This window comes from Trachemys scripta, chromosome 9, assembly GCF_013100865.1.
Source record: "Trachemys scripta elegans isolate TJP31775 chromosome 9, CAS_Tse_1.0, whole genome shotgun sequence".
NCBI classification, from domain to species: Eukaryota; Metazoa; Chordata; order Testudines; family Emydidae; genus Trachemys; species Trachemys scripta.
This window is the reverse complement of record NC_048306.1, coordinates 47432632-47503459: the sequence shown is the minus strand read 5'-3', so window position 1 is coordinate 47503459 and position 70828 is coordinate 47432632. Positions and strand designations below refer to the sequence as shown.

The 70828-nt window shown below is 49.1% G+C and overlaps 3 protein-coding genes across 3 annotated transcripts in view; 1 reads left to right on the top strand and 2 right to left on the bottom strand.

Moving 5' to 3' along the window:
* Positions 1–10645, bottom strand: part of CROCC2 (ciliary rootlet coiled-coil, rootletin family member 2) — a 177731-nt gene extending 167086 nt beyond the window's left edge. The window contains exon 1 of the mRNA XM_034781674.1: positions 10113–10645. Coding sequence (XP_034637565.1) covers positions 10113–10154 — 42 coding nt within the window. The 5' untranslated portion in view covers positions 10155–10645. The remainder of the gene's footprint in view (positions 1–10112) is intronic.
* Positions 10646–18864: 8219 nt separating this feature from the next.
* On the top strand, positions 18865–36982 carry MAB21L4 (mab-21 like 4). The gene is given in 7 exon segments (XM_034781623.1): positions 18865–19165; positions 19168–19368; positions 25864–26086; positions 31763–31916; positions 34548–34695; positions 35787–35989; positions 36768–36982. Coding segments are annotated over 7 exon segments (1323 nt in total). The 3' UTR covers positions 36861–36982.
* A 353-nt stretch (positions 36983–37335) lies between these two features.
* On the bottom strand, positions 37336–62703 carry AGXT (alanine--glyoxylate and serine--pyruvate aminotransferase). Its single transcript, XM_034781622.1, has 11 exons — positions 62273–62703; positions 60862–61054; positions 59018–59082; positions 56737–56837; positions 51542–51612; positions 44228–44312; positions 43117–43212; positions 42388–42457; positions 41546–41641; positions 40993–41121; positions 37336–38645 (listed from the first exon to the last, which is right to left on the bottom strand). Exons 1-11 carry the CDS (start codon positions 62534–62536, stop codon positions 38538–38540), a joined length of 1278 nt encoding a protein of 425 aa, XP_034637513.1. The 5' UTR covers positions 62537–62703; the 3' UTR covers positions 37336–38537.
* Positions 62704–70828: the final 8125 nt, after the last annotated feature.

Genomic DNA, 70828 nt, shown 5'->3' with positions numbered 1-70828 from the left:
GGAAACTGCAAGACACACAAAAACTTGAGTCATTTATAACTTTCAGGCCACCTCTTAGCTCCAGAACGGATGCAAACACTTTGGCACCGGCTGGGTAATGGGTTCCAGCTGGAGCCTGGAGGCTGCAGTACAGTGTATGGCGGGACCCAAGGAGACAGGGACTCCCATTGGTGCCAGGGATTTCAACACAGCTGGGGCAACCGGAGAAGGAGCAGCCCTGGGTGCAGTATCCGAATGGTGCTGTCTCTGCCTGACACTGCCTTTTTCCTTCTGCTAGGGTGACTCACAGGAGGAGAGAGAAGGACAAAAACTAGCAGATTGAGAATCATAGACTCATAGAATCATAGAATATTAGGGTTGGAAGAGACCTCAGGAGGTCATCTAGTCCAATCCCCTGCTCAAAGCAGGACCAACACCAACTAAATCATCCCAGCCAGGGCTTTGTCAAGCCAGACCTTGAAAACCTCTAAGGATGGAGATTCCACCACCTCCCTAGGTAACCCATTCCAGTGCTTCACCACCCTCCTAGTGAAATAGTGTTTCCTAATATCCAACCTAGGAAACACTATTTCACTAGGAGGGTGGTGAAGCACTGGAATGGGTTACCTAGGGAGGTGGTGGAATCTCCTAGTGAAATAGTGTTTCCTAATATCCAACCTAGACCTCCCCCACTGCAACTTGAGACCATTGCTTCTTGTTCTGTCATCTGCCACCACTGAGAACAGTCGAGCTCCACCCTCTATGGAACCCCCTGTTCAGGTAGTTGACGGCTGCTATCAAATTGCCCCTCACTCTTCTCTTCTGCAGACTAAATAACCCCAGTTCCCTCAGCCTCTCCTTGTAAGTCATGTGCCCCAGACCCCTAATCATTTTTGTTGTCCTCCACTAGACTCTCTCCAATTTGTCCACATCCCTTCCGTAGTGGGGGGACCAAAACAGGACGCAATACTCCAGGTGTGGCCTCACCTGTGCCGAATAGAGGGGAATAATCACTTCCCTCGATCTGCTGGCAACACTCCTACTAATGCAACCCAATATGCCATTAGCTTTCTTGTCAGCAGTGTGCCCTTGTTGCCTCATATCCAGCTTCTCATCCACTGTAATCCCCAGGTCCTTTTCTGCAGCACTGCAGTCGGTCCCCAGCCTGTAGCGGTGCATGGGATTCTTCCTTCCTAAGTGTAGGACTCTGCACTTGTCCTTGTTGAACCTCATCAGATTTCTTTTGGCCCAATCCTCTAATTTGTCTAGGTCACTCTGTATCCTATCCCTACCCTCCAGCATATCTACCTCTGCCCCCAGCTTAGTGTCATCTGCGAACTTGCTGAGGGTGCAGTTCTTCCCATCAGCCAGATAATTAATAAAGATGTTGAACAAAACTGGAACTAGGACCGACCGCTGGGGCACTCCGCTTGATACTGGCTGCCAACTAGACATTGAGCCATTGATCACTACCTGTTGAGCCCAACAATCTAGCCAGCTTTCTATCAGCCTTATAGTCCATTAATTCAATCCAGGGATCGGCAACCTTTGGCACGCGGCTTGCCAGGGTAAGTACCCTGGCAGCCAGGCCATTTGTTTACCTGCCGCGTCTGCAGGCTCAGCCGATCGCGGCTCCCACTGATCACCTTCCTCTCCTCCAAGTGCTTCAAAATGGATTCCTTGAGTCCATCTTCTCTGCACAGCCAGGAAACAAGGCCCTGATGGTGGACATGTCCTGTGTTGAGTTGATGCTGCACTTCTTTCGGTCAACAGGGCCAAGGGCAAGTGAGGTAATTTTTAAACCATCATTGCCATTGCACTTAAAGCAGGCTGGAATACAGGGACCCTCACTTACATGAAGGAGGTTTGCTGTGGTAGGGAAAGATGTCGGTATCCTAAACCAGCAGTGCAGGATAGCAAATGCTCAGCCCCATCCTGCCAGGAGCTGAGCACCTTCTGGGAGCACCTTCTGATCTCACAGCCAGCTGAGGTTGCTTAGCACTTAGCAGCTTACAGGACTGGACTCTGCATCACAAAGCCCCAGTTGTACCTACTTCCTCTCCTAGGAGGTTGTAAAGGGTTAAGTATGACCACAAATTGCCTCAGCCTGCAGGGATGATGCCTCCTCCTCTCAGTTATCCATGACGTTATCCATGACTTCTTTACCTCTAGCTTGGCTACTGCAATGGGCTTAGCCCTGCTTTACCCACCAAAGCCCCCCAGAAAGTCGGTTTCGGGCACAATGCAGCCCTTCTCCTTTTGAATGAGGCAGGCAGCTTGACTGATTCCACTCTTTTGGCCTGGCTGCCAGGGAGACTCCCAATTGAAAGTCTAAGGGCTGGCGAACTGTTTCAAGGCCCTAAATGGCTTTGGCCCCTAAAGACTGACTCTCCATCTCCTATGTGCTGTCCAACCTATGCTCATCCAGGATGCAGGATCTAAGTATCCAGGGGTCAAGGTGATGGGTTTCAGAGGCAGGGACTTCTCAGTAGTGAGCCCAAGAATTGGCTCCCCACAGGAATTTGTCTTAACTTGAATTTTGGCCACTTTTTTCATCTCTTTACCCTGGCTTTCAAATTCAAACCTTAGCTGACTGGCCAAGTCACTCCCTTTTCTAAAGGCCAGATTCACTCCAGGGGGTGAACTGAGATCCCAGAATTTATAGCCCCAGAGTCCAAAGAGACCTAAATTCCCCCCACTGTTAAAAAGACCCAGCTACCTAGAACACAAGGATCATCAGGAGTTTCAGGAACAGAGGGATGTTTTATTTAAAAAGACAATATAAAGATCAGGATTTGAGGGGAATGTTGCCCGTGGTTTAGTCTCTTGCAGGACTCCTGCATGTCGCTTTGGTGATCCTAGTGACTTTCAGTGCTCTAAAGAGGTGTGACCAGCAGCAGCGTGAGTGGGGCATTGCTGTGCTATTGACAATGGGTGACAGATCATACCACTGATAACCATGTGAAAACTACAGAGGGACAGAGCTGACACTGAGTGGGGGACAGAGCAATCCATTGGAGCGAGATGAAACTGCCTAAGGACAGTGACACCTTGGGTATGTCTACACTACGAGAGTAGTTCGATTTTACTTAAAACGAATATGTGGAATTGATATTACAAAGTCAAACGTGTGTATCCACACTAAAGACAGTAATTCGACTTTGAGTCCACACTAACGGGGCAAGCGTCGACATTGGAAGCAGTGCACTGTGGGCAGCTATCCCACAGTTCCCGCAGTCCCCGCTGCCCATTGGAATTCTGGGTCGAGCCCCCAATGCCTGCTGGGGAAAAAAATGTGTCAAGGGTAGTTTTGGGTAACTGTCGTCATCCAACCGTCACTCCCGCCCTCCCTCCCTGAAAGCGCCGGCGGGCAATCAGTTCGCGCACTTTTCTGGTGAGTGACAGCGCGGACGCCACAGCACTGCGAGCATGGAGCCCGCTGTGACCATCGCTGCAGTTATGGCCGTTGTCAACACCTCGCACCTTATCAGCCACCTTTTCCAGAGGCAGATGCTGAGAAATCGGGCGAGGAGGTTACGGCAGCGCGGTGAGGACATGAAGTCTGAGAGTGGCACAGACCTCTCACAAAGCACGGGACCCCGCGCCGTGAACATCATGGTGGCAATGGGTCATGTTGATGCTGTGAAATGGCGATTCTGGGCCCGGGAAACAAGCACGGACTGGTGGGACCGCATAGTGCTGCAGGTCTGGGATGAATCACAGTGGCTGTGAAACTTTCGGATGCGGAAGGGAACTTTCCTGGAACTTTGTGAGTTGCTGTCCCCTGCCCTGAAGCGCAAGGACACCCGGATGCAAGCAGCCCTGACTGTCCAGAAGCGAGTGGCCATAGCCCTCTGGAAGCTTGCAACGCCAGACAGCTACCGGTCAGTCGCGAACCACTTTGGCGTCGGCAAATCTACCGTGGGGGTTGCTGTGATGCAAGTAGCCAATGCAATCATTGAGCTACTGCTGTCAAAGGTAGTGACCCTTGGAAATGTGCAGGTCATCATAGATGGCTTCGCTGCGATGGGATTCCCAAACTGCGGTGGGGCTATAGATGGAACTCACATCCCTATCCTGGGACCGGACCACCAGGCCAGCCAGTACATTAACCGAAAGGGCTACTTTTCAATGGTGCTGCAAGCACTGGTGGACCATAGGGGACGTTTTACAAACATCAACGTTGGATGGCCGGGCAAGGTTCATGACGCTCGTGTTTTCAGGAACTCTGGTCTGTTTAGACGGCTGCAGGAAGGTATTTACTTCCCGGACCAGAAAATAACGGTTGGGGATGTGGAGATGCCTATAGTGATCCTCGGGGACCCAGCCTACCCGCTAATGCCCTGGTTCATGAAGCCCTATACAGGCACCCTGGACACTGAAAAAGAACTCTTCAACTACCGTCTGACCAAGTGCAGAATGGTGGTGGAGTGTGCTTTTGGACGTCTCAAGGGAAGATGGAGAAGCTTACTGACTCGCTCTGATCTCAGCGAAACCAGTATCCCCATTGTTATTGCAGCTTGCCGTGTGCTCCACAATCTCTGTGAGAGCAAGGGGGAGACCTTTTATGGTGGGGTGGGAGGTTGAGGCGAATAGCCTGGCTGCTGATTACGCCCAGCCAGATAGCCATGCGATTAGAAGAGCCCAGCAAGACGCGCTGTGCATCCGGGAGGCTTTGAAAGCTAGGTTCCTCAGTGAGCAGGGTAACCTGTGACTATTAAGTTTGTTTAAAGAGAAGCTGAACCTGCCCCCGTTTCTTTACCCACTTAATGTTGACTATCCTCTCCAGCTACATACCCCGTTCATCCCGTCCCCCCCTTCCAACACACGTTTAAAAATAAAATAAATGGAACTTTGTTAATGAACACTGTTTTCTTTATTATGGATTTCGCGGTAAAGTGTTGAAACTGGGACGCAGACTGTGGTGGGGAGCAGGCGTAGTGATGGAAAGAACGCTTCTAAACTCGAGGAATGACAGGCTCCTGCTCCTAGAGTGGTCCGCAGTGGTGGACTGGTTGTTTCAATGGAGCCTGCCACCCCTCCTTTTCGGGACTCGGTGTGTGGGGGCTATGTGACTTTGTGGCAGGGGAGGACGGTTACAGATCCCCTGCTGCCTGGCTCTGTGATCCAGGATAAGGACCGCTGCATAAGATCTGTAACCGCCCTCTCCCGCCACAAAGTCACATGTCCCCCCGCACACACAACATGAAAACCACCTCCCAGACTGACCAGGGTGCCTAGTGACTGTAATGTGTGTGTGACCTTCTGCTGAACCTGTCCCCATGTCTGTACCCTAGTAAAGGTGACTGTCCTCTCCAATTACCAACCCCCTTCCCCCGCTTCAAACACACTCTCCCCTAAAAGAACATGATGGAAACAGTAATTAACAGAAACTTATCTTTTATTAGCAACTACACAGTTAGGGGATGAAACTGGGACGGGGGCTTGGGTGAGGCGGGAAGGAAAGGACTTATCAAATTTTGGGGAATGAGAGCCTTCTGGTCCTTGAGCAGTCTGCAGGGGTGGAGTGACAGTTTTCACGGCCCCTGCCGCCCCTCCTTCTTGGGACTTTGGGTGAGGGGGGTATGGGACTTTGTGGCGGGTGAGGGCGGTTAGAGATAGACTGCAGCGGGGCTCTGTCCTCCTGCCTCCGGTCCTGCAGAACATCCACAAGGCGCCGGAGCGTGTCCGTTTGCTCCCTCATTAGTCCAAGCAGCGTTTGAGTCGCCTGCTGGTCTTCCTGCCACCACCTCTCCTCCCGTTCGCTGTGTGCTCGCTGGTATTGCGACATGTTCTCCCTCCACTGGGTCTGCTGGGCCGCCTCAGCTCGGGAGCAGCCCATAAGTTCTGAGAACATGTCGTCCCGTGTCCTTTTCTTTCTCCGCCTAATCTGCGCCAGCCTCTGGGAGGGGGATGCCAGGGTAGGTCGGGAGACAGTTGCAGCTGTGGGATGGGAAAAAGGGAGTGAATTCCTCACAAAGATAATTTTTTGTGAACAATTAACATAGTCTTTCTCTGTGAACAAGACCATGCACAGCACCTATCACATGCACACTCAGGACAAGGTCGAATTTTCGGCCTTCGCATTCAATGCCTGGGGTCTTGCAGTGGAGATCAGACAAGCGGGGCAGGACAGCGGAATTCGGGTAGCAGGCTGACATGGTAAGCCGTAGACTTTTGGCTGCTTAAAACTTAAATTATAGCAGTGCCCTCCTTTCACGTTCAAAGCAATGCTCCTATCGTTGGCCAGTTCCTGCTGCCAGCAATCCGGCAAGCATGAACTCTGACCCTGTCCCACCCCCTCGTGGCTGTCCCCGGAAAAAAAACCTGTATGCTGCCTCTCTCCCGCCTCCACCGCGTGGCTGTAAACCGCCGGTGACAGTTCTGTAAAGGTAATAGTAACATTCCCCTAATTCTAAGCAGGTCACCATGAGCGACATCACTCTGCTGAGGATTTCTGAGACCGAGAAAGAACGCATGCTGCGTGAAAGCCAGCAAAAACCAGGGCCGTATGCCGCCATGCTCTGCAAGGCAATGATCCCAGAGTACTTGATGATAGCCTGGCGTGAAAAAGTTTCCTACCACGGAGGACACAATAAGGCCGCTCTCCCCAGGAACCTCATGCAAAGGCTTTCCAATTACCTCCAGGAGAGCTTTGTGGAGATGTCCCTTGAGGATTTCAGCTCTGTCCCCGGACATATAGACCTTCTTTTCCAGTAGCTGCACTGGCAAGGACTAAAAAGTAGAGCGCCTAGGGCAAACTAATCATGAAAAACCCATTGTTAATATTCCTGTTCTGTTCAAAATAAATGTTTACATGTTTAAAACACTTACCGACTGATCCTTCCCCTGATTCAGGGTCTGGGTTAACACCTGGGGACGGTTGGTAGGGGATCTCTGTGAGGGGGATGAAGAGATCCTGGCTGTCGGGGAAATCAGCGTTGTAAGCGCTGTCGACTGCCTTGTCCTCCTCATCACCTTCCTCATCTTCCCCGTCCGCTAACATCTCCAAGGAAGCGGCCGTCGACAATATCCCATCCTCAGAGTCCACGGTCAGTGGTGGGGTAGTGGTGGTGGCCGCACCTAGAATGGAATGCAGTGCCTCGTAGAAACGGCATGTCTGGGGCTGGGATCCGGAGCGTCCGTTTGACTCTTTGGTCTTCTGGTACGCTTGTCTCAGCTCCTTAATTTTCACGCGGCACTGCGTTGCATCCCGGCTGTATCCTCTCTCTGTCATGGCTTTTGAGATCTTCTCATAGATTTTTGCATTCCGTCTTTTCGATCGCAGCTCCGAAAGCACGGACTCATCGCCCCACACAGCGATCAGATCCAAGGAAATGAGATTCAAACTGCCCAGACAGGAAAAGGAATTCAAATTTTCCCGGGGCTTTTCCTGTGTGGCTGGTCAAAGCATCCGAGCTCGGACTGCTGTCCAGAGCATCAACAGACTGGTGCACTATGGGATAGCTCCCGGAGCTATTAGCGTCGATTTCCATCCACACCTACCCTAATTCGACATGGCCATGTCGAATTTAGCGCTACTCCCCTCGTTAGGGAGGAGTACAGAAATCGAATTTAAGAGATCTCCATGTCAAACTAAATAGCTTCGTTGTGTGGACGGGTGCAGGGTTAATTCGATTTAACGCTGCTAAATTCGACATAACCTCCTAGTGTAGACCAGGCCCTTGTGCCGAAGGAGTGTTACATGCTTAGGGGGCAGCACAACCATAGTCCTGCAAATCTATCTGCTAATATGAACCCCTTGCTAGCATGGGTTCCTACTGACTTCAGTAGGACTCTAGGCAGGCACAGCAGCCTGAGTCAGCACACATATTAGCAGCCAGGGCCACAGCCAGCAACACAAGAACAAGATTCTTCTGCATCTCTTGGTGCAGGTAGTGGGGCTTTTATTTCAAAGCCTCTGAGATTGGTTCTAGGCTTTCAAAGACATTGCAGCTTGTTCATTAAAATGCAGGGCTCAGGCTGGCAGTGCCGATGGTCATAAGAGCCTCACACAATTGTTTCATTTTTAACCATATTTATTCAGTTTTAAATCAGTTACTGGGAATAACCTGGCCCTTGACTGATCCGCAAAATTTTGTGATGCATCCCAGCGATCAGCTCTCCCTGGCAGGGGTAGATTAGCAGCATCCAGCCAAAGGTATGAGCCCCAAGACAAGTGGAGAAAATAGCCCAACATTCCCTTCAGTTCTATGGCAGAATTTTAGCCCCTCCAGCACATCACTGCCCTGCTCACCCTTAGAGCCTAAACCTCAGCAGGTGCTCCCAACTCCACTTGAATCCTGTTGCCTCCTGAGCATCTTTTCCTTTCCTCCTCCTGAGATCTTGCTGCCCTCTAGTGGCCTTTGGATGTGATGACAGCTCTAAAAAACACCCACCTCCCCAATTCTGCAGCTTTCAGTTATTTCTAAGTAAATCTCGGTGTCCATTTTACTGATATTTTATTTCTTAGGCTTTGTCTGCACTGGAACCTGAACAACAAAAACACCCCTCGGAACATCAAAAGTTTTGCCGATTAAAAATGCTGGTGTGAACAGCACTTTGTCAACAGGAGCCCTCTCCTGCCAACAAAGCTACTGCCGCTCATTGGGGGTAGAAGTTTTTTTGTCAGCTACACTGTGCGCCTTTCAGTGGCACGGCTTTAGTGGCACAGCTGTGTCACTAAAAGGTGCGTAGTGTAGACATAGCCTCACTCTGCATGCTATAATCTAAACATGTATACAGAAAGCATTCAAAGGGCTTGCAAGGACATGTAAGTGAAATCTCAGTGCAGCACCAGAGACATGCATGAATTATCAGATAAGCATCTGCATTTATTTAGCTTACACCACAGACAGAAGATCAGTTCAGCATAACATTTCACAACCCCAAATGGGTGTCTTCCTTATGTAGGTGAGCAATGCCACTGTCCATTTTGGCATCCGGGCTGCTAGGCACCACCATCCCAGCATCTGCTCTCAAGCCAAACACACTTGATGTAACACCAGGCCCTGTATTTGCAGCCAAAACCATTTAACATGACCCACAACCCACCTGAGCAAGTCAACGTAGATTGGTACTAGTAACAGCAGCATCTATGCAACAGACAGCACTAAACATGACAAGGGGTCCAACATGTAGGTCTACTGGCCACAGGCAATGGGTCACAGGGGGAGACAGTCCTGAGCTCTTAGCTGTCTGAGGAGCTGCTGTGGCTCAGACTCTTCTCCCTACCTGTGCCCATGCAGGCGAATTTTGCCAAGTGACTGCTGGGAGTACCCATCTGCCAATCTACAGCAAGTGGGAGGAGGGATATTTCAGATCAGACTGAGCAAGACTCACCAAAACACACAAGAAATTCTCCTTTGTAAGGGGAACAGGCTTTTAAAATGGTCTCAAAATGAACACAAAATGAGGTTCTCCCTCTAGGTAAGTGAGAGTTGGTGAGTCTCCATCTCCTCAGCTGGGAAAGTCAAACCTTCTTTTGGCTCCCTTTCCTGTTTAGGGCCCCAGGGCTCCACACAAGGCATCATGTGGCACCTTAAACCAAAGTTAGGTGGAACTTCAAGGGATGCCCAAACTATGCAGCAGAGCCACAGCATTATATTGTTCCACCTTTCTCGCCCACAGCCCTCTCACTATCAATACTCCCCAATCCAGTCTAGCACAGGATTCTTGGGGTTATTGACATTAAATTCATTTTATTTTCTGCTGTCCTAAATTGGTAAAGGTTTGCTGTGTTACTCCTAGAGTGTCCTCACAGCCTGTCTCTTTTGGCAAAGGAGTGCTATGCTCTCAATAACAGCTCAGCTGAGAGCAACAGCTCGGGGGGTTGGGCGGGGGGGGGGGGGAGGGAGATTGATTTAACTTTTCACCCCATTTCCTGATCTTTGCAGTACTTTGGGATATGAGGTTGATTTAACTCTCCTCCCCAGCCCAGTCTTTGCAGTTGGGGAGAGAAGAGGGGGAGGAAATAGAATAGATTTAACTCTTTCCCCCCCTGCCTAGCTCTGATCTTTGTGGGGGGGAGGGGCGGGGGATTGTCTTGCTTTAACCCTTTCCTCCTCCCCACACTGGTCTCTGCAATGGGGGAGAGGGGGGTTAGAGTAGAGGTCGGGGAGCCACACACTGACCTGGATCGCAGCCTCCAGCTTCTTGTCAGCCCACTCACTCATCGCTCAAAGTCGGAGTCTAACCCAAACGCATGCCGGGCTTTCTAACCTCTGTACAGCAACTCCTAATGCAACACAGAGGGCATGGCTCGGAGTGGCCGATGGGAGCGGGGGGTCTCAGGCCTGTGGAAATGGGGAGAAGGATGGTCCCGAGGAGATGGTGGATCTCAGACCTGGGGGAGGTGGTAGAGAGGTCTCAGGCCCAGAGGACGGGGGTCCTGGGTGGATGGAGGGTGTCCCAATCCCGGAGGATGGGGCTCCAGGCTGGGGGGAAGGGAGGCTCAAGCCTGGCGCCCCCGCTGGTCGCTACTCGGGATCCGCGGCTGTATCTCCCTGGAGCGGAGCGGAGCGGAGGCGGCCGGCCCCGGTCGTGGTTGCTGTGGAAACCGGGACGCTGAGGGCCCGGAGTTGCCATGGAAATAGAACGCGAGCCCGGGGTTGCCGTAGGGACCAAAGGACGCGGCGCGGCGAGGCCCGGGCTGTATCCTGGAGAAGCGGGGGCGGGGGAGAGGAAGTAGATTCTACAGGGATCGGCAACCTTTGGCACGTGGCTCGCCAGGGTAAGCACCCTGGCAGGCCGGCCCGTTTGTTTACCTGCCGCGTCTGATTCGGCAAATCGCGGCTCCCAGTGGCCGCGGACCGGTTCGCCATCCCAGGCCAATGGGGGCGGCGGGAAGCAGCGCGGCGGAGGGATGTGCTGGCCACCGCTTCCCGCCGCCCCTATTGGCCTGGGACAGTGAACCGCGGCCAATGGGAGCCATGATCGGCCGAACCTGCGGACAAGACAGGTAAACAAACCGGCCCGGCCCACCAGGGTGCTTACCCTGGCGAGCCACGTGCCAAAGGTTGCCGATCCCTGCTCTACACAGCAATTAAACAGCCCCTTAGCCCAAGTCCCTCCAGGCCAAACTGGCCCGAGCCCAGCCATGGGTGTCTAATTACCATGTAGAAATACCATAAATATAGGCCAGCTATGCTCCATTATCACATTCGCTCTTCACATATTTGTCAGAAATCCAAGAGGATCCCTATAAACCTGAGTAGGTGGGATCCTAACTTCTGTTCCTCTGCGAGTGCGAGAGTAACTGGCTTGGATCAGACATAGGCCCTGGTTGGTAGCCTTGCCTCTCAGCAACACACAAGTGCCAACTGCTATAGGCCCCTCCTCTTCAGGCGGCTCTTTGACCAGTCAGCACATTTCCAGCTCATCTGCCCACTCAGCCTTTATTGTACCTGCTGTATTTGTATCTCTTCATGATTATCTCACATTTATTATGCACCCAGACTGACTGATATCTGGGATGTCTTTGCTGTGGAGGATTTCACTGCTCGTAGCCCACAGATATTCAAGGGCTGGCTCTGTTGTTATGGACCCTCCTTCCACATGAGCAATGTCCACTGGAGTTTCCAAAGAGGAGAATAAATTTCTTTCCCATACACAAGTCTCACCCTTTCCTCTCCATTTTGTCTTAAATAATCCGCAAATAGATGTAAACTTCTTATACAAAATATACATAGTAATGTCTGTTACTATAATTTGTCTTTAAAGATACTACACCCTGTATCCACATGCACATTAATTAGACTAGACAAAGCTAAAATGGAGCTAACACAAAGCTGTGTCTTCTCACAAGAAAAAAGTAGTTATCTTCAGCAGCTCTGCAGGAGCCATAACTACATTCCTACACCCACACTGATCAGACGTCCATAGGAACACACCTTTTCCTTTAGATCAGACTACACCCCACTGCAATGAAACCCAATGGAGCTGTTTATCTGCCAAGGACAAACCAGCCTTGTCTATGTGGTTTTAGGGGCTAGAGTCAGGTCCCAACAATACTACAATTTCTGATTAAGGTAGAGTTAGTATTTACAAGATGAGATAGGACTTGTAATGAAAATAAAGGAAATTCTTTATTGAGGCAGATAGTTTTCTCTGAATCTCCAGCACCCTGTCTAAAGAGGATCTCCCTGGATCTGGCCTGAAATGAGCACTCATAACGGAAGTGATCATTATGCAGGACATTATTTGCTCTTAGAAAAAGAATTTTAAGAAGTTGTCATTTAAACAACACACTCAAAAGTCAGGCCATTCACTGTTACATTTCCAACCCCATCCTTAAGGCTGCCACATCCTTCCTCTCCTGCCACTTACAAACCTCACCATTCATAACACAGAACTCCAATCTGTGTTGAAGCAGAGGAGTCAGCCATGCTACAAGTACTCCAGGAAGGCTTAGTGGCCTCACTTTGGATTCAAATAGATTTAAGACAAATTGTCAGAGCAGTACTGTGGACAGTATTTGGCCAGACCAGTACTCCAAGCTGAATTCTGTGTAACCCAATGGGCAGTGTATGTTACACATTCCCCACTGTGCTGGATTCACAAAGGATGTGATTCTGTGACAGTCCCCAGCTACAGGGTACACCTGCACTGCAACTGGGGGACATGGCTGCAGCTTTTGGAGATAGAACAGCAGTGAAGCTGTGGCAGCATGGGGTAGCCCCACCCCCCTAAGATTCTGGGTACATACTTGAGTGATTTCCACTGGTGTAATGTAACCTGAGCTAGCTTTGATCTGCCTACACATACTCCAATCACATTTCCTGACTGCACTATAGCCTGAGCTACAGGGGCTTGCTCTTTAGCTCAAGCTGTAGGGATTCTTTCTTTCAGTTTTGGGCATCCCAAGTTCAGTCCCTAAGATGATGGCCTTCCCAGTACACTTTCATCTGTAACAGGGTTGCACTAGAGTCTGTGAAGAAAAAGTAGGCACCTGCTGATATTTCTTTGTTCCCCTCTTTCACTTTTCTTGTTCTCCTCCTTTATCTGGTTCTGCTGCTCTCTTGGGGCCTGATCCAGTTCCCACTGAAGTCCATGAAAATTTTGTCATTGAATTCAATGGAAGCAAGAGGCCCTTGATAACCTCAGTTATACTATGGCTGGGAGTCGGAACCTGATCCCAGCCTTAAAAGCATGTCCAGAATCAGTGACACTGCTAAATCAAGCATGTTCTTTTGAACTCTAAAAACCTTCCCAACCCTTTCCCCAGATGGAATATTTGCTTATTGGTGGTGCATGGGGTTGTGGGGGGAGGGGTCTCTGCCATTCCTTGGTGAGTTAATGGATTGCTAACTAATGGAAGACCTGACTCAGCTGGATTGTTTGCTCTGGAGGGGCAGGGGAGCAGGATGTGAGGAAAGCTGGGGTGTTATTCCAGAGTAGTTAGTGGACAAAGGTGCTTCTATTTCCTGGAATAGTAATTCGAAGCAGTAGCTGGAGTCTGCTTCTGGGATGGAAGGAATGCCATGGAGCTGCATGCCTGGCTCTGCTTATCTATGCCCCAAGGTGAGAGTGGGGGACCATGACACAGAACAGAGGAAGCCTTTATTGACCTGCACTCTGCGTTTAATGTCCCCTATTTACTCTGCTAAAAGAGAATGTGGGGGGGTGGAGGGGAGGGGAGAAGGAGCAAGAACCCTGGAGCCACATAGAATACAGAATTCAGACATACAGTACATAGCAAAGAGTGGCTGGGGCCCCATTCAGATCCCACTAAAGGCAATGGGATTTTTGCCAATGGTTTCAGCGGTAATGGGACTGGGCCCTGTGGACATAATTTGCTGTTGCTCTGCTCCTTGTACTGTCTTTGCCACCAGAGATGAGTGAGCACAAAATGCTCAGATCTGGCACCATTCCACATCCACATTGCATTGATGGAAATGATTGCACAAAGGAATCAGACCTTCATTCTCATTTGGTGTCTTTGAATTGGTAACCCTTGGGAGGAGGTCTCTTCCAGGGCTTGTCCACACACAGAGGGACACCTGTTTAACTAAAGGTGTGTGACTTTATATAATTGAAAGAAGAGAAGAATGAGGGGGGATTTGATAGCTGCTTTCAACTACCTGAAAGGGGGTTCCAAAGAGGATGGGTCTAAACTGTTCAGTGGTACCAGATGACAGAACAAGGAGTAATGGTCTCAAGTTGTAGTGGGGGATGTTTAGGTTGGATATTAGGAAAAGCTTTTTCATTAGGAGGGTGGTGAACCACTGGAAAACCTAGGGAGAAGGTGGAATCTCCTTCCTTAGAGGTTTTTAAGGTCAGGCTTGACAAAGCCTAGGCTGGGATGGTTTAGTTGGTATTGGTCCTGTTTTGAGCAGGGGATTGGACTAGATGACCTCCGGAAGTCCCTTCCAACCCTGATATTCTATGATTCTATGAATGGGTGTAAAGGCTGGGTGGATGCTCTTTTTGAGTTTAAATTAGGCTTATTTCAGTTTAGCTGATGTTGATGTAGAGCAGGGATTGGCAACCTTTGGCATGCGGCTCGCCAGGGTAAGCACCCTGGCGAGCCGGGCCGGTTTGTTTACCTGCTGCATCTGCAGGTTTGACCGATCGCGGCTCCCACCGGCTGCGGTTCGCCATGCCAGGCCAATGGGGGCGGTGGGAAGCGACGCGGGCCGAGGGATGTGCTGGCCGCCGCTTCCTGCCACCCCCATAGGCCTGGCGCGGTGAACCGCAGCCAGTGGGAGCCACGATCAGCCAAAGCTGCGGATGCGGCAGGTAAACAAATGGGCCTGGTGAGCTGCGTGCCAAAGGTTGTCAATCCCTGCAGTAGAAGTTTCTGTGTAGACGAGGCCTGAATCTTCCTCTCATCAGCTTGTGTGACTTCAAAAAGCAGTGTGGAGTAATAATAGACAGGACTTGTGTAGCCCACACACCTCCTGGGTGTGGTGTTCTGTCCCATCTAGAGGCACCAAGACCACTTAGAGAGAGAGATAAAATGAGTCTGCCCTACAGCCTTAGCTAACAGCCAGCTGGCTTTTAGCTCATGCAGTAGAGCAGTGGTCTCCAAAGTGGGGTGCGCACATCCCAGGGGGTGTGCAAAAGGATCCTTGGGAGTGCACGGCAGGAGGAGCGCTTTTTAAAAAATTTTTTGCTTTGGCAGTTCAGGTAGGAGTCCGAGGTTTTTTTTGTTTTGCTTCGGCGTGGCAGGGGGTGCGTGCTCAAAATTTTTTTACTGATAGGGGTGCGTGATCAAAAAAGTTTGGAGATCACTGCAGTAGATGCTCATGCACTAAGCTCCAGAGATCCCATGTTCGATCCTGCTGGGGTCTGTCAGCGTTACACTTGCAGTACTATTATGTTGCTCATTGTGCTGGTTGGGATGATGAAAGGTTGCAAATCTGCTTGCACTCTAATCCCTTATCTACACTTGGTCCAAACTTCTGCAAAGTTTGCCCTTTGCAAGGAAACCTTCCATAACTGATTTGCTCCCAAAGGCAAATGTTTTGGAAAGAGTGAATTCACTCCACTGCCATTTTTATATTACACAATAGGGGGAGGGATACTTTGTAAAGAACTGCAAAGTGGCTAGTATTCCTTCCCTTCTAGCCAGTCCCATGGTTCTTTTCCCATGAGGGAGAGAGGCATGATTTGGGCCCATAGCTTTTAGCAGGAACATAGATTTTCATCTGGAAATATACTTAAAGGAATGGATTTGCAGAAGAGCTCAGACCCAAGAGTTCCCATTTAGACAGTGGTCAACAGGAGAAAATAAAGAGAACCGTGGGGCACTGAGAACTACAGTCAATCAGGCCACTACATTAGGTGGCTAAAGGGGAGCAGAGTTCTTTTGAAAATCTGGCTTTAAAAGTATATCCTGGTATCTAAAGACATTTTCTGTCATGGGTCAGTGTTTTCATGATAATTAAACCATAAGGCTGGGACTTTCAAAGGAGTCTGTGGGATTTAGGCCAGACCCAATTGAACCTTTCAGTGGGTGTGGGTGCCTAACTCCTTCAGGGTCCTTTGGAAAGACTGCAAGTTGTTTGGGGCAGGGAACAGCTGTTTGTTCTGTTTGTGCAGCACCTAATGCAATGTTCTCCTGGACATGACGGGGGCTGCCAGGCACTGCTGGAATAATATTAATACCTACTTCTGTGCTGCTGACTGTATTAAGTCATTTTGTTTTCATATGAAAGTTGGACATACATTTTTTATAGCCTGGTTCTCATTTACACTAAGGCCTCTCTCTGGCAGTGACCTGGAAACTTAGAATGAGTGCAGCATTACACCCTGCTAACATGCATTTGCACCCCCTTCCCCATCTTTCCTTTTTCTTGTAATTTTTATCTTCTTTTCACTGCCGGAGAGGTGACAGAAAGGGGCCTTAGTGTAAATGAGAACCAGGCAATGTGCATTGCCTTTTCTTATATGATTGGTACCTTTTTAGGACACATAGAACATGTTGGAAAACACCGCACAGCATTTTTCTAGATGGAGTGCTAGTGGGTTAATAAGTGCCTCTGCACTTGCTTCCAGCCTCTGCATTGACCAAGATGCAAGCACTAAAAATTGGCAGATACAATATGATAGGAACAATACCTAGCTCTGACATGGTGCTTTTCATCAGTGGATCTCAAAGTACCTTACATTTACTTGTCAGTACAAGGCCCGATCTCAGCAGGAATTGTATCAGGCGATAGTTCAGTGCATTTTTGGTCTGGCATATGGGCATGGATGATCTGTGCAACAGAGATTAATTTCACTGAAAGAATGTATCAGAGTGAGGTGACAGATGACATGAAGAGAAGAAACTCTCCCTGTTCTGAAGGGACCATCTGACTTTTTTCAATTTTGAGGATTTCAAATGGCATCCAATGCTAATTTTTGACATGCTTGGTGTTTTAATCATCTCATTGTTATGCAATGGGTTGGCCAGAGTCCTCAATGAACATTCACCTCAAAGGCATTTCTTGCCTTTATGGGATACCAGCTGTGGGGTTGGTTGGCAGACAGCCAGCCTGAAGTGGTTTTAAAGCAGCAAGCATCAATGGCAACTTGCCAGTGGCAAATGGAAGAGTGAAGTCTGGCATATCACACTGGGGGACGTCTGTTTCAAGGCTGCTCACTAATACAGGCCCAAGGTCTTGGATTCTGACTGTATTTCCTCCTCCCTTGATAACACCAAGAGCACTCCAAGAGAGCAGACCCCAGCACAGTGCTCACTGGGGACTTGATCCAGCGTTCAGTGAAGTCAACAGGATTCTCTCCATTGTTTTCAATGGGCATTGGATCAGGCTCTGAACTTTACTCTGTGCCCAAAGCAGCTCTGGGCAGGAGCAGAAGCTTCTCTTTTTCATTTGCTCACAGATTTAGACTAGCAAATAGAAAATAACGCTGACAGTACTAGTGGGCAGTGTGGATAACTGCAGGGCAGTTCATACCCCCTGCATACAGTCTGCGGCAGGAGGAAACAGAGCATGGACATTTCCCAGAGTGAAAAGTACAGGTTCCTACCCATGTGGCCCACAGTGGAGTGATGACACAGCCTCCAAACCCCTGTCAGGGGGTGGACTGGGCCCTTTATGAGGGAATTGGTCCAGCCCACCAGTTTCTCATGATGGGGGGAACTGCAGAGTGAAGCTGCAGGAAGAGAGAATCTCCTGCCATGGTCCCTGAGGAAGGGAGTCATGGCTGGGTAAAAAGAAACCCCTGGCTGGAAGTTTAGTTTTCCTTTTAGGGAGAAGGCAAAGAAGACAGGCCAGGCCTTGTGTCTTCTCCAGCTGCTCAGAAGAGGCACGAAGAGCCAGCTCTCAGGGAACAGGGACTGGGATGAAAGACCTTTTTGTATTTATTTTTTACCTTTATGTTAATCAGCCAGACCCCAAGAAGGGTTGTTGCTCTTGCAATCACGAAAGTCCTTTGTGTGTGGAGTTTATTGAGGAGCCTGAAGAGGGGAAACTGAGGCAGTGCACTGCAGAGCCACTCCAGGTCACAAGGGGCATTCAGGAGGCAGCTGACCCTGTTATACTCTCTAAATCATAGGGAGCTATCTGCAGGCTTTTCATTCTGGATTAAGGCATAGGCTCAGTAGGCCCATGCCTGGGGCCCCAGCTCCTGTAATTACAGAATGAGATTGGAATTCTGCTTGCATTAAAAAACAACTATGCTTCGAGCCCTCATGGATGCAAAGAAAACTTGAAAATATGTTCTGAGCATAACTGATGACTGCAGACAGGAGGTCCCAGAGGCGTAAACTGGCCAATTCATCTTAACTCTGACACCTGCTGCCATCCCAGGAAGGGGCAGAGCCATAACAAGGGGGAGGGGTAATGGGGGGGAATCTCATATGGATTGTGGGTAGGACCTCAGATTGCCATCATCTGACACCAAGGCTTCCTAAAGGTGCATGACAAAATGGATGGGCACAGAGTCCAAGTGATCAGTGGGCCATGAGGAGACACGTGATTTAGTCAAATGGACAGAAAACATCTCTCTGACCCAGAGAGAACACACAAAGAGAGACAAAACAAAAACCTTCCCCCATAGATTTGCAAGTATCTTCTCCCCTTATTGGTTCTTTTGGTCAGGTGCCAACCAGGTTATTTGAGCTTCTTAACCCCTTATAGGTAAAGGAGGGATTTTATGCTACCCTTAGTTGTATGTTCATGACAGCCACCTTGGCAATGAATAGTTCAGAAGGATTTGGCCCTCTTTCAACTATGTAGGAGGAAAACACTGGGTTTATTAATGTCTTAGAAGGTCTCTCCACTGGCTGCTTCTCCCACAAGGCACTTGCTCCCAGCCCTCTCTGCCTTTCCCCTCCCACCTGCATGCATACCCGGCTTTACTGGGGAGGGTGTGGCTTGCACCACCAAAGGAGCTCTGCAGACAGGAGGGGGTCTTTGCCCTGGCTTTGTAGCCATGGCTGAGAAGGTTTCTCATTGGCGCAACTATCTGCGAGTGATACTGTCCTGTGAAGGTCAGAGGATGGAGCATTTCCAGAGGGCAGAGAACATCCTGCTGACTGTGCTAGAGAAAGTCACTGCCATGGACCCCAGATTTATAGCTGATTATTCAAGAAACCTGGAAGCTTTTAAATTTGCCCTCTGCACCTCAGAGGATGCAGTAACTGTGGGGATTCCCCTGTAGATTGTGGCTGATGCCCTCCTGCTGCAGGAGTGCTCCAGTAAACAGGGCCAGTCAGAGACAGTTACCAATGGGCACATCAGATGTCAGGCTGCTACCACCTAGTAGTGCCCAAAGAAGGAACTGGCTGGGAGAATTGGACCAGAGAGGATGTGTTCAGTGTGGTGGACAGCGCTGAGTGCAGGGGGCACATAGTGCCAGGCAAGGTCCTCAGGCTCCTGAAAGAGCTAATTGTCGCTGCCATTGTCCACTGCAGGCACCAGTTCCTCATCAAGCCAGGTCTGTATGCCAACTGCATCCACAGGGGTGTGGGCCAGGAGGCAGAGTGATCGCAGGGGGTTCTGTGGTTTGACTAGAGGCCTGCTACCTCTCTGCTTCTGGCCCAGAAGGGGGGAAGGGGACAGAGATGCAGATGGCGAGAGACAAAAAAGGAAACGAGAAGAGGCACAGAGAGAGGCTGAGAGGTGGGGGAAATGGGAAGAGGAGAAGGGGAGAGGAAGAAGATGGAACAAGTTGGAAAAGACATCAGGTTATTCAGACCATATTATATGTGATATGACAAGAAAGGTCTTTGATAGGTTTCAGATAGATAACGGGTCAATAAACTATATAGAAGTGATGGTTGTTACCCCAAAATGAACATAAACTGAAAGGCTGGATTCTGAACTCCCACCTATGCCAGGAAAGGGAGAAGCTATTCAGTCAGAACTGTAATCTATCAGTGAAGCACAAGCCAGAGAAATAACAGAGAAACTCAGTTCCCCTCTCATCCCAAGATGCACTGATTGGTCCACTGAGGACAGAGTGGCCCATTGATGGAGACAAACAAGAGGTTGCCAACTTTGGATCCCAATGTCTGTCCAAACTTTGACTTAGTTAGTTACATACTCTGCAGTGTGGGGTAAACAAACAAACCAACCAAACCCCTAGGTTTCACCTAGAGAGGTAAATTTCTTCGTGTTGTGAAATGCTGCTGGCACAGGATATCTTCAGTGTTTCACTCTAGAGGTGGTTGCATTTCAGTGGTAGGTGAGAAAGACCCATGGAGTGGCTATAGTTTAGAGTGCTTTGGGATTCTTCGGGCAGAAAGGGCTATGTAGTAGGTTTGGGCCGAGGTTCGGCCCTCAGCAGGGCTGTCCCACCGCCTCGCTCTGGTCCGGCGGTAGTCCAGGGCAACAGGCACACAGTTAGGGGCTCAGGCCCATAAGCAGGGGCTGAGTCCAGAGGTCCGAAACCCAGGCCCTTAAGCAAGGGCTGAGGCTAGGTCTATAGCAGCCCAGGCCCCAGGTCAGGGCGGGGCAGCAAGCAACTAGTCTGTCAGGTACCCAGGCCTTTAAGCAGGGTCTGGGTCAATTTGTGGCAGCCCCCAGCCTCTCTAGGCCAGGGAAAAAGGGGGGAGTCTGCCACCCAAGGAGTGGGTGGCAGGGGGGACGCAGGCCCTCCCACTCCACTGCGTCCCAGACCGGGGCCCTAGCAGCGACAGAAACTTGCTGCTGTCAGTGGGGATCCTGGCCGCAACACACTGACATCGGCTCTGGCAGTGCAGCAGCCAGACTGGGGTCAGCTGCCCCCGGGCTACTTCCACACTCCCCCTCGTATGGTACCTGGGCAGTCTTGCTGTCGTTGGTGCTCTCCACCAGTATTGGCTCCCCTGGGTAGGTGGCGAAGGGCAGGCTCAGCTCATCCTCGGGGTAACTGGCACGGGGCAGGCTCGGCTGCTCCTCGGGGTACCTGGCACGGGGCAGGCTCGACCGGCCCGGTGACTCAGCAGGCTGGTCGCGGCCTGCGGCTGTTTCCCAAGCAGGAGCTCGGCCATGGACGTCTGCTCTCTCCGCCAGCCTGGGCTCCACTGAGCTCTGCAGGCGAGCTTTTATACTTCCGGGTCGGGGCCGTGACCTCGGAGGGGCGGGCGCCGGACCTGGTGGCTCCGCTCATGTTGGGATTAGGGGAGGTTTGGCCCTCAGTGGGGCTGTGGGATGTCCCACTGCTTTGCTACAGGCTAGATATGCCATTTGACTACAATTCAGTACCACATTGAAATAAAGTTGCTGGGTGAAATATTGACACCAGTAAAGTCAATGGGAGTTTTGCCGCTGACTTGAAAGGGGCCAGGGTTTCCCCACTGTAACTAAGGATGTCCTAATAAAAGGCTTCTCAATGATCAGATTACTGTTAAACTGTGGACATTGTCCTGGTCTCAGGTCTTGCTCTCTGAATTAAAAACATCACTGCTAGTGGTATGATAAAGAAGTGACCATGTTGAAGTTAATCATAGGCTAGTGAGGCATTGTTGACCTCTCTGTTCTGTGAAATAGAACTATGAGTGGGACCAGTTCAAAGTGGGCTTACTACAAGCTCAGCTAAGCAGGACACTTGTTCCAGGTTACCCCCATCCCTGGCAGGACTGGGCTGAAAACAGGGTGATTACATAGGTTTGTGAGATCAACATCAACTCCAGTCTTTCCTTAAAAGGAGAATGACTGTCAGGCTACAGTTCACCTCTCTGTCTGATCCAGTGCTAACTTGAGCAACAAGTCCATCTTCTTGGGTATGACACATGCAATGTGAATGGCTGGTGGCAGCTAGCACCTGAGAGGTGGGAGTCAGTCTTGGCAGCATGTCGGCACATTGGCTTTTGAAATGCAAGCAGTAGAGAGAGAGAAGGAAGTGTTTACAGTGGAGATCACCAGCGATATAAGCTTCCTGCAGTGCATTTAGTGTGCAATGATGACATGGGCCTGGTTCGGCTGTAACAACAACAGCAAAGTCACCAGGACGCAAATCCCTCTTTGGTGACCTCCACTGCCTCTTCCTTATAAGGATTTATTTTTCCAAGAAAACAGCTTAGCATCATATTCTCATTATATCCATCACAGGCATCATTAGTCATCCTCAGCCAACTCCAGGGCTAGAGCCTCTTCAGCATGTGGTCATGCCAGGGGGCTTGGTTTGAACCTCACCATATGTGGCTTGTGCTAAGCGTTAACCAAGTGCATTTCCCCAACAACCTCCCCTTGGCAGTTGAACCTGCTCTTCCCTAGGATTGCCCATCTGGATCATTTTCTTTGATTGTATCTTTGTCATGCAAGGAAAGAACTCAAGATAGTGGTTCCAGATGCTGAATCAGACTCAAGATTGCTGTTAGCGGGTTTTAGGTAATCCTGGATGACCTGTGAAATAGTAATGCAGTTGTGTCTCCGTGCGGGGAGTTTTTAATGTCATTCTGGCATAGAGTAGGGTAATGGGATTCTCATTGCTGGAGGTAATGTTGTGCAGTAACATAGGGGAGGTAATGCAATCAGGGCTGGAGACTAGAGGACAGTGGCGGAAATGCAATCCTGTCTCAGGACTGGAGGTTCCTACATAACTGTGCTGCAAGAAAACAGTTCATAGATTCATAGATTATAGGACTGGAAGGGACCTCGAGAGGTCATCGAGTCCAGTCCCCTGCCCGCATGGCAGGACCAAATACTGCCTAGACCATCCCTAATAGACATTTATCTAACCTACTCTTAAATATCTCCAGAGACGGAGATTCCACAACCTCCCTAGGCAATTTGTTCCAGTGTTGTTCCACTGTAGTTTTGCATCTGGTTTTAATAAAGAATCCAACTTCCTCCTTGTGTTGTTGAAGGACAGACACAATCTCTTGGGTCCTGCTAGGCCTTCAGAAAGGGAGGAGCACACAGCAGCCAGGGAGAACTAGAGGCAGGAAGCCTGGGGGCAGAGTGGGCCTTGGGAGCACATCGTGGGAAAGGCCAGGAGAGACACTTAGAAGCCTCAGGGATGGAGCAAGCTCCTGTGGTGAACCTGGATAAAAGGGTAAGACCTCCTGGAGTCAGCCTGAGCAGGTCAGCTTGTGAGGAAGGAGCCAGGAACACACAAAGAACCTAAGGGGAACTGGGCCTGCAGGGAGAAGGTGCTGGGGGGGCATCACTTGATACAAGAGCCAGAAGGAACTATGCAGGGTCTGGGAAGAGGCAAAGAGTCTGCAGAGGGTGAGCCCAGGCAGGGGCTGGGGAAAGGGCCTAGAGGCAGGCTGAGGCAGAAAGTTGTCCAGGAAGGCAGTTAAAGCATAGCTGCTTACCACCAGCACTCAGGACTGTACCCTAGAGAAGAGGGAGGGCCCAGGTTCCCCTACCAGCCACTGAGGCAGGGGCTATGAAAACCCACCTGATTCAAGGGGGTAAGGACTGTTGGAAGCCCTGGGGAAAAGGGGTGTAAGGAGAACTGGGCCCAGAGTTGGGGCTAGGGTTGCCACCTGTCCAAGTTTTCCCAGGATTGCCCCTTTGTTGAGGTAGCAGACACGGATGAAATGGTTCAGATGTCCCAGTTGGTTGTACCTCAGAGGTGGCAAGCCTGGCTGGGGCAGAGGACCTGGCATAAGGTCACTGGACAGTTGTTCATGGAACTCTGTTACCCTCGAAGGGGTGGGATTGAATGTTAACTGGTCAGAGGGCCAAGTCATATGATGAGGCAGACTGCTGCAAGGCCGAAGCTGCTGATGGCAGGGGTGTTAGAGGAGGAGGGACTGCTATCTTGTGCCCAGCCACAAGGGGGTGCCAGCCAGTGAGTCATTCTTCTACACACACCCAAACAACCATTTGTCTGTCCGACCATCTGACTCACCAAACACCCACCGATCTGTCTAGCTAAGCATCCTTCTCTGTGTTTCCCTCAACACACATTTCTGTCAGGTGCCAGCTCATGCCAAAATCCCCTTGCCTCACTTGAACACTGACAAATACTGAGCTGGAATCAGTCTGGCTCACCTGGGAGTTAGTATGGTTAAAAAACAGGGGCTAGAATGCTAAGAATGTGTTTAGTGTTTAGACTTTATGGAATGCTGGTGAGCTGTTGTGTGCATTAATCTTACTTATCACATCTGTATCCCATAGTGTAAGGCAGGGATTGGCAACCTTTGGCACACAGCTCACCAGGGTAAGCACCCTGGCGGGCCGGGCCCGTTTGTTTACCTGCGGCGTCCGCAGGTTTGGCTGATCGCGGCTCCCACTGGCCACGGTTCGCCGTCCCAAGCCAATGGGGGTTGCAGGAAGCAGCGTGGGCCGAGGGATGTGCTGGCCGCTGCTTCCCGCCGCCCCCATTGGCCTGGAGCGGCGAACCGTGCCAAAAATTGCCGATCCCTGGTGTAAGGTTATATTTGAGCGGTTGTATCGTGAGCCTCTGTGACTGTGTAAATCACCAGACAGGAAAGCGACATTAATTAGTGTAAAGGGATGTTCCCAACAGAAGATGTTACACCCTTCCCAAAAGGAAGGTCCATCAATACCAGATAGACCATTGTGGGATGTTGCAATTGGAATTTCTGTATGTACCACCACCAAGAGGACAAAAGACTTTTCTTGTTATTGTGCATCCTCCCCGTGAAGATGACTCTTCCCATCAGCTGAGCTTTGCAACTGAAAGTATGTGGGAAGAAGAGAATAAAACCCCTATCAAGAAGAGACTGATTATTTCTATGCTGCTTGGACTGTGAGGGGCAAGATATTTTTAGGGATAAGCAAGAGATTCCCAGCTGCTTAGCCTGGGTTAGCCCTAAAGGACGTATAGAGCTTGCTGGTTAAAGAAGCTTCTATTACCTTTTGAAATTTAAGATTGTAACTCATTTGTGTGTCTATTGTTTACCCGCTTTAACCTTGTAAATAACTTCCTTGTTTCCTTTTCATATTTAATAAATCTTTATGTAGTTTATTATAGGCTAGGCTATAAGTGTTGTCTTTGGTGTGAGATATAAGGCGCAACTGACCTGGGGTAAGTGACTGGTCCTTTGGGACTGGGAGTACTCTGAATATTGCTGTGATTCTTGGTGTAAATGACCAGGTATCACAAATGTATGCTCACCTGGGTGGCTAAACAGATCAGCATACCCAGGGAAACTGTCTGTCGCTCCATGTTAAGTGTTATAGTGCCTGGGGAGCTCACAATTGATATTTGGTTGGTGAAATCTAAGCATAGAACTCACCATCAATTTGGGGTTTGTGCCCTGGTTCCTAACAGTTTACACAGAGGTTGGTACTCATGCTCTTGAGTCATGCAGGTAGCATGACAGCTATGTCCATCTCCCAATTGTACTCTTTATCACTCTGATTGCGCCTGCCTCTCTGACCCCATCACCAGCATTACGTCCTTGTTCTTCTGCCCAATCACAGCCCATTGTTCGGAAAGGGGAGCATTCAAACCTGGCCTCTTGGTCTGCCAAATGGGGGGACAGATACAGAAAGGGAGTGTCTGGAGCAAAGACCACCTCAGTGCTACAGGCCCTATCCCCTATCTCCTGCTCTGCCCCAGTGATAAGTATCTAGGAAATGTTGACCTGCTTATTAGTTTTGGGTCCTTTTAACTAACAAACCAAGCAGCTGCTGTATGACATCTGGAGGGGGAAGAATGAACTCACAGGTATCCAAGCAGAGATACCAGGTTCTTCATTTCAAAACTTTTTCTTAATTTCATCCATTGATCTCACTCCAGCAGCAGCCATTGCCATGGTATGTTGCCCTTGCCCATAGATGCTGAAACAAGGGGAATTCTCATTCTCTCCCAGACGGTCTTCCTGGTTGACTGGATGATGCACTGCTGCTAGGCATCCATCCAGGAAAGGCGGTTCTATTTTAAAGAACAGGGTAAGAGCTACCAGTCTGAAGGTCCTGCTCAGCTGAACTGGGACTTGTCTCCAAGACAAACAAGGCTTAAAGATGTGGGGAGAGAGATGAGGATGGGGAGATCTCTATTGTTTTCTAAAAAGGTCTTGCCCAGGTGACCTCAGCACTGAGAGCCTAAAGGAAGAAGGTCTGCAGCTGTCCCTGCTGGTGTCCAGTGGCTGGAAAATAATGAGGTTCAACATTATCCCTGTGGTGCAGAGAAAGCAGGGTGCTCTGAAACTCCACAGCAGACGAAGAGAAGGAGGTTTTTCAGAAGGCAGCCTGCAAAAAGTAACACAGTGGGCTGACTTCATCCCCAGCAGCTACAATCACTGGAAGTAAACACCAAGCTATGCTCCTGCCATCCGCACCCGTTCCTGAAACCTTACTGGGAGCGAGACAGAGGGTTTGTCTGCCATACAGACTCTTAGTGGGGATGCAGTCTTAAGCAATGGAGTATAGTTCTGTAGAATTTAAAAGAGCTAGTGAAAAATGGAAAAACAACGAGGAGTACTTGTGGCACCTTAGAGACTAACAAATTTATTTGGGCATAAGCTTTTGTGGGCTAAAACCCACTTCATCAGATGCATGGAGTGGAAAATACAGTAGGAAGATATATATACACAGTACATGAAAAGATGGGCGTTGCCTTACCAAGTGGGGGGGGTCAGTTCTAATGAGATAATTCAATTAAAGTGGGCTATTATCAACAAGAGGAAAAATCATTTTTGTAGTGGTTATCAGGATGGCCCATTTCAAACAGTTGACAAGAAGGTGTGAGTAACAGTAGGCGGAAATTAGCATGGGGAAATTAGTTTTTAGTTTTTGTAGTGACCCATCCACTCCCAGTCTTTATTCAGGCCTAATTTGATGGTGTCTAGTTTGCAAATTAATTCCAGTTCTGCAGTTTCTCATTGGAGTCTGTTTTTGAAGTTTTTTTGTTGAAGAATTGCCACTTTTAAGTCTGTTATTGAGTGTCCAGGGAGATTGAAGTGTTCTCCTACTGGTTTTTGAATGTTATAATTCTTGACGTCTGATTTGTGCCCATTTATTCTTTTGCGTAGAGACTGTCCAGTTTGGCTAATGTACATGGCAGAGGGGCATTGCTGGCACATGATGGCATATATCACATTGGTAAATGTGCAGGTGAACGAGTCCCTGATGGTGTGGCTGATGTGGTTAGGTCCTATGATGGTGTCCTTGAATAGATATGTGGACAGAGTTGGCAACGGGGTTTGTTGCAGGGATAGCTTCCTGGGTTAGTGTTTTTGTTGTGTGGTGTGTAGTTGCTGGTGAGTATTTGCTTCAGGTTGGGGGGCTGTCTGTCAACCTCCTTCTTACTGTATATTCCACTCCATGCATCTGATGAAGTGGGCTTTAGCCCACGAAAGTTTATGCCCAAATATTTTTTTTAGTCTCTAAGGTGCCACAGGTACTCCTCATTGTTTTTGCTGATACAGACTAACCCAGCTACCACTCTGAAAAATGGAGGGAACTTCTTGTTTCTGTAAATTTTGATGAATTTGTTTGCTGTTTTCCATCCAAATTTGAAGTTTCAGTGAAAATTTTCATCAAAATTTGAAAATGTTATCTTCAAAATTTGAAAAATTTCAATCAGCTCTAAATAAAATTCAGCCTTTCACTAGAAAGAAAAGTCCTAATAAAATGAGGACCCTGCAATGGAGTTCAGTCCCAGTGTAACACATTGTGAACCACAAGATCTACTGCTGAGTTCAGGTGTCATGCCATGCTGGCCACTCCTGGGTTCTTCTATTGAGTTGTCATAATCACTACTAGCTTCACCCTGGAGCACAGGGCAGATTCTGTTGCCTCAGTGGGCTGGACCCACCAGCTTTTTCTGCTTGGGAAAGCTCTGGCTGGTAAGAATTCACAAGAGCGTTGGCTGCACAGATGGTGCTCATTTAAAAACAGAACCAAGCACTATTTTTAAATCTGTGTTGCTATGTTCCTAATCTAGGGACGTACAAGGTGCGACTGTCCTATGTGAAAGAGGAATCAAACCAGTTCCGTTCCTGGAGAGGCAGGGCTAAATCTGGTGTGTCTGTTACAGATCTCTTATTAATACATTACTGGATAAAGGCAAGGGCCCAAATCTCTAGCCCTGCTGAGCAAAGGTGCCCTGTTCCCCTAGGACCTATTCCCACACCAGCCCGGCTGGGCCTATGGGTGGTTCAGAAGAGGAGGAGGATGAAAGGTCTTCAGGCTTGCTCCATTGCCAGGGCCCTTGTACTGCTCTCTGCACTTCCTGGCGCCCTTCACCTCCTGCAGGCCATATCGGTTTTTAAGTCTTGGGGAGATGTTTTGGGAGACACAACAGCCAGGAGGAGTTTGTACATTAAAAACAATAAATACATTGAACATCTCCAGGGGGGATCTTCTCCTGGTGGCCATTGTCAGCTCCCCAGCTGGGAGTGCTGATAATGAGCTGTCAGCGAGGGTCTCTCTTTGGGCTACTCATCCTGCTCTGTCTCCCCTGTTGCCAACCACAGGAACCCACCTCTCGGACGGGGATATTGGAGATCCACCACCAGCCCAGTCTTAGCCCCAGTGCCCTTTTGAGAGGTGAGGTCTCAGACTCCACAGAGGGGTAGGCAAAAAGTTTGGTGCCACAAAGCCAGCACACTGCCTCCCCTCTGAGAGGGTGGGTGTGACATTGCACTCCATATGCTTTATGTAAATATGTTTATAAATGTGAATATGATGTAACTGGAATATGCTTTATGAAAAAGGTCTCTTGTAAGGTATCATTACAAAGCTTATAATCTACTGAGTGTGTTCATCCTATTTGTTTGCATGTATTATTTCTATGTCTGGAGTTAGGAGAATAAGATACAAACATGTATTATTAATGTAAACATATTAAATGGAAGCCAGTAAGGGTGCTTCAGAATCAATGAACTGTAAATGGTTCTGTTTACGTGCAAACCTTCCAGTGTATGTGTGGACCAGCCCAGGAAGAATGGAGGCTGGGGTCTCACAGGACGTGTGACCATGTCACATGATGCTGGAATCCCTCTTAAATCTGGTACTTTTCCATTTAGAAGGAGGGGTTGGGACCCAGAGAGACAAAAGATTCACCCTTGTGCCAAAGCTATAAAAGGGGGTGGAGCAGGACAAAGGGGTGGCCAGTCATAAGAACCCCTAGTTAACACCTAAGATGTCTGCTGGAACTAACAAGGACTGTACCAGGGGAAAGGATTGGGCCCAGACTAGGAAGGAATCTAGTCTGTGAAAGAAGCTTATTGGACCATCTCTGAGGGTGAGATATTACCTGTAATCAGTTTCTTAATGTAGTAGGCTTAGAGTTGCGTGTTTTGTTTTATTTTGCTTTGTGACTTACTTTGTTCTGTCTGTTATTACTTGAAACCACTTAAATCCCACTTTTCATACTTAATAAAATCACTTTTGTTTATTAGTAAACCAGAGTAAGTGATTAGTACCTGGGGGAGCAAACAGCTGTGCATATCTCTCTATCAGTGTTATAGAGGGCGAACAATTTATGAATTTACCCCACGTAAGCTTTATACAGAGTAAAATGGATTTATTTGGGGTTTGGATACCACTGGGAGCTGGGTATCTGGGTGCTGGAGGCAGGGAATCTGCTAAGCTGTTTTCAGTTAAGTCTGCAGTTTTGGGGGCATGGACCAGACTGGGTCTGTGTTGCAGCAGGCTAGTGTGTCTGTCTCAACAAGGCAGAGTTCTGGAGTCCCAAGCCGGCAGGGAAAATGGGCTCAGAGGTAACTTTACCATGTCAGGTGAGAGTCCCAAAGGGATCTCTGTGACTGAACCCATCACAGTGGGATCATCCTCTGGCTAGAGTTTTGTCATGGCCAGAATTTAATTTGAGCTGTGGCTTGCCAGGGCTCAGCCCCGGCACCTCTTTTCATGCCAGGGTACAGCCTTGGCACCTCTTCTGTCAGTGGCCTTTAGTAAGGCATGCAATTCTATACTTGCATGCAAGGCGTGACCTTGCACGTACAGTGTGTGAGAGGTCACGGTGTGCAGAGGATGCCATTTTGTTTTGCTTGAGCTCCAGCACCTCTTTACAAATGAAGCACTGGGCAAGGCTGGGCCTCCCAGTTCTGGATGGTTCTGCAGTGTGAGGAGAAACACAAAGAGCCATGCTTTAAGCAGCAACTGGAGACCTCCCTGAACCAGGAAGAACTCATGTTTATTAAGCTTCCTGTTGCAGCCCATCCTGGTCCTCTCCGGTAACTGTGGAAGACCAGGAACGCTATAGCCACTCCACATCTCCCTTTATGATAAAAGATTAAAACTTAACTTATAAACCAATGTGTTGTGACAAAAGTTCCTCCTCTATCTCGGTGGGTCCTGCGCTTATTGGCAGATTTTCTTTTCTCAGAGATTCACCATGTGGGTTGGGGAACAGCCCAGAGACCTTCCCCTCTGGAAGAACCCACAGTCCAGGTCAATTGGGAGGTTTGGGGGGAACCCGGGCACGCCCTCTACTCTGGGTTCCAGCCCAGGGCCCTGTGGACTGCAGCTGTCTATAGTGCCTCCTGTAACAGCTGCATGACAGCTACAACTCCCTGGGCTACTTCCCCATGGCCTCCTCCAAACACCTTCCTTATTCTCACCACAGGACCTTCCTCCTGATGTCTGATAATGCTTGTGCTCCTCAGTCCTCCAGCAGCACACTCTCAGCTCCTTGCACCTCTTGCTCCCAGCTCCTCACACTCACACCACAAACTGAAGTGAGCTCCTTTTTAAAACCCAGGTGCCCTGATTAGCCTGCCTTAATTGATTCTAGCAGCTTCTTCTTAACTGGCTACAGGTGTCCTAATTAGCCTGCCTGCCTTAACTGGTTCTAGCAGGTTCCTGATTACCCTAGTGCAGCCCCTGCTGTGGTCACTCAGGGAACAGAAAACTACTCATCCAGTGACCAGCATATTTGTCCTCTACCAGACTCCTGTACCCCACTGGTCTGGGTCTGTCACAGTGTGTACTCACACAGCAATCCAAAATAAACTTAAATCCTTAATACTATTTACACAGGTATGTCCCCTTATCCATTCCATTTAAATAGCCCTGAACATTATTCTATAGATCACATCTTTGAGGGATTCTCATCAGCCTTCCAAACCTTGTTCTCACTTCGGCTGAGTTCCTGTGTAGCATTCCCTGTGGAGAGGGCTCAATTCCTGACAGAGTACCTGCAAGTTCGAGAGCCTCTCTTTGTTGTGCTGGGGAACACTGAGAATTAACCCAATTGCTCTGGAGAAGTCCTTTTGGAGTCTTCACTTGGGAGGATCTGGGAGTTCCTGCTGAGTTTTGAACACTTCCAAAAGCGAGGAGCTGTTATCTACACTTTGTTCCCTGGGCTCAATTCAGGCAGTGCTTTTGTTCTGTGCTGAACATTGAAGTTTTATTGCTGTTGAATTTCTGTTTCGGCATTCAGTTTTCATATTCCTTCAGATCAGGCCACTTTGGTTTAAGTCTACATTGAACTTGTTCTGGCAGCAATTCCAGCATCAGCCAGCTCACTTCAGCAAATTAGAGATGAACAACTAAAGGATGAAACTTGCCAGAAATTGACTCACCTCTGCCAAAGAGGGTGGGGTCAAAGAAGACAACTTCCAATAGGCCTACTACCCTATTAGCAGGACCAAAGTGATGTTCACAGGGCTGATGGCCTGCTTCGGAAAGGACGGCACTTTTTTATGCACTTTTTTATTTCAGAAAGATGCCCTCCAAAATCCATTTTAGGGACACCAAAATATAAACAAGCACAGGGATGAGCACAACAATTCACATAGTGACCTGATCTGAGGAGGAACCTTAATAGAGGGTGCCATGGTGCTATAGACTTCCTTGGCCTCCACTGCTCCCTGGCATCTTCCCCTTGCTTGGAAGGATCCAGGAGAAAGGGCAAACCTGCTCATATTAATGTTGATTCAATCCATACCAACTCTAGAAAAGCCCTGAAAAGGCAATGACCTGTTCAGCTGCAGCCTATAAATTTCTCTCACCAGGTACTCCACCAATCGCCCTGTCATGAAACTGTTCCATATTGTGGGCACGCTGAAGGGCCACCATGTGGACAGCCTTCACCTACTGGACCAGGTCAACAGTGAGGACTGGAAAGAAGAGGGCAGGAAAGGAGGGCTCACATTTAATCATTTGAAGGTATGTTTTCCTGAGAGACCAGCTAGGGACACTGTGAATAGCTCGTATTCTGGTGTATGGCACCGTATTCCGACCTGAGTCACTTTGACTCTATGAGAACTGTGCACTTTACACATCTTTATTGAAATAAACATTCAGTTAACCTTGGCATATGAACCTAACAGGATGGGAATAATATAGTGTATTTGTACCATTGTCTTATGCTGAACAGAATGCCAGGCCTGGTTAGGTGTATCAGAATACCTCACTTTCTTGTACCCATGAGCCAGAGAGGGTACATAAGCCTTAATACTGCTAAAGCTAATAGTGATTCTTGTTCCGCTCATGTGACAGGGGCCTGTGTTTCCAGCCCTGAAGATCTTGTGTTCCCTGAGCTCCATGTGTGATGGCTAGGGCTGCACATTTGTCATGGCTGGGAAACTGTCACAGAGAGTGTGATTTTCCTGTTCGTCTGTGACTTTTCTCCATGTCTATGACTCATCCTACAATAGCTGTTCGTGCAGCCACTCCAGGTGTTTCAACCTGGTGCATCTGGTTGCAGCGCTGCTCAGCTTTGGCCCACCTGACCCTCCATAATGATTGGGGGGGGGGGCAAACCTGAGCAACACTGTGACCCGACACACCAGGTCACAACACCATGCCCAGCCACATGGAACACAGGAACCGCCACTGCTGGGGGAGTGCAGGGTGGGCTCAGTGCTGGGGGAGTGCAGGGCAGGCTCACTTTCCAGCCTCCATCCCCCCAGGGACTCCCCTCCATAGTGGGCCAGGATTAGGGTTGCAGTACCGGGGCAGAGGGTGCTGCAGTGATGGTCAGGGCCCCATTGGTGGGGCAGTGAGGAGAGTTTGCTTTTAAAAAAAGTCAGGGAGCAGGCACTGGAAGTGCAGCAACCCAGGCCTTTTACTACAGGGATTTTTGATAAAAAATACTGTGACAAATGTTCAGCCCTAGTGATGCTTGATACATGGGGAATGGAACCAGGGACCTCCAGAGCTAAGAGCACGAGATGAGCTAAACAGCCAAGGCTCTATAGATGGGGGTTACACATGTTGGGCTCAACCAGCAACTGCAGTGTCAATTCTTTGTGGCTACTGATTTGGTACAAGAGAATCCTACTACAACTTGAGATGTGGCTTTTTCTACCAAGTCCCAACATGCCATTAGGAGCTCGCACACAGCTGGAGGGTCATACGTCATGCTTTGGACAAACTTCATCTTTCAACACCCTAGGAAAGGGAAGATTGAGCTGCTGAACTTGTTTTTCACAGCCTGAGCATGCACCAGCTGCTAACATTGCAGCCTGATGCTGAGGATGTTTGGTAGTGGCAGTACCATCTTTAATAATTTGGACATGTTGCATCTCACAGGACCTCAGCTAAGGTATTATGAGGCACCATGCTCTTGGATGTGCTTCCTTTCATGGTTGGGACATGTTCTGTCCTCCAGAACCGCAGATGGTGTTGAGGAATTTGTCCTTCAGATTTGAACCCAGTTAATACACTGGAATGCCCACTTTGGGCAGTGCTAATCTTTATGACTTGTGTATACTTCATGTTATAGCATGGTATTGGAAGGTTGTTGCGGAGTGTGGGGGAGTCAGGGCCCTGCACCCCTCTTCCTGAGATTCACTGCGACTCTCAACCAGCCAGTAAAGCAGAAGGTTTATTCAAGGACAGGAACACAGTCTCAAGCAGAGCATGTAGGTACGACCAGACCCCCTCAATTAGGTCCCTCTGGGAGGTTCAGGGAGCTTAGACCCCAGCTTGGGGTTCCCTGTGTTGCACCACCCAGCCCAACCTGAAACTAAACCCAAAACTCCTCCTGCTGCTCCTCCCTTCCTGCTCCCCCCAGCTCCTCCTCTCCTTTGTTCGGTCTCCCGGGCAGAAGGTGTTAATTCTCCCCACCCCCATTCCTGGCTCAGGTTACAGCTCAGGTAGCTTCCTTCAAGGGAAGTCCCACATCCCCACTGCAATCCCCCTGCAACATTCCCAGGTCAAATCTGCCCTGCTCCCTGCTCCGTCACAAAGGTACTAGCCATTGTGACCAGTGCTCCGTTTCTCAGTATCCCAGCATGGCGATAGGGCTATGCTATGCTAATTACAGACACAAGAGTGTTAGTAGAGGAGTAACATGCCAGTGATGGCTGGTATGGAATTGTGCCCTGGCCTTGCTGATAGTTTCAATGTGATGATGCCTCCATGTAAATTGCCACAGAAGTGCCAATTATTTTCAAGTTGCTTAATAATTTGAATCAAGCTTTCATTAGACAAAAAATAAAATACTTATTAATTTGAAGAAAGTCTTCAGAATATGAACCGAGTGTCCCTGATGTGCGGATGTCTGCTGGAGTCCGCAGCTCTGGGAGACAGAACAAGTCAATGGGATGCAAACTAAAGTCTGTCCACATTTAAATGTCTTCATTAAGCATTTAGCTACCACAGTTACAAACATAAATAATGGGTGGAAGTTTCAACATTGCCGAGGGATTTGAATGCCCAATTCCCATTAACGTCAGTGGTGCCTAAACCCCTTTGGCAGCTTTGAACATCCCAGCCATAGCTGTATAACCCCTGATAGTTTGCATATTCTGTATTCTCCCTCTCTGAATAAATCCTTTTGGTTTCCTCTAGATGGTGTGGGCCACTGAGCTGTTCCCTTCCCCTGAGGACTGGGAGGACCTGGAAGGGTCAGTCTATCAGCTCCTGGTGATCCTGCTTTGTTGCTTAGCAACCAAAAACCTCCCCCACTGCCTGTATCCAGAAGAAAATCTTTTCCAAAGTGTGACCTTATGAGTGTAATATAATATCTCATTGAAAGGTGACAGGGCCAGAAAGAGTTAATTAACTCACAGACTGACCTGACCCATGGCCGAACTTTAGAGACTGGTTAGGAAGATATGTAAATGAATAGAGCTTTGAAATGCAAGCCTGTATTGTTAGAGGTAGAAGGGTAGATGTTTGCTCAGGTCTTGTGATATAAGAAAACAAGTCTTGTCTATTGCTATAGCTTTGATTCAAAGATCAAAAAAGGAATAGTAATATTTAAGAAGATACTTGAGTGAAATAGTATTATTGGCTATATGTCTCTTTGAAGGTTGTGGTAACCTGTATCTGAACTGTTTAATGGATAAATTACCCTATGCTAATTGCCATGATGTTTAGGAGAAGGAAAGTTAAGCCTATTGTTTTCTCAGGCCAAAAGGCTGCAGGAAATGTATAAAAACCCTAGGACATGATCCTTCTTCATCTCAGATCTGCTTTGGGTTTCAAGAGGGGGAAACCTTAAGCCTTAAGGATTGAGATCCCCAGTCACTGAGTGGCGTCACCCTGAATATGGACATTGGACTATAACCTATGAACTATATCTAAAAGGACTTTTGGCAACTACAAGCTCATCTCTGCTGTATATCTGAACCTCAAGAATTGAATTCAAGTCTGTATGTATATTGATCTTTTAACCAACACTCTCTCTCTTTTCTTTTTTAATAAATTTTAGCTTAGTTAATAAGAATTGGCTATAAGCATGTATTTTGGGTAAGATCTAAGTTATCATTTGATCTGGGTCTGGGCTTGGTCCTTTGGGATCAGGAGAACCTTTTCTTTTATATGATGAGATAAGATTTTCAGTAATCATCATCATATCTGACGTGTGTCTGGATGGAGGCCTGAGGCTGGGTACTTTAAGAGAACTGCATTGTTTGGACTTCTGAGTAACCACTGAGGTAATATAGAAGTTGTTTTGTGCTGGCTTGGTAAATCTAAGTATTGGAATATCCACCAGCGTTTGTGGTTTGTCTGCCCTGTTCTGTTTGCAGTTCACCCTAATTTAGTGACCTCAGCTGGCTCCCATGGGCAGCAGCATCATACAAGGAGAGGATCTAGACCCAAGTGCTTTGTACCACAGAGTAGAGGGGTTTGCCAGCTCACCAGAGCATTTCCTCAAGTGCCATTTCACCCAAGCAGGGCAGAACAATCACCAGTGGCTAGACAATGGCATCAAGACCTGGCTGCAGCTCCCAGCTCAGGCTGGAGCCTACTGGGACACAGCCTACTTTGATGTGCTGCTTAGTAAGGTAATTCAGAATCACACTCAAGGATCCCATCAGAGTGCCAGAACAGTTGGTGGCCTGGATTCTCAGCTGTCTGTAGTATAAACTGAACCCAGTGGGTGGGGGAAGGCTGCCAAGGGGAGAAGAAAGCTGGTTACAGGTCCCTGATTCTCTGCCCTGGGTGCAAGATAGAGTGGGTTAGGAGATGCTCTAATCTGTGCTAGCTGATTGTGGTCCTCAGAGAAACTTCCACCAGCTGGAGATTGCTGAAGCTCCTTGCCATGCCCACACTGTCGTATGGCTAGAGATAGGATTCCTCCAAAATATCCAAATAGGTCAGCATGGTGCTAGAATGCTAGCACTTAACCTATGGCTCTAGAGCAGTGGTTCCCAAACTTGTTCCGCTGCTTGTGCAGGGAAAGCCCCTGGCGGGCTGGGCCGGTTTGTTTACCTGCCACATCCGCAGGTTCGGCTGATCACGTCTCCCAGTGGCCGTGGTTCACTGCCCCAGGCCAATGGCAGCTGCTGGAAGCGACGCGGGCTGAGGGACGTATCCCATTGGCCTGGAGCAGTGAACCACAGCCACTGCGAGCCGCGATTGGCTGAACCTGCAGACGCGGCAGGTAAACAAACCAGCCCAGCCTGCCAGGCGCTTTCCCTGCACAAGCAGCAGAACAAGTTTGGGAACCACTGCACTAGAGCCACACACAGCTCTCTGTGGCTGAGAAATGCCTCTGATCAGCAGCATTTCGTGATCAGAGTGGGCCTTCCATCTAACTTTTCTTCTTTCCTTGCTGTTCAGTTCCAGGCCTACCGCATCCAGGACAAACAGCGGATCTCTGCTCTGTTGGACATCTTGTCAAAGGCCAAGAAGGTGGTTAATGACCAGAGCTGAGCCAGCTCACCTCACGTGATCCCGCCCTGAACCCATAGACTAAATGGGTTCCCCCCATGTTTGCCTTTACTGCCTTGATCACAGCAGCTGTGCTGGGAACCCAACATCCATTGGCTTCACATTGCACAATTGGGAAAAAGAGCAGTTGGGACAGAGCTGAAATAAGCTTGTGGTGGAGGCCGGGTGTTGACACCAGAGTATCACCAGAACAGGAGTGGTGACGGGGCTACCCATGGCGCATAGACCCTTTTCAGTCCTCTGCCTTTGAATCACTAGATGAATGGATACAAGACACAGTTCTCTGTGTATGACACACTCAAGTACACTACTACCACATGGCTGTATAGCTGAGCTCCAGTCAGTGCAGGGTAAGCCATGCCCCATGGAATTACTCCTAGTATTGCTGGTCACTTGTACCGTGTCTTCTGCTAGGGGAAGTATGGTGTTCTGTAGCAAATCAGAGTCACACAAGCTGTGCTGTGCCATATGTCACTATTTATTAACGCAGTATGATCTATTCTGGGGTCATGCCCTGTGCACCAGTGAATTTACACATGTATATAGCATATGCTTTTGCATGGGTGTGCCAGTAGAGCTTGGCTGCTGAAGGGAATTTCCAAGTTCCTGACTGGTTGTAATACCTGCTTTGATGATGTAGTTTCCTGTTTGTGGGACCACTGTAAGCAGGATTGTGAGGTCGTCCAGGCTGCTGTGCTCATGCTGAAAGGACCAACATGGCAGAGGGCAAGAAGGAGGAGGAATATGAAGCCTTGATCCCAGGAATCCAGGGGCCTGCAAGTCAGTGTGCAGCAGTGAGGGCAAAGCTGTTATGTTGGAGGGCAGGTGTGAACAGAGCAGGCAGAGAGGGCACAGATAAGAACCAGGCCAGCCCTTGGCACTCAGCACATGCCTGCATGTCCGCTGTCTTAAAAGAGGGCAGGGTGTGAAAGAGGGAAGGCATAGGAAGAGAATGGGCCTGGCTGAGGTGACCAGGACTTAACTTTAGCTCGGTGTTCACCTCTCTGGCCTTGCTGTCACTGCTAGGCAGGAGCACCGGGGTGCCCAGCAGCACTCTCACTGATGAAGGCTCAGGTTCCACTGTGCTCCCAAGTCCTCCCCATCCCTTTTTCCTCATCCTTCAGCTGAATGCTGCCAGATCAAATCCTGAGAGGGGGTGTGGGTTGATTCTGTAGCATGCTTCCTCTCTCAAACTCCTGCTTTCGATTAGATGGCAGCCCAAGCAGATCTGGAGTTCTGCAGCTGGCAACAAGTTGGAAAGCTTTATCCCTCTCCTACATCTCATCTGCCCTTCCTCCCCCTGCCCCCCCTCCCCCCCCTCCAACTCCCCACTCTTGCACTGTCACTTCCACACTACCCTGATCACATCTTGATCATTCATCAATAAAGCAAAAACTCTGAATATCCATGTGCAGATCCACCTGACACTGCAAACAGTCAATTCCCAATGGAGCATGGCTCCATGGTTCATTTTTCCCCTGTAGGGTGCTGCAGCTGGTCAGGCGCTCACCAATATTTCATAGGGTACAACAGACATGAGGGAAATGAGAGCAGTGGCCCCACTTCAGCCTCCTACTTGAGTTCGGGAGAAGACAGTGGCATTAGCAAGGCCTGAAATGATCCCTCTGTACTTGTGTCTGCAGCTGCACTAGGAGCTGCTCACAGTTTGTTCTTGTGGCAGTGCTGGAGGGCATCTTTCATGGCATGGAGGACTCGGTCTACATTGTATTTGGTGGAGTTATAACCCATGAGTCCTATTCGAAGAACCTGAAATTGAGAGAAAAAGAAACTCAGTAGAGAGTAGTAAATATTGATGAGATCAAATTGGTTCTCCAGGGTCGGCCCCGTGACACGTTGGATTGCATGTCTGCAGGAGATGCAAGGCTCATGGAGGAGGTGAGACCCACGCCAGTGACTTCCTACACACATACCATACAATGGGCTGGATTCTCCAGTGCCCTGCACCATGTTCGGTCACTTATGCCTGGGCAAAGTGAATGCAAAGGAGGTGTAAAAAGGTAGCAGATCAGAATGGTGTCAAGCTGCCGTCACAGCCACGTTGCAGTAGTGTACGCTGCAGAAGGTGCATGGCAGTGGGGGAATCAGACCACATAGATGTAATTGTTTTTGTTATCACTAATTTAAGCAAATACAAGTAAAATGAAAACACAAGAAATCTTCAGTTTCTTTGGTGGCACCTGCTTTAGCTCTGCTGGCCAGCATGCTAAAGATAAAATACACTAGAGAGCAAATTTGTGGCTGATTTCCTCCTAGGGTGACCACCTACAGTTAGAGATAATAAATGACATGATATGAAACACTAAAACAAAGCTTATTTATAAGGGGCTGCCCCTCCCAATGCTTTATTCATCCCTTTGTATCATGTTATACTATTACTTATGACTACTGGGAAAAAGTACCTCATATATTGACTTGGGTTGATCCAATTCCCATTGAAATCAATAGAAGTCTTTCTATTGACTTCAGTAGGAATTGGATCATGCCTCCAATAAGGAACAGCTCTTAAAATAAGGAATCAATGGTCAACCTAGGTCCTCCCAGCCAAAGCCCTGCAAGAATAGCTTTGCTTAAAAACTCATCCCGGTAAGTCTGCAAGCTTCTCACAAGTGTTATGCCCAATCCAGAACAAGGTATACTCTCTACTGAGGCTTGGAAAAAGTGCTCAGAGCACTTGACCTAAAGCCAGCATAAATATCATGCTGTTATTGGAACTTCCCTCTCCTCTAATAAATGATTGCATTTGAACTTTCCCATTTTCCCTAGTCTCTTCCAGTTTAGGGTAATGACTGGTTAGTAACAAGCCTATGAAATAAGACTCTTCAATGCAGCTCTGTCTTAGGTATTCTCTTTTAATTTGCATTCATTGACACAAACAAGAAAAACATGGAAAGAACAAAGACTAGCTTTTCTTCTCCTCTAAAATTTGCTTATGCAAATTTGTCTATAAGCAATTCCATTCTCTCTTGGAAAGATCTACAAATGCTACATCTTCTAACACACACCTTCTATTCTGCCACACACCTTCTACCCACAAATAATGTTGGGGGGGGGGGGGAAGGAGGCTCTTTGTTATTACAGCCCCTAATTAAACAGATGTCTGTGTTAGAATTCCCTCCCAGAGCAACTGGCCTCTTTAAGAGGAAATCGGTACAGTTCATCTGTGTCTAGTTAGTTGCCTGATAGAGGGCACCTGACCTCTATAGAGACCCAGGCAGCAGTTGAGAAAGGGGAGTAGGAAGCAGCACCAGGAAGGTGGAGAAGAGCAACTTGGCCAGCCCTGGGGACCATGAGGTAAACTGAGGCAGGACTCATCTGTATCACTGTGGTTGGCTACAGAAGGGTGGTAAACCCTGCTACAGGTTCCCAATAGTCACTGCTTATTTCGCAAGTGGCTGTAAGAGCACAGCATGCCAAGCCTTATCTCGAGAGAGCTTTTTCTCTAAGTTTGCTTGTTTCTGGATCTCAGTGCATGAAGTCCCGAGGCAGTGGTTTGTATCAGTCTTGGGCTTCATTCCCTATGAAAGGCCCCAGGGATCTATTTGGAAAGGAGTCTGTGATTGGATGAGCTGGGGGTTCAGCACATCTCCTGGACTCTACTCTTCACAAGCCTATCCAGACTAGTGCTGAAAGTCATTGGGATTCAGCAAAGGCAGACGCTCATTTAGGGAAATCCTCAGATACCAAATCACCCCTTGGCCCCAGGTGAAAGGACCCATTTCTGTCAAGGAAACTGGCTCACTTGCTACCTTCCTGACACCGGACTGGGAGTTCCTTTGTGGGCAATGGATTCTGAGGTTCTTATTTAAGCAGCAAGGGGGGAACCAGGAGGCTGATGGCATTGGTGGCACTATCAGGTTCAAGGCAAGTTCTTGGTTGGATACATAAAACACATATAATGTATCGCTAGGGTGATGTTCCACCAGTATCATTCCAGTGATGTCAATGGAGCTGCTCTAGATATACCGGCAGGAACTGAGAAAAGAACCTGGCCCATAATCTGTTGAGATCCATATGGTCATTTTTAGCAAGCTCAAGTACCTGACTAGCCACAGAGACTTGCAGAGTTCGACCCTGGCTGGCAGCTTGTACCTACCTTCCCTTCTGATGGTCCCAGGCCCCCTGAGATCTCGATTGCATGTTTATTCATAATAAACGCTGTGACCTCCTTCCAGTCATATTCCTTAGGCAGTACAAAGGTGGTGATTGTCGGGAGCCGGACCTCCTGAAAAACAGAGAGATCCATGCAGGAGGTCTCCTCTGAGCATGTGCAAACAGTCCTCTTCCCCACTCCTTCTGTACCTTGCTGCAAACTTTGCTGTCTGGAACAAAGATTCCTTTCTATGGGGAGGATCCTGCTTTTCTGTCCTGGGTTGGCTGGGAATCTCCCAGCATGTGAAACCTCCTGAGAAATTCAGAGCTGGGCGAGATCCCCAGCTGGCGTCAATCGGTGTAGCTCTGCCAAAGTCAATGGAGCTACTCTGATTTACACCAGCTGAGGATCTGGCCTCATCTGTCCCAAACTATCCCCTTAGCTCTCTTTCTCTGTAGCCCAGCCAGACGACACTTCATCCGCAGTGTCACTCTACCAACATCAGTGAGATCCAGCAGGTCTATACAATGTCCAGTAATATCAGCCCAAATCCTACCTGTTCCTTCACAAAGAGCTGGAGACCCAGCTTCTGCAGCCCTGCACACAGGTAGAGACTGTTCTCCTTGTGACGCTTCCAGGAGTTCTCCAGCCCCTGGACCAATGGGGAGAAGAGCACAGCCATTAGCTAGGAGGTTACTGTCCCAGGGCCAGGCATGTGACAGGCAGACACAAATCCCGGCTCAGATAGGTTGATTTTACGTTTCATCTTGATGGGGAGAAGGTGGCTCATGTGACCCTTGATGGGACCTCTCACTTCCCAAGCACCAGTTCCCATCTAGCCCAGTTCTGAAATGACCACAATTTGTTACCCACTGGTGGCTGCTCGATGGCTGCACAAACCGAGCCCAGTCCTTGGGGGCATCTCTAAAACAAAAAGCAGCTCCCCCAAGATTAGCCTCCTGCCTGGCAGGCTCAGCAAGAGGCCAGGACTGAATGGCAGTGGAGATTGAACTATCCCTCCTGGAGAGGCACTAGGCACACACTTTGATGCTTGCCTGGCAGCTGTCCATACTGTGATTAAATAAAAGACTTCAGTCTCCAGGGCTGTCCAACTGGTTTCTTCCATACGCACCAAGCACAGATTTTTAAAGGCATTTAGGTGCCTACAGAGGCAGACAGATACCTAGCTCCATTTTAAAATCCCACCTGGCCTATGTTTGCATCTTTAAGCACCTAAATACTTTAAAAAATAGCAGTTTTATCTTCAACTGCATTTCTAAATAACAATCCCAACAACCAGCTCGGTGATGATAGTCCCAGTATCGTTTTCCCACTCATATTCCTTCTCTTTGCCTTTCCCCATCCTGCCTGGCCCGAGTGTCTCCTGCCATTGCTCACCAGTTCCGCAAGGATTGCCAAGCCTTCCCTCAGGCTGAAGAAGCTATTGATTGGTGCAGTATGATGGTATCTGTAATATACATGCGACATGCTGGAGAAGGGCTCATGACCACATTGACTAAATACATTATTGGATCAGATCAATACATTACAATCAATACTGAAACCTAGACAGATCCTGCAGGCTAAGCCACCAAAAACCATACTTCAGCCTCCTCTTTCTATCCCACCATAGCAGGGGAAAATGAAATGAAGTGAGGTCACTACACTGACATCAGAGGTTGGAACTGCATGAAGACTAAGCAGCAGCCCTGGATTTGCTGACGCCAAGGATGCGGATAGCAGGATGCTGTAAGTTGGTGTTATGTGAGAAGTACTGTATTCTCTGGTTCACCTCTCCTCTTCTAATGAGGTGATGGAGGTTGGGCATGAATTAGTTTTGGGGGAAGAATGAGGATTAGCTCAGGGTTAGGGTGAGGGTGGACACAAGGGGTTTGGGATCAGATTGAAGTTTAGATGAGAAGTAGGTAAGTTGTGAGGTCTGAATGGATGTCAAGTATGAAGCTGGGGTGAGTGCTGGGTTCAGATGGGATTTGGGTGGGATTTCAATTTGGACTGAAGTGGAAATGCTTTGTGATTTGGATGAAAGTCCGTCTGGATTCAGGTCATGGTGTGTTAAATCCCTGGTCAGAGAGCTGCTTCCTGGACACCCCAAAGCTTGCCCCTCACATTCTTGGCTTGTCGTCACAGCCCCAGTAATTGGCCAGCCAGCCCATGTCCAGGAAGAAGGAAGGTGGCTTCGTCCTCCTGCTGAAAATCTTCTTCCTGACAACATGGATATGACAAAGCTCAGTAACTGATCCTAGGAGCTCTGCCCTCCAGCCAGAACCTTTACTTAGTTTTCCCACTACATGCACCACACAGATACACTCCTGGCCCCTTTGTGCCTCAGTTTCCCCACCCGTAAAATGGGGATAACTGTAAGGCACTTTGTAAGGAACTTTGAGATCTGCCAAGGGAAGCACTAGACATGAGGTAGATGTGGTTATTGTTAACTAGTCGAGCTTACTCCCACTGGCTAGGGATGGTAGGGGTTGCTTGGGTGGCACTCAGACGTGACATTGACAGAGGAACTGCTGGGACCGAGATCGATTCAACAGATTAGATAATGGTGAGGTGGAAAGGAATCCCGCTGAGTGCCCCATGGGGGATAAGGCAGCCACTGCACCAGCCAGAACTGATCCAGTGAGATAGTGACAGTGCCTGGCTTCCTGCAGCTTGAACTGGCTGTGGGCGCAGAGAGCTCCTGTGTACTGGGGACTGCAGGGGTACAGGCTGGGGCTGCAGGGGTAATGCCTGCACCTCAGGCTTAATTGGAAGTTGTCAGGCCTGGTCAGCGGCTGCTTTTACTCTCCCCTCATATGACATAGTACCCGAGCCTGCCACCCTTCCTCCCATGGTGCAACGCTGACTCGTGGGAGGGGTCCCCTAGATTTCAGTGGCACTGCCCCCAGGAGTGACAGCCCTGCTGCTGGAGGGCTGAGTGACCACCCAGCTGTACACCTAGGAATCAATGGTCTCAGTCACTGGGAACGGAGATATTTCTGGGTGCTTGAACACCTTGGGCTGGACTTACCCACGTGTAACAGAGGGTTGAATGTGGGCCACGTTTCCCCTCTTTCAGGGACATTGTTCAACCTGTGTAGGTGCTTCTACACATCTGTGGACCTGAGTCACCTGCTGTTTAGCCTGCCTCGCCCTGGTGTTGTGTACATGAGCACCCCTCCCTGGCCCCGTGCACGTGTTTCACAGTCTACAGGGATGGCGGCGTTGTCCTCACCTGGCTCGCTCACTGAAGGAGATAGGGGCACTGCCAGGGGGAGCATTCAAGACTTTTTGAGATCCTGAGTACAAGATGTCAATACCTGTGTTAAATGAAAAAGTAGTATTAGAAACCCAGCCGTTTAACATTGATTGTGGAGGAAAGGCAGTGACACCGTCCTTCCAGTCCTGACTAGCAACTAGCTTTCCATTAGGAGCCCAGTTCTGCACCCAGGGCCGGATTAACTCTCCTGTGGGCCTGGGGCTACTAGATTTTGTGGGGCTCCTATATACAAGCCTTTATCCTAATTTAAAACAAAAGGATCACAATTATGGCATCAAAGCTATTAACTCTATACTAAACTTGCCTTTTAATTAACATAAAGCTGTTCTGTGTTTACATTTCAGTCTTAAAACACGTAGAATATAGTTAAGTTAATTCAAAATAGCCTACTTCTTACCTTAGAACAGCTGTTATATTAAGTATCAGGGGGTAGCCGTGTTAGTCTGTATCTACAAAAACAACAAAGAGTCTGGTGGCACCTTAAAGACTAACAGATTTATTTGGGCATAAGCTTTCGTGAGTAAAAACCTCACTTCTTCGGATTCATCCGAAGAAGTGAGGTTTTTACTCACGAAAGCTTATGCCCAAATAAATCTGTTAGTCTTTAAGGTGCCACCAGACTCTTAGCTGTTATATTAGTTTCTTTCTGGTTTTCAGGGCTCAGAAATCCTCGATGATGTCACTGAAATCCAGTTGACGAAGCAAGTCATACTCTATTGACATTAGAGTCAAATTATTCAGTCTCATCTGATCCATGCTTGATCTCAGCTTGTTTTTTATTAGTGCCAGTTTTGAAAACGATTGTTCTCCTCCAGTGTTAGTTACCGGCAGTGTCAAAAAAATCCATAAGGCAATGTCTACATTGAGAAACACAGACTTCAGACTCCATTGTCTTAAAACGAGAAGTAATGTCTTTGCTGTTTTGTTTTCCTCATGTTTTGTGAACTCCCTAAATTGAACCAGTTCATCTGCAAAATCCTCTTGTAAGTTGGTACTATATTTGTTTTGTAGTTTAACAGCTGAATCATGTAGTTCTGATGCAGAAAGTAGATGAAGATAGTTCAGACATCTGAAGTTGCCGCATACCCCTTTGTATGCCTCATACCTGCAATACAGCTCTGCAACAGATTTATCAATAATAACATTGAAAAGCTCCACGCAAAATTTCTCTAGGCCTGACAGCTTACAGTCCAGCTCCCCAGAGTCATCCTGTTGTTTTTTACATTTAAGTTCACAGTGCTTTTCCGATTTATACTGTTGAGAAACTTGAGGTGTCATTTGTTTAGTGGTAGTTTCAAAGCTGTCAAACTGAACTTGTAGACCAGCCACAAAATCCTTTAAAGAGCCCACCAACTTTACAGCATTAGGCAAGTTAAGGTCAACAGCCTGAAGTGCAGTGCTTGTTGCTTGAAATCTTTGCAGAACTGTGTTCCAGAGGTTGCAAAGAAAAACAATTTCCAGCTTGTCCATTTTCATGACCAGTGATCGAGCATCGTTGCACGTATTTGGGTTCTGATTTGGATTGTCTGCTAGTTTTCGGAGAGATTCCTGAATATTTTCATAATTCAGCTGTAGTGTTTTGTAGCCTGGGCATGTGCTGACCACCTTGTATCTGAAAGAGCTTTCAGCATCTCAATTCACTTATTGTCATTTGGCTCTAATCCTGCAGTAACAATTTGCCAGCGAGTGGTTGATTTCGAGCAGAAATTTAAAAGCGACGGAACAAAACAAAGTATTTGCCTCCAAGCAGCAGTTTATGCTCATAACCCCAACTAAATTGAGAGTAAAAAGAACAGGAGTACTTGTGGTACCTTAGAGACTAACAAATTTATTTGAGCATAAGCTCAAATTGAGAGCGTGAGCTGTGCAAGGTACCCATTCTACTAAAGGGTTTATCTCCCAAATTTGTGATTGCAGATCTTTGTATGCCCCTGACATGTTACTAGCACTGTCATAATACTGACATCTCAATTTGTTATGTCAATGTCCATCGTCTGCAAAACTGTCAAAACAGTTATTGCGAGAAATTTAAGAAAACACTCTTGAATCTGTCCCTCTTGCGACACATAGCGGACAATGAACATAAGTTGATCTACATGGGATATGTCAGGAATGGAATCTACAATAATTGAAAAGTTCTTTGCAATCTGCAACTGACTGTTTATTTCTGAAAGCACCCTTTGTCCCATTAAAGTTATAAATTCCTCACAAATCGTTGAAGAAAGGTATAAAGGCCTTCCTTACCAGCATTCCCATATTTCTTTAATGTTCATAGAATCATAGAATATTAGGGTTGGAAGACACCTCAGGAGGTCATCTAGTCCAATCCCCTGCTCAAAGCAGGATCAACACCAACTAAATCATCCCAGCCAGGGCTTTGTCAAGCCGGACCTTAAAAACCTCTAAGGATGGAGATTCCTCCACCTCCCTAGATAACCCATTCCAGTGCTTCACCACCCTCCTGGTGAAATAGTGTTTCCTAATATCCAATCTAGACCTCCCCCACTGCAACTTGAGACCATTGCTTCTTGTTTTGTCATCTGCCACCACTGAAAACAGCCTAGCTCCATCCTCTTTGGAACCCCCCTTCAGGTAGTGGAAGGCTGCTATCAAATCCCCCCTCACTTTTCTCTTCTGCAGACTAAATAACCCCAGTTCCCTCAGCATCTCCTCGTAAGTCCTGTGCCCCAGCCCCCTAATCATTTTCATTGCTCTCCACTGGACTCTCTCCAATTTGTCCACATCCCTTCTGTAGTGGGGGGACCAAAACTGGACGCAATACTCCAGGTGCGGCCTCACCAGTGCCGAATAGAGGGGAATAATCACTTCCCTCGATCTGCTGGCAATGCTCCTATTAATACAGCCCAATATGCCGTTGGCCTTCTTGACAACGTGGGCATACTGCTGACTCATATCCAGCTTCTCATCCACTGTAATTCCCAAGTCCTTTTCTGCAGAACTGCTGCTAAGACAGTCGGTCCCCAGCCTGTAGTTGTGCATGGGATTCTTCCTTCCTAAGTGCAGGACTTTACATTTGTCCTTGTTGAACCTCATCAGATTTCTTTTGGCCCAATTCTCCAATTTGTCTAGGTCACTCTGGACCCTATCCCCACCCTTCACATATCTACCTCTCCCCTCAGCTTAGTGTCATCTGCGAACTTGCTGAGGGTGCAATCCATCCCATCATCCAGATCATTAATCCTTTAGAAAAGGATCAAACTGACTCAATAATTCCAAGCTGCCCAAGTAATTCCAGTTATTGGGGCATCCAACAGTTTCATTGTCTCCTTTGAAAGAAAGCCCACACTCTGCCAGAAACTTAACAACTGCAACAACCCGTCTGAGGACCTCTTTCCAATAAGCAAGGTCAGTTTCAAACTATTTTTCCAGTTCTGAGTCAATATGCCATTTGGCTTGTGTCCGAGAAATCCTGGGAAGCATTGCATTTCTGTGACAAATGTTGCTCTCGTGCTCGACAACACAAACTGCATCATGTTTCCAGTCATTAAAGCCAAAACCACTAAATGCCCATGTATGAGAGGATGAATCGCCAAACAATCGACACACAAAACAAAAAACAGATCCTGTCGATGGAGAATAAAGAAGCCACTCAAGAGGTACAGATTCCCCATTTTGAAGAGTATGTGTGAAGAGGGTTTTCGATAAACACTGTTTCTGATGTTTTTATTGTTTTTCAGACGCTGAAAAATCACAATGTTTGTTTTGACATAGTGTTGGCCCTTTTGTGATCCAATAAGATCGCACTGTTTCATTTATTGGGCCCCAACGTGCTGCATCAGAGCTGTATGGGTCAAAGTTAGCTGCGTTTTTACCTTCATCACATGCAGCTATTTCACTCTCGTCCAAAACTGATGACTGACTGTGTCTGGAATGTCTGTTGCCGCTGCTGTCGTTCGCTCGCGTGGATTTGTGATGCTCGTTGACTTATTTTCCAAATCACTAATATCTGGTGCATTTGTTGGTGGTTTACTGAAATAGCCTGTCAATTTTGGTATTTTGTTTAACAACTGTTCCTCACGAATCATTTTTTACTTCTGCACTTTCCTCTTTTGAGCTCCATTGTCATATTTTCTAGGTGCACCATATCCCACATTTTATAAAACCACTGCACAGGAGCACAGATCCAAGCAATAAGAAATGGCACATGATTGGATTTTATCACATGATAATTATGATCAGGAAGTTGTTTTTATAAGATATGTTAGTAAAATAGATTTGTTCTATCCCAAACCAAAGATCATACATTTTTTTAATACATTTTTTCATGTATATAATTATAGATTTATTTTTGCAGGGCCCCCCTTAGCCCAAGGCCCTGGGCTGCAGCCCCTAAAGCCACTGTGTTAATCCAGCCCTGTCTGCATCCTATCATTTCCTCAAAAATGCCTCATGTCTCATTACATATGGGCCAGCAGCTCCAACACATACCCTCTTGCACTTCAACCACTCACTGCAAGACACCAGGACATCTCATCTCATGCTGCACATATGTTACATTAGAATGACTTTTCCATTGCCAGCCAGCCAGGCCAATCTGCATAATGCACAATTCACTATCCTCAACTCATCATCCATCATCCTAAGGACAGAGTGGTTTTAATATCCCATTAGTGCCTCTTAGTCACCCTGTGATCTGGCTCAAACTACTCCTGAAAGTGAATAGAAACTACACAAGAAGATAGTATCCCTAGTGAATCATAGTGAGATGACAAACTAATCAGAGGTCCATTGAGGAGCGGGCTATGGGTCAGAGTTAAGGCTCTTTGTGAACACAAACTATGAGGGTTTACAGTCCTGACTACATTTTTTCCAGTTTTGGGAGGAAGGATTTGTACCTGAATTTCTTTCACAATGGAGAGAGGTAAATAATGGGGTTCCCCAAAGGTCTGTACTGGGACCAGGGCTGTTCAACATACTCATATATGATTTGGAAAAAGGGGTAAACAGTGAGGTGGCAACATTTGCAGATGACACAAAATTACTCAATATAGTTAAGTCCAGAGCTGACTGTGAACAGTTACAAAGGGATCTCACGAAACGGGGTGACTGGGCAGATGAAATTCAATGTTGATAAATATAAAGTAAAGCACATTAGAAAACATAATCCCAACTATATATACTCCAGAAAGAGACCTTGGAGTCATCATGGATAGTTCTCTGAAAACGTCTGCTCAATGTGCAGCAGCAGTCAAAAAAGCAAACAGAATGTTAGGAACCATTAGGAAAGATAGAGACAATAAGACAGAAAATACCATAATGCCCCTATATTAATCCATAGTACACCCACATCTTGAATACTGAGTGCAGAGCTGGTCTCCCCATCACAAAAAAGATATATTAGAATTGAAAAGGTGCAGAGAAGGCCAACAAAATGACTAGGGGTATGGAATAGCTTCCGTATGAGGAGTGCTTAAAAAGACAGGGACTGTTTAGTTTAGAAAAGAGACATCTGGTGGGGGGATATGATAGAGGTTTATAAAATCATAAATTATGTGGAAAATGAAAAGGGAAGTGTTATTTACCCCTTCACATGACACAGGAGCCAGGGGTAATCCAATAAAATTAATAGGCAGCAGATATAAAACAAACATAAGGAAGTACTTCTTCATACAACATAAAGTCAACCTGTGGAACTCATTGCCAGGGGATGTTGTGAAGGCCCAAGTGTAAGTCGATTAAAAACAGAATTAGATAAATTCATGCAGGATAGGTCGATCTATGGCTATTAGCTGAGATGGTCAGGACACAACCCTATGCTCTGGGTGTCCCTAAGCCTCTGACTGCCAGAGGCTAGGACAGGGCGAGAGGGGGTAGATCACTCGATAAATTGCTCTGTTCTGTTCATTCCCTTGGAAGCACCTGGCATTGGCCACTGTCAGAAGATAGGATACTGGGCTAGACGGACCATTTTTCTGACCCAGTATGGACACTATTATGTTCTTATGAACAGGAAATACTATTACAGCCCCACCCTCTGGATCCCAAACCCTAGACCGGAAAGCCCTACCCTCTGGAACCCAAACCCTAGGCCGGAGAGCCCTACCCTCTGGATCCCGAATCCTAGACCGGAAAGCCCTACCCTCTGGATCCCGAACCCTAGGCCGGAAAGCCCTACCCTCTGAACTAGAACCCTAGGATGGAGAGCCCTACCCTCTGAATCCTGAACCCTAGGCCGGAGAGCCCTACCCTCTGAACCAGAATCCTAGGCCGGAGAGCCCTACCCTCTGGATCCTGAACCCTAGGCTGGAGAGCCCTACCCTCTGGAACCCTAAGCCTGGCCTGGGGAGTCTTAACATCTGAAACCCTAATGCTAGACAGGGAAGTCATACTCTCTTGAACACTCACCCTTGCCTGGGGGGCCGCAACATTTGTACCCTCATCCTAACCCAGGAAGCCCTACACTGGAAGCCTAACCCTTGCTTGGGGAGTCCTGTCCATTGGAATGGCTAACCCTACCCTGGTAGTCTTAGGCTCTACAACACTAAGTCAAGCCCAGGGTGCCCTACCCTCTGGAACTCTAACTTTATATGAGGGAGCCCTAACGGTTGGAACCCTAACCCTAGCCCATGGAGCCATGCCCTCTTGAACCCTAACTTGAGCCTTGGGAGGCCTACCCTTTGGAATGTTAACCCTAGCCTGTGCAACCCAAAGTGCTAGAACACCAACCCTATCCTGCAGAGCCTTACCCTTTGAAACCCTACCCACAGCTCAAGGAGCCCCATGCTTTGTTTCCCTAAGTGTAGTTTGGAGAGTGCTCTCCATTGTAACCTTAACCCAAGCCTGGGTAACCCTACCCTTCGAAACACAGCCCTAGCTTGGGAGCCTTGTCCTCTGGAATCGTTCCTATAGCCCAGACAGACCTACCATGTGGGACATTAATGTTACTCCGAGATGTCCTACCCATGGACATTCAGGTTCAGCACCTGGCCATAGCACTACCTTCAGGAAGCATAACCATAGCTCGGGGAGCGCCTGCAGTGGAAGGTCTCATCACTACCCTAGACCCAGTTTCTCCCAACAGAAATCACTCTAGAGAATATGGTTCAGGATGAACCCTCCGCTAACCTTCGCCCTTCCAACCACCACCTGGAATGGCCCAGGAGCTCTGGTTTTTAAGACAATCAGAGCTACCCTTTCCACAGCCTCCCCTGTAGAGAGGACCTTTCTATCCACACATAATTTTTTTCTTGTTTATTGTATGGGGCTGGTGAATACTCTAGTTAAGAAGATGAGTTCTTTGCTCCTTACCCTGTTGGTCCATGAGGATGGGAGCTCCACCTAATGATGCCACAGAGTCCACCAGTAGTAAGCACTTATATCTAGCAGAGGGAAAGGAAGAGCAGATATTACTTAGCAAACGTCAACCTGTTTGTGTTGGTGTCTGAAAGCTTCTCATTAATTCTGGTTCTTATCATTTCTCTCACCAGACAATATTTTTCCAGAGTCTTGGATTTCCCAGGACCCTCCTGAAATGTGTTAAGCAACACTGCAACAGCTCTAGCAGGGTCACTAACGGGCCCATTGCTTTGCCCATGGGCAGTGGTGAAAGAGAAACATGCAATTTTGCCTTACCTGGGAATGCTATTATACCCCATTGTTCGATGAGTATTCAGCACCCCTCTGGGCACCTGATCCACAGAGGATCTGAGTCTGCAACAGCTGCCTAGGAAGGGCCTCGAACCCTAACCCAAACCCAGGTAGCCCTACCCTCTGGAACCCTAACCCTAGTCCAGTGATTCTCAACCTTTCCAGACTACTGTACCCCTTTCCGGAGTCTGATTTGTCTTGCACACCCCCAGTTTTCACCTCACTTAAAAACTACTTGCTTATAAAATCAGACATAAAAATACAAAAGTGTCACAGCACACAGTTACTGAAACATTGTTACTGCCTCATTATATCATATAATTATCAACTAAATCAGTTGGAATATAAATATTGTACTTACATTTCAGTGTATATGTAAGGGACTGTTAGCCCCTTACTAAAACTCAGTGGGGGTGTTTTGGTTGGCTAGCTCCCAGTACTAAAAGTAAGGGGAAGGGTCAATGGGAAATCAGGACCCTGAGACGACAGTCCCCAGGAGCAATGGGGAGAGACCCATGCTCCAGGTGAGTCTGATTAAAAGGTCGGGCAGGCCAATGAGGGAGTCAGGAGGCCAGAGGGGCTCCCATCCTCAGTGTGAGCTAGAATTGCCTGGAACAGAGTGGGGCTGAGCCAAGGAGAGAGCAGGGACCCAAGCTGAGCTGGGGAGCAGGGCTGTGCCAGACAGAGAACCTGAGAATCATAGAAGATTAGGGTTGGAAGAGACCTCAGGAGGTCATCTAGTCCAACCCCCTGCTCAAAGCAGGACCAACACCAACTAAATCATCCCAGCCAGGACTTTGTCAAGCTGGGCCTTAAAAACCTCTAAGGATGGAGATTCCACCACCTCCCTAGGTAATCCATTCCAGTGCTTCATCACCCTCCTAGTGAAACAGTGTTTCCTAATATCCAACCTAGACCTCCCCCACTGCAACTTGAGACTATTGCTCCTTATTCTGTCATCTGCCACCACTGAGAACAGCCGAGCTCTATCCTCTTTGGAATCCCCCTTCAGGTAGTTGAAAGCTGCTATCAAATCCCCCCTCACTCTTCTCTTCTGCAGACTAAACAACCCCAGTTTTCTCAGCCTTTCCTCGTAAGTCATGTGCCCCAACCCCCTACTCATTTTCGTTGCCCTCCGCTGGACTCTCTCCTATTTGTCCACATCCCTTTCGTAGTGAGGGGCCCAAAACTGGATGCAATACTCCAGATGTGGCCTCACCAGTGCCGAATAGATGGGAATAAACACTTCCCTCGATCGGCTGGCAATGCTCCTACTAATGCAGCCCAATATGTTGTTGCCCTTCTTGGCAACAAGGGCACACTGCTGACTCATATTCAACTTCTCATCCACTTTAATCGCCAGGTCTTTTTCTGTAGAACTGCTGCTAAGTCAGTTGGTCCCCAGCCTGTAGCAGTGTATGGGATTCTTCTGTCCTAAGTGCAGGACCCTGCACTTGTCCTTGTTGAATCTCATCAGATTTCTTTTAGCCCAATCCTCTAATTTGTCTAGATCATTCTGGACCCTATCCCTACCCTCCAGCCTATCTACCTCTCCCCCCAGCTTAGTGTCATCTGCAAACTTGCTGAGGGTGCAATCTATCCCATCATCCAGATAATTAATAAAGATGTTGAACAAAACCGGCACCAGGACCGACCCCTGAGGCACTCTGCTTTATATCGGCTGCCAACTAGACATTGAGCCGTTGATCACTGCCTGTTGAGCCTGACAATCTTGCCAGCTTTTTATCCACCACGTTGTCAGTTCATCCAATCCATACTTTTTTAACTTGCTGGCAAGAATACTGTGGGAGACCATATCAAAAGCTTTGCTAAAGTCAAGATATATCACATCCACCGCTTTCCCCATATCCACAGAGCCAGTTATCTCATCATTGAAGGCAATAAGGTTGGTCAGGTATGACTTGCCCTTGGTGAATCCATGTTCATAGATGCCGACTCCGTGGGTGCTCTGGGGCTGGAACACCCACAGGGAAAAATTAGTGGGTGCTCTGCACCCACCGACAGCCAAGCAGCAGAGCTGCAGCCGTGCTGAGGCAGAGTGGAGCTGGAGCTGGAGCTGGGGCTGGAGCAGTCTGGAGCCAGGTGCGGTGAGCAGCTGGGGAGAGCAAGGGGGACACTGGGCAGCAGGCCCAGTGTAGGGAGATGCACCCAGCCAAGAGATCTTCCAGGCGGTACTGGGAGGGGGATCATAACCCGACAGGGGTGGGGAGGAGCTGATGTTGGGAAGAAGGGTCCTGCCACCTACAGCCTGAGGGCGTGTGGCCACCGCCAAAGCAAGTGTCTGACCTGCAGCATCCCTGCAGCACAGCCAGGGCCTGGGCAGGAGGCCTGGGACATGTGAGGAACAGACTGAACTGCCCTTACATTCCAGAGATGGCTGGTTGTGGTATGGCCATACCACAGAGCGGGGTGATGTATTTTCTTTTAACCTTTCTCATTTTTTCCTTTTAAAAAAAATTGATTTCTGTTTAATAAATTGTGTTTGCTTGAACTGTATGCAATGATCAGTGAGTCAGGGAAGTGTCCAGTGCAGAGAGAGCATCCTGGAGTGGGGACACCCTAGCTCCTGCCCTAAGTGAGTACAACAAGGTTGGGGGTAGAGCCCCCCAGGAGTTCTGGGCCTAGACTTTTTAGGGTTACAAGGACTCTGCCACACAGGAGAGTGGAAGGGGAGCCCTCGAGGTCAGGCAGGCCTCTTGGTAAAAGGAAGTGGGAGCAAGGACTCAGATCCTTCCGCTAGCCCATTTCACCAGGGTAGTGTATAAGCCAGGAAAGTTTCTCACAACAGCGGGACCATTCCCTCGCTTACATGCAGTATATAGAGTAGGGTTGCCAGGTGTCCAGTTTTCGACCAGAATGCTGACCAGGCTGTTAAGTTTGGTCGGCGATGCTGCAGGGTAAGGCCGGCTAGTCCCACCTGTTCTGGCACCGTGCTGCGCTCCGGAAGTGGCCAGCATGTCTGGCTCCTAGGTGGGGAGTCCTTGGGGCTCCGCGCGCTGTCCCCGCCCTGAGCACCAGTTCCGCACTCCCATTGGCTGGGAACCACGGCCAATGGGAGCTGGGGGGGTGGTGCCTGCGGGCAAGAGCAGCACGTGGAGCCTCCTGGCCTTGAGCCCCAAACCCCTACCCTGCAAACCTGGAGCTCCCTCCTGAACCCCAAACCCCTCACTCCCGGCCCTACCCCAGAGCCCACACCCCCAGCCCAGAGCCCATACCCCCTCCTGCACCCCAACCCCCTGCCTCAATCCACAGCCCCTCCCACACTCTGAATCCCTCGGCCCCTCCCCACAGCCTGGAGCCCCCTCCTGCACCCCAAACCCTTCATCCCCAGCCCTACTCCAGAGCCCACACCCCCAGCTGAAGCCCTCACCCCCTTCCGCACCCCAATTCCCTGCCTCAGCCAAGAGCCCCCTCCCGCATCCTGAACCCCTCATTTCTAGCCCCGCCCTGGAGCTCACACCCCCAGTTAGAGCCATCACCCCCTCCCACACCCCAACCCCCTGCCCCAGCCCAGTGAAAGTGAATGAGGGTGGGGGAGAGCCAGCCACTGAGGGAGGGGGAATATAGTGAACGGGAAGGGAGCAGGGCCTCAGGGAAGGGGCGGGGTCAGGGTATTCAGTTTTGTGCGATTAGTATGTTGGCAACCCTAATACAGAGCAGTATAAACAAGTCATTGTCTGTATGAAATTTTAGTTTGTACTGACTTCGCTACTGTTTTTTATGTAGCCTGTTGTAAAACTAGGCAAACATCTAGGTGAGTTGATGTACCCCCTGGAAGACCTCTGAGTACCCCCAGGGGTCTGTGTACCCCTGTCTGAGAACCACCGTCCTATCCTACATAGCTCTACCCTCTGGAACCCGAACCCTAACCCAGGAAGCATTACTCTTTGCATCCCTAACTCTTGCTGAGAGAGCCCTATCTGTTAGAACCCTAACCCATAGGCACCCACGGGGAAAAATTAGTGGGTGCTCTGCACCCACCGGCAGCCAAGCTCCCTTGCTCCCCGCCCCACCTCCTCCTCCCCCCCCCCGAGCATGCCACCTCCCTGCTCCTCCGCCAACCTCCCAGCACTTCCCCCTGTCCACCACCAAACAGCTGTTTGGCCTTTCTGGGAGGGAGTGGGAGGAGCGGGAACATGGGGTGCTCAGGGGAGGAAGCAGGGAAGAGGTGGGGCTGGGGTGGGGATTTGGGGAAGGAGTCAGAATAGGGGCAGGGAAAGGGTGGAGTTGGGACGGGGATTTTGGGGAAGGGGTTGGAATGGGGGCGGGACAGGGGTGCGAAGAGGCGGGGCAGGGCAGGGTCGCATGGAAGGGGTGGAGTGGGGGTGGGGCCAGGGGCAGATGTGGGGTCAAGCACCCAGGCAGATGTGGGGAAGTTGGCGCCTATGCGCCTGGCAATGACCTGGCTGATGGTTGTTGTTCTGTGCCTGATTGCAGAACCATCTCCTGACCAATGCACTGTTTGACACTTTGCACCCCCATTCAGTCCCCCTGAGTAGAGGCTGTTGATAGACGTTTGCTCCCTTGCTGCTGCTTTGTCACCTATCTCTTCTCTGCGGCACTTAGCAAACAATAACATGTGTTCCCTGGGCTCTCACAGGGCCACTTGCTAATCTCCCACGACTTAGAACAAGAATAAAATGCAGGTGTGGTAACCTGGTGGTGTTTGAGCTTTGTGGTTTCTAGAGAGCATGATGCTCATTGGGTGTTGTTAGTAAGTGTAGTGATTGTTTTGAGTTTCCCAACACACCCTGACATCCCTGCCTTCCTATGGTGCGTCCATGGCCCAGACAGTCTGTCCAGCCACAGGGCACCGTGTGGGGGATCCCACTGACCTGTGGCAGAGCTCTCCAAAGCCATCCAGGGGCTGAAGCACCCCGCTGGATGATTCTCCATGTGTGATGAAGAACAGTGAGGGCTTGTGCTGCGCCAGAGCCTACAGGGGCAAGAGAGAGAGAGAGAATTAAATACACCAACCAAGCTGAGGTGGCTCTGGCACAAGGGTGGGCAAACTTTTTGGCCCAAGGGCCACATCTGGGTGGGGAAATTGTATGCAGGGCCATGAATGTAGGGCTGGGGCAGGAGGTTGGGGCGTGGGCAGTTGTGCGGGGTGTGGGAGGGGGCTCCGGGCAGGGGACTGGGGTGCAGGAGGGATGCAGCAGGGGGCTCAAGGCAGAGGGTTAGGGGGGCTCAGGGCAGGGAATTGGGGTGCAGGAGGGGTGTGGCAGGGGGCTCCAGGCAGGAGGTTAGTGGGCTCAGGACAGGGGGTTGGGGTGGGGGGTGCAGGAGGGGTTCGGGGTGTGGGCTCTGGCCTGGCGCCGCTTACCTCAAGCAGCCCCGCGCTGCTCCCAGAAGTGGCCAGCAATGGCTCCTGGGGGTGGGGTGGGGCAGGCAGCTCTGCAGCGTGCTGCCTTGGCCTGTGGGTACCACCCCTGAAACTCCCATTGGTTGCGGTTCCCCGTTCCCTGCCAATGGGAGCTGCGGGGGGGGGGGGGGGGGGGGGGGGCCCCCCCCGGGAGCGCCGGGGGGGGGGGGCTGCCTCGCTAGGGGGGGGGGGGGGGGGGGGGGGGGGGGGGGGGGGGGAGGCAGTGCCTGCAGGCAAGGGCAGCCCCCTCAGTCCTCACACCAAAAGAGTAACCTGCTGTCATGGAGTATAGAGATCCCATTCTACCACTGTCACTAAGGAGTTAACAGGTAGGCTAGCCATCTTCTCAGCTGCAGCAACAGCTGGGGGATAAGAAGGCAAGCAGGGCCAAGGAGAGGGGGGCTGCAGAGGGACTACAGAGAAGGAGTTGCCTTCAGCTGCAGACTGGCAGGAAACTGGACTTCTAGAGAGGCAGAAGCAAAGAGTGTGAGTCTGGCAAACGCTTCCAGGAGAGCTGAGGTAGGTAGCAGCCCAGGGAAACAGTGAGGTTTGTGAGGAGACAGTCCCCACTATTTAATGCATGGTCACTGGGCTGAACCCTGGAGGAGTTTGTTTACCAGCCACGTCTGCAGGTTCGGCCGATCATGGCTTCCACTGGCCGCGGTTCGCTGCCCCAGGCCAATGGGGGCTGCGGGAAGTGGCACGGGCTGAGGGATGTGCTGGCCGCGGCTTCCCGCAGCCCCCATTGGCCTGGAGCGGCGAATTGCGGCCAGTGGGAGCCGCGATCGGCCGAATCAGCGGATGCGGCTGGTAAACAAACCAGCCCGGCCCGGCCCGCCAGGGTGCTTACCCTGTTGGGCCGCGTGCCAAAGGTTGCCGATCCTTCTGCTAACACAACACAAATTAATAATGCTGTTACAAAGCCAGGTGGGCTTATTAGTGATGAACGCTCTCCCTCTTCTGGACACTGTAGGTGTACCAGGCATTCAGCTCTGCTAGGAACCTACACAGCAATCTCGGGATGAAAGAGCCCTGCCTGAAAATGCTCGCTATATAGTCTAGCAGTTAAATACGTGCACATCTAGTGGAAACAGTGCATGGTTCTCTTTCTTACTTCTCCATGCTTTCCTCCTGTACCCCCTCATGCCTTTCCTCTGAAGAGCCAAGGAGACAACCCTCAGCCCCAAACACTTACACAACAAAGCAAAGGGTGTGTGGGTGGCAGCATAACAGATTTAGGGCTAGGTCATCAGCTGGTGTAAACCAGCATTGCTTCCATTGCACCAAGCTGGGGCTCAGCCGTTTGCTTTCCCTTTAGCCGTGCAGGACAGAGTTCCCACATGAGGGCTGCATTTGGCAGGAGCCAGCGGAGACGCACAGTGCCCCTGACTGTCTGGTAGGATGGGGAACATTTCTCAGGGCTGCAGGCAGAGATGGGCAGGGAGCTGAGGCTCTGCAGACACGCTCTGATAGTGTGAGTAGCTGCACACCCTCCACTTGGTGAGCTGCAGGGTTATCCTGGGCAGGGCAGCTACTCGTAAGCCCAGAGGATGCAATCAGGGGACTGTTGAGAATGGTTTCTCCTTTGGGCATAGCCCATTCTTGCTTTCTCTGCCTGCCATTGCAGCAACATAAGGATTCCTGCCTCTCCTTATGTCCCAGGAGGCCACAGTCACCCAGACTGTTCTAGCCAGTGCCTGTGCACTGCAGTCTAATCCCAACATCCTTGCTCCGATACATGCAGCACTCACCTCCTCAATCTCCTTTAGTGCAAAGTATTCTCCAGGGGGCTTCACCAGTTGGTGGACAACAGCTCCTGAAAGGGGTGGGACAGAGTCAGTGCCCTGGCAGAAATGCCCTAGCAGACCCTGCTGTGCAGTCCCATCTCTAACAACAGCCCTGAATAGCACCAGTAGCCTTGAACCCCCAACATTAAACAATGAGGGACAGATTGTGCTGGCTGTGCTGCGGTATGCAAGCTTGGGAGAGGATGCACAGAGCCCTCCCCCATGGGCACCTTGGCACAGTGCAGCCAGCATCCCAGGGTTGGTGCAATGACCTGGGGAGAATTAGTACATCTGATGGCACAAAGCACCCCAAAGGGGGTGGGTGGGGAGGTGGGGTCACCATGGTGCCAAGCCTCCACTCATCAGCGGATGGACCATGACCAACTTCGAACTGTTGTTCTGGGTGTGTAATAAGTCATGTATTAACTGGAAAGTGGAGACGCCTGTCAAAGTCCAGCCTGGCCTCATGGGAATTTGTCCAGTTGAAAACTGGGAAAATGTTGAAAGCCCTCCCAATATCACTGATTAAACTTGGACACGCTGTGCCCCTGGGTAGCAGCCCCCCTATTCCCTGTCCCAACCACTGGCTCACTAGAAAGGAGGGGAAATAGAAGCTTCTCTGTGTGGGTAAGAGACCTAAAGGCCAGAAGGCGCCATCAGGATCATCTTGTCTGGTCTCCTGTATCATGCAGGCCAGAGAGTTTGGCCCAAGGATCCCTGCATGGAGCCCAAAGACTGTGTCAGTGTTACATAGCCCAGTCAGATTCTCACTGAAAGACTGAGAACCGCAGCTGTCATGGCTCCCACTGGGATATCACATACAGGGACTCCATGCATTTCTGAGGAAGGCAAAGGTGACGGTTCCATGAGATGTCTGTTCTTTTTAAGGATTCCTGGGTGGATTCAGTTCCCCTTCATTACCCCCAAAGGTTTGTATTGATGGCAGGGCCCCTGGACCTACTTCTACTCAGTGAGGCTGCTCTACACTGCGGTTTTTGCAGTAGGGTAGCTACAGTGATGGATGTGCCCAAAGCAAACCCTTAGTGATGCTTGTATTAGTGTAATACATCACTTGCATTGGTTTAATTTACCCAGGCTTGCAACTGGGGTTAACTCCACTGATATAATTCATGGCTTACCCAAGGATAGTGTGTCTATACCAGGCATTTGCACTAGGGGTTTACAATGGTCCAGCTACCCCAGTGTAATTACACTAATGCATAGAACCCCAGTGTAGACATAGACTTATGGCAGATCCTCAAAGGCACCTAACTCCCATTGAAATCAAGTGGGAAATAAATGTCTTTGTGGATCTTACATACTATTCAGTCATGCCCAACTTCTTCTCTCCTTCAGTGCCTGAAATCTTTCTCTCTATTCTGCAGCAAGCCCCTTGCTAACCAAATCTGCCTTTGCCAAAGCTTCCCTGATTTCTATGAGTTCCCAGAAGACAGTCAGTGGGAAAGGGAGAGAGGGCTATTTCTTCCAAATTCTCTCAGGCCTGCCAAGTGCCCAGCTGGGGCAGAGATAGCAGGGCCATACTGTATCTGAGCAGCAAGAGTCCAAGCGAGCTGTCAGTTACACTAGGTCAGTGTAATCACTCCAGAGTTGGACAGAGCAATTTGACCCTATGTGTCAAGATGCAGCATGTCTCTGTATAATGGTTCTGACCTAGCCACGGCGCACATTTTACTGAGAGCCACTGGGAGTGACCAAGAGTCTAACTTAGGCCCTGGTCTGAGCCATCCTGGAGCTGTTTGTAGCTGGGGGCCTCACACAGCAAACGGGAAGGGGGCCAAGTCCCATACCCAGTCTCTTGGAGATGTCTGTTGCGCGCTCGCCCCAGATTCCATTCACTGCAATCAACACCACCTCTCCAGCCTCCACCGTGTTCATCAGCGCAGCCTCCATGGCACAGTGGCCTGGGCCACTGATGGCCAGAGTCAGTGGGTTCTGTGTCTGGAAGGCATACTGGATTCCCAACTTGATTTCATCCATGATCTGAGGAGAACGGACAAGATGCCAGGGTTAAAGCAGCCACCTGCAGTTTGGCAGTGTAACTGCATTGAAATCAGCACCCACTAACAGTGACTCTTTGTGTGCTAGGAGGAAAACAATCAGGATGTGTCAGCTGCTAGCGGACCCAAGTTTACATCTACCCCCTTCTAGTGACTCTTATACAGAGGAAATAATCAGCCATCAAAGGGGGAGCTAGAATGTGCAGAGCTCCAGCTCTCATCTGCCTGCTGTTGTTTCTGCTCTGTGCTAGGCGATGAAACAGAGGGACAGGCAGAAATCACTGAGTTCATGATGTGATCCAGCGGAGCTGTCACTTACTGCAGAGTATTTGACTGTGAGCCACAAACACACTATATTTACAGCTTTTAGCTATTTCTTACAGAAATGAGTTTTACCAAAAATAAAACTGATCCCTACCCCTCCCTTTGTGGAAGGCCTCTCTTGTGGTGCCCATGGGGCACTACTGAACTAGACAGACACTCTACTCAGTTCTGAAAGCAATTTAAAGAGCTAGAGACCTACACCAAACAGCTAGACGCAACGAATGCCAGACCCTGCTGGCACCGCTCATGGAGAGCTTTGCCATGGAAGCACTGAAGGAGGTTAGGGACAGGATTTTGTTTTTACCCCTGAGTTCTCCAAATGCTGGAAGAATTGGGAACCTGATAGGCAGTGGATGGTGGTCCTCTAGGCAGTTCCCCAAACTGCTTGTCAGCTTGATCCAAAGCCCATTCAAATCAATGGGAATCTTTCCACTGACTGAAAGGGTCATGGGCTTTGGAGTAGCCCCAGAGTGGTGAATGGGGAGGAATCAGAGCTGTGGCTCTGAGTCTGCAAGAGCCTGAAGCATATGAGTCATCCCAGTGGCTGTGGGGGCAGAGGCACATGCACAGAGGAAAGATTTCAAGAAACACACTGACACCAAAAGCTGAAAGAAGCCAGGAGAAATGACAGCCCAACAGTGATTTATAATTAGTATCACCAAAACGCCTCCTCTGGGCCCTAGGAGACTCAGAAAGTGGCGTCATGTGGGAATGGAACCCAGAAGAGGGGAAAAGAAGATCAGGAGCAAGGGAAAGTGGGTTTCATTTGCTATCTAAAACATTGCACTGGGGCCTGAGGAGAGGGGGAGGCTGCAGATTATAGGAAACGCTTGGAATGAGTGACCATGTTCTGGAGAAGTTGAGTCGTAGCCCTCACCTGGAACATTTCCTTGTGGAGGTGTCCAATTAGCTGCCGACCTCCTGCAGTCAAAATCCGAGGAGGGACGTTTGAGGGCCCAGGCCCCAGGAGCAGCCTGTCTGGAATGGCCAGGGGCTGCCGCAGCACTGCAGGGGGTGGCACCAGCAGCTGTTGTGAAGACATTGCGCGATAACGTGGAGCTGGAAGCACAGGCAGACAGAGAGAAGCCCGAGCCGTAGCCTGGAGCACTCGGGAGGCACTGCCCATCACTGCTCGGTGCATCTTTTGGGCCAGAGATAATAGAATGAACCTTCGCCCTGACAGCAACCAGCCCCTGGGCCTGCTGCCACTAGCCTTCGAGCTCCCGTTCCTCTCTGACAAAGCCTCTGCTGGCAGTGATGACTCAAAGGCTGTCAAACCCTCCGCCCTGTCACACTGACCTTCACAGTCCTGGCAATAAAAGCCTGAGCCCACCTCCCAATGGCCCAGCAGCTCCCTGGCTCCTCCTTGATTCAGAGAGCTCCTCTTGAAAACATCCCACCCCCATTGGCCCTCCTGGCCTGTGAACTCTGCACCTGGTAGGAGCTGGCACTCTGAACACTGCTGCTCATGTGGCACTAACAGCTTTGCTGCTTCTGCTTTAGCCACATAATTTCCTGGTGCGGGGGAAAGTCCCCATGTTTGTCTAACCTGCTCGGTCAGAGTAGTTTTCCCCAAAGCTAAGTGAGATAACAAGACACTGCTGCGCTCTGCCAGACTTCCCTGTTGGGGCCTTGGTGAGGGTGCACCAGTCCTTACTCCCTGTCCTATGTCCTTTTTACCATGCCATGGTTTCTGGTAGCTCCGAGAGGCCACAGCCATGCTACTGAGCACTCAGAGAAGCCCTGCCCCGAAGAGCTTCCAGTCTCAATAGCCGAGATGTACAGAGAGTGAGTCTTGCCCCAGGTCATCCGGCAGGGCAGTGGCAGAGCTGGGAATGGATCCCAGCTCTCCCAAGTCCCACTCCCATTCAAGAGGTCACTTTTCATCACTGTGGGTTACTCAGATATTGGTGTGTGAACAGTCCCAGGCTGCTTCCCTGGCACTTCCCTTCAAGGACGCGTTTGTGACATCCAGTCACTATCCTGTGGTCAGAGATGTCACAGACATTGCCCGGGAAGTGCTAGATGCTGCAGTGGGTTTGTGGTCTGAACTCCACAGCACAGCTTGTTGAAGAGGAGGAGTGTGGAGTATGGAGAGCTCTGAACTCTCATGAGGTGTTTCTCTCTCTCTCTCTCTCTTTTCCTTCTCACATTCTCCCTCCTACTCTCCCTCTTCCCCCACTTCCTCTGCTTTCCTTCCCTTCCTCCCCTCTTCCTCTCAGCCTCACTTGGGCCCTGAACCAAAGCCTGGGAAAGTTAGCAGGAGGCATTTCATTGATTTGGGATCAGGCCCCTAGGCCTCATTAAGTTCCAATGAAATCAATGGGATGCTTACTATTGATTTCAGTAGTGCATGATTAGGACCTTAAATTAGCACTGTTACTAGTTTGCCAAGACTAGTAGGTGGAGAAGCAGGATTAACTAGGGTTAATAGTTGGCCGTATCAGTGCACTTCTCAGGTCTTTGGATCTCAACTTACTGGTAGTGAAATTCCATGAACCAGTGCACAAGCAATAGCTGCTCCTTGTGCTTTGCTGCCTCCCTGTCTTGGATGAGTCCCCTCCTCAGTGCTGTGCCTCTGTATTTCTGTGATTTTCCTGGATGCTGCCACATTTTGCTCACTCAAGTCCCAATCCTCATTTACTGTCGACTAATCTCTGTAGTGTCTATAGGAGTCCTTTTGCAGGGCCCTGGATTTGAAAACAAACAAACAACAAAAGAGAGAGAAACCAAAACATGTAGAGGCTAGGTACTTTTCCCTTCATCTGGAAACACTTTACAAGCTGATTCAATGAGTATATAGGACTCCTTTCGCTACCCACTGACGTGCAATTATCTCTGGGCTGAAACATAGCAGCTGTTTAATGGTACAGAGCAACAGTGTACAAGCAGTGAAGAAGAAAGATGCATTGAACCTTCAGGGGGAATTTAGAAAGGCAGAATGCAACTAGCCCACCTGGAACTTGGCTAGAGCTGAATGGCTAATGCACACGTTCACTTGTACAGAAATGCATCCCCTCGGATCTTTAATGCACCCAAGGGGTCAGGACCTCAGTTGTGTGTCTCAAAAGAAAGCCAGCCCTGAGCACTATGGTGTGGCACTGATTCAGTACTCAGTCCACAGATAGAGCCGCATTTGGGGAAGCAACTTTTCCTGCTGCCTTCTGGCTTTTCCAAGAGGCCACCCATCCAAGTCCAACCTACTTTGTCTGACAAGAGGACAGCCTGGAGTGGTGTCATTCTCACAGGCAAGGGGGCCCCTCTAAATGCTTAAAAGCCAGGCTGTTTCCTTTCATCATGGATCAGAAATGGCAACCAGTGCTGTTGTATTCTGCTCTCTTCATGGCAAGAACTCCACGTTGGTGGCATTAGAATGGCTAATAATTCCCCATAGGAGACAGGAGCCCCCAGCTTGCAATAGTAAGAGACAGGGATGTCGCAGTGGTAATGCAGGCAGTGATGAGAAGTGGTCGTGCAGGAAGGGGCTGAAGAAAGGAGCAACATTCAAGACAAGGTTTGAAGCTCTTAGCTGTGCAGGCCCAAAGCTCCTTCCCTTTTTATGATCCATCTGGTGCCAAATTCTGCTCTGTCCCCCTGGTACAAATCTAAAGTAACTCTGTTGATTTAGAGCCGCTCAGGGCTTACGCTGGCATAACGAAGTGTAGTCCAGATTTACACCAGTGTAACTGTGAGCAGCATTTTGCCCAGTTGCTTCACACTTTAGGAGTATGGGCCCAGTCAGAGCCTCTGTGATGTCCAAGGAGCTCACAGTACAGTTTAGGATGTAGGATACAAACTTGGCCTTTGACCTCCTCCATCTGTGTGCTTGACTGGAGCCTTGGCATAATTTAAAGCAGGGATTCTCAGCCTCTTTCTGTCTGAGGCCCCCCAATATACCCCCAAAATTCCAGGGCCCAGCACAGGAGAGGCCAGAGCTCCAGGCTCCAGCCACAGGGAGGCTCAGGGCCCTGGGCTTCAGGTGCCAGGGGGGACAAAAGGCTTGGGGCTTTATCCCTGTGGGGCAGAGTGGGGGTCTTGGGCTCTGGGCATCAACTGTGTGGGAGGGTTGCTCAGGGCTCTGGGTTTCAGCTGCTGGCGGGGGAGCTCAGGGCTTGTGGCGTCTGCCATGTGAGGCACTGGGACTCAGGGTTCAGGGCTCCCAGCTTTAGCTCTGCAGGGTAGGGGGACTTGAGGCTTTAGATCCACAGGATGCTGGAGCCCGGGGCTTGTGGACCCCCTGAAATGGCTCACAGACCCCTGAGTCACAGAGCCCTGGTTGAGAACAGCTGATTTAGAGCATCCTGGGAGCTGCTCTAAATTACACTGCCAGTTAAGCAGCAAGGGATCAATGTGATACAAGGATGCCCCGGCTACATGCCTTTCCCCAGGCCATACCCTATGTTATTATCTCCATTGGAATGTCTCCCGAGTTATCCTGGGGTCTAAGAGTAGGAACCTGTCTTCTTTGTTTGTTTTCCTCAGGACCCCAATTTGACTGGCTCTGGGGAAAGATATTGCACTCCCAGATGAAGGTGTGTGTGGAATTTACCACCATCACAAAGAGTCATACCGGCAGCCATGCCCAATGTGCATGTAAGAGTGTGGCTGTAAGAGTGAGGCTATGGGACAAGCATTAACCCTGTTGTGTTAATTAGTTCCTCCTTTGCCTGGTCCTTCTGCACCTTCCTGGGCAGCCTGGAATATATGGAGTGTGTAATTGACTTGTGGAGGACTCTGTTTCACCCCAGCTGGGGAAGGTTGACATGTTGCCTCGAGCAGTGCCACAGTCGATCTCTGTCAGACCCCCCAGCTGCTTTTGTACTTTATTAACTTAGCTAGGCTGTGTGTGTTTTTTCTTGTGAGGCAACAGTGCAGTTGAAAGAGCGCTCCCTTGACGTGAAAGCTGACTGGATAACTGCATGGGTGTTTGTGTAGGATAACTTACCCAATCAGCACGGTGTTGGAGCCAACCCTCCTGTCCAGGATTGCTTAAGCAATTGAGTGTTTAGGCAGAGCTGTGCGGTGAGGTTGTACTGTGTTAACCCACCGGTCAATGCGTGTGACGCAGCAGCTGGGGCTGAGCCACTGAAGAGATGGATCTGGTGCAGCTCTTGGCTATAATAATAATAATATCTAGCTTTTATACAAGGCTTTTCCTGAGTAGATCTCAGTGCACTCTACAAAGGAGAAGATCAGGATCACTATCCTCATTTTACAGTTTGGGAAACTGAGGCACAGCAGTGAAGTAACTTACCCAAGGTCACTAGCAGGCTAGTGGTAGAGCCAGGACTAGAACCCAGTGTAGCGGGGTAGTTACCCCCCGCTCCTAGAAAAAAGGTCAGGCTGATTGGGGAAGCAGCCACAGCTGGGGCCATGCCCCAATTAGGCCACACCTGGCCCTGTTATAAGGGCCCAGGGAGGAGCTGGGACAGGCTCTCTCCAGCCTTGGAGGGAGAAGGACCTAGCTGCCTAGGAGCTTACAGTACAGGGATGGGGATGGGGATGGGTAGAGGAGCTGGGGAGCTCTAACCTGGTAAATCCCCAGGCTGTGGGCCTTGCTAAAAGGCCAAAACAGATACTGGGGTTGCAGAGGCCAATGATGAGTGGCCTTTACAGACTATAGTTTGCCCTAGTGAATGGGGGCTAGATGATGACTGGCAGTAGCCACTGAGGCAAGGTGGGTTTAGAAGGCTGGGGGTTCCCCTGGGAGGGGAGATCCAGAGTGTGGGGGTACTGCTGGGGCAGAACCCCAAGGTAAAGGGCACTGGGGTCTGGGAGGGACACAGGGCCTGAGGCAGGTGAGACAGCAGCTGGCAGAGGGTGCTCCGGAGCTGGAATTGAGCTAATTCCCAGGATAACCAGCAGGAGGTGTTGCATTGGTGAGTCTTCACTTTGCTACACCCAGGTTTCTGGCATGCCAGTTCCATGTGCTATCCACTTGACCACACTATAAAAGGTTGCTTTCTAGCAGCTCATGCAGTTAGCTCAGGAGCCCCCTGGTTCAATGCCGAGTGTGTTGGCCAAGCTGGCAGCCATCAAAGAGATAGGGGCTGGTTTGGGAGTCAAACTGCAGTGGGTGTCAGATGCTTGGGATGAGCTTCCTCTGTCTGGAAGAAGCATGTAACACACTGGTTAGTGTATGTGTTATGTGTTCCCATCCAGAAAGGCTGTCAGGCTGTTGTAGCCTCAAGCCACAGAGCCTTGGCCAGGCTATAAAGGTACTTTCAGCTCTGGAGGTCCCCAGGTCAATCCCAGATGCAGCCATCACCCCAGCACAGTCTCCTGTCTGAGAGCTACAGAGGGTGTGCATGTCCAGCAGCATATTAACTAACACAGCCCCTCTGTGTTTACTGCACTGGAGACCTGTCTGGCCTCTCTCATAAGGGACACTACAGTTCTTATCTGGGCGATACTGAGATTATGTTCCAGTACACTCTCTGGATCCTGTCAGCACAAACCAATGGGCTGATTTATGAATGCAGAAGATACAGTTGCATCTACTTATAAGATCATGTAATGTGTTTGCATGTCCAGTAGAGATGCAGCATAGCTGAGCTCTTGAATCCACATGCAAGGATTTGGGTGTGCAGCGGGGCTGGGTCAGGGAACCCAGCTTTGAACAAGGATTTAGTTTGAGTTAAAAACCTACCTCACAGGATCAGGGGGCTTATTTTCCAGCCTGGGTTCTGGGTTGGCCAAAATCTTTTCAGATCCTTTGTGAGTTTGGGCCCATGATGGTGGTGAAACCATGCAGTAATACTCATTGGCCCCCGGGGTTCCAATTTCAGGCCCATGTGGGGCCATTGCAGCACAAGGAGAGAGTGGGTAAGAAGGGAAGCCTTCTTCAGTTTCACAGAGTCCTCTAGAGAACCTACTAGTCCAATGTCTCCAAAGTCAGAACTATAGAAGTTTAGGATTGGAAGAGACCTCAGGAGGTTTTTTTTCATAGATTCTAGGACTGGAAGGGACCTCGAGAGGTCATCGAGTCCAGTCCCCTGCCCGCATGGCAGGGCCAAATACTGTCTAGACCATCCCTGATAGACATTTATCTAACCTACTCTTAAATATCTCCAGAGATTCCACAACCTCCCTAGGCAATTTATTCCAGTGTTTAACCACCCGGACAGTTAGGAACTTTTTCCTAATGTCCAACCTAGACCTCCCTTGCTGCAGTTTAAACCCATTGCTCCTTGTTCTATCCTTAGAGGCTAAGGTGAAAAAGTTTCCTCCCTCCTCCTTATGACACCCTTTTAAATACCTGAAAACTGCTATCATGTCCCCTCTCAGTCTTCTCTTTTCCAAACTAAACAAACCCAATTCTTTCAGCCTTCCTTCATAGGTCATGTTCTCAAGACCTTGAATCATTCTTGTTGCTCTTCTCTGGACCCTTTCCAATTTCTCCACATCTTTTTTAAAATGCGGTGCCCAGAACTGGACACAATACTCCAGCTGAGGCCTAACCAGAGCAGAGTAGAGCGGAAGAATGACTTCTCGTATCTTGCTCACAACACACCTGTTAATACATCCCAGAATCATGTTTGCTTTTTTTGCAACAGCATCACACTGTTGACTCATATTTAGCTTGTGGTCCACTATAACCCCTAGATCCCTTTCTGCCGTACTCCTTCCTAGACAGTCTCTTCCCATTCTGTATGTGTGAAACTGATTTTTTCTTCCTAAGTGGAGCACTTTGCATTTGTCCTTGTTAAACTTCATCCTGTTTAACTCAGACCATTTCTCCAATTTGTCCAGATCATTTTGAATTATGACCCTATCCTCCAAAGCAGTTGCAATCCCTCCCAGTTTGGTATCATCCGCAAACTTAATAAGCGTACTTTCTATGCCAATATCTAAGTTGTTGATGAAGATATTGAACAGAACCGGTCCCAAAACAGACCCCTGCGGTACCCCACTCGTTATGCCTTTCCAGCAGGATTGGGAACCATTAATAACAACTCTCTGAGTACGGTTATCCAGCCAGTTATGCACCCACCTTATAGTAGCCCCATCTAAATTGTATTTGCCTAGTTTATCGATAAGAATATCATGCGAGACCGTATCAAATGCCTTACTAAAGTCTAGGTATACTACATCCACAGCTTCTCCCTTATCCACAAGGCTCGTTATCCTATCAAAGAAAGCTATCAGATTGGTGTGACATGATTTGTTCTTCACAAATCCATGCTGGCTGTTCCCTATCACCTTACCACCTTCCAAGTGTTTGCAGATGATTTCCTTAATTACTTGCTCCATTATCTTCCCTGGCACAGAAGTTAAACTAACTGGTCTGTAGTTTCCTGGGTTATTTTTATTTCCCTTTTTATAGATGGGCACTATATTTGCCCTTTTCCAGTCTTCTGGAATCTCTCCTGTCTCCCATGATTTTCCAAAGATAATAGCTAGAGGCTCAGATACCTCCTCTATTAGCTCCTTGAGTATTCTAGGATGCATTTCATCAGGCCCTGGTGACTTGCAGGCATCTAACTTTTCTAATGACAGGTTTCAGAGTAACAGCCGTGTTAGTCTCTAAGGTGCCACAAGTACTCCTGTTCTTAACTTTTCTAAGTGATTTTTAACTTGTTCTTTTTTTATTTTATCTGCTAAACCTACCCCCTTCCCATTAGCATTCACTATGTTAGGCATTCCTTCAGACTTCTCGGTGAAGACCGAAACAAAGAAGTCATTAAGCATCTCTGCCATTTCCAAGTTTCCTGTTACTGTTTCTCCCTCTTCACTAAGCAGTGGGCCTACCCTGTCTTTGGTCTTCCTCTTGCTTCTAATGTATTGATAAAAAGTCTTCTTGTTTCCCTTTATTCCCGTAGCTAGTTTGAGCTCATTTTGTGCCTTTGCCTTTCTAATCTTGTCCCTGCATTCCTGTGTTGTTTGCCTATATTCATCCTTTGTAATCTGTCCTAGTTTCCATTTTTTATATGACTCCTTTTTATTTTTTAGATCATGCAAGATCTCGTGGTTAAGCCAAGGTGGTCTTTTGCCACATTTTCTATCTTTCCTAACCTGCGGAATAGCTTGCTTTTGGGCCCTTAATAGTGTCCCTTTGAAAAACTGCCAACTCATCTAGTCCAACCCTCTGCTCAAAGCAGGATCAATCCCAACTAAATCATCCCAGCCAGGGCTTTGTCAAGATGGGCCTTAAAAACTTCTAAAGATGGAGATTCCACCACTTCCCTAGGTAACCCATTCCAGTGCTTCACCACCCACCTAGTGAAGTAGTTTTTCCTAATATCCAACCTAGACCTCCCCCACTGCAACTTGACACCATTGCTCCTTGTTCTGTCATCTGCCGCCACTGAGAACAACCTAGCTCCATCCTCTTTGGAACCTCTGGGGCACTCTGCTGGATACCAGCTGCCAACTAGACATCAAGCTGTTGATCATTACCCATTGAGCCCGATGATCTAGCCAGCTTTCTATC

What these genes read in the sequence shown, in the direction of transcription:
- AGXT (XM_034781622.1), bottom strand. Translation starts at nt 62,536, where the DNA reads ATGCACCGAGCAGTGATGGGCAGTGCCTCCCGAGTGCTCCAGGCTACG. An exon ending in CATCCTCATGGACCAACAGG is followed by an intron (nt 44,313 to 51,541) that starts GTAAGGAGCAAA and finishes CATTTAACACAG; the next exon opens with GTATTGACATCTTGTACTCA. An exon ending in TGTGACGACAAGCCAAGAAT is followed by an intron (nt 42,458 to 43,116) that starts GTGAGGGGCAAG and finishes TGTATATTACAG; the next exon opens with ATACCATCATACTGCACCAA.